The following is a 71,868-nucleotide window of genomic DNA, read 5'->3' on the forward strand; positions in this document are numbered from 1 at the left end:
TCAGAATTACTGGGATATGTTGAAGCGTTCCAGAGTTACTGCCACATAAGGTGACACTGGTTAGAATTGATAAAATTGACCTGGTCAGTATGGTGAAAATAGACTAGGGGTGAACGTGAGGTGTATACCACATATGACCCCACAAAACATTATATAGTGAGGGGCAAGTGTCCATATTAAAGACCACTCGTGAACAGTGGCGGCCACCATTCCTGAAATCTAAGGAATAGGTTATTGATTAGGGAAAATGGTAAATAACATGCAAGAGAAGCCCTATGAATAGGACAGGTGCATGACACTTGCAGATCCCAATAAGGCAAAGCTTTTTATGGACAAATATCTTTTAGTATTTCTATTAAATCCCTTCACATTGACTGATGTTATCCATAACACAGTGGGGAAATAAATAACACCTATAGTAAGAAAGGGCAACAAATACAAGTAATGACAAGCATAAAAAATGACACTTTATTAGGTAAATACCAATTGAGAAGAAAATTAGTCTCATAAAGGCGGAATTGCCAGAGGGAGAAAATGTCCAGTTTATCCATAAAATTCTGTACTTTTAGATGGTAATTTATATTTTATATATTCAGGAACTGATTTGTCTCTTGGTGATCTTTCAGATGTTTAACAAGTGCAGGTTTCTTGCTGAAACACTTCCCACATTGTGAACAGGGGAATGAATTCCCAAATTCAGCTGTGTGAATTTTTTGATGCTGAACAAAAATTGTTCTCTGATTAAAACGTCTTCCACAGTCTGGGCATGAAAATCTCTTCTCCCCAGTGTGAGTTCTTTGATGATCAATAACAGCTGACTTCTGGTTAAAACATTTACCACACATAGTACATAAAAAGGGCTTCTCCCCTGTGTGAATTCTCTGGTGTTTAATAAGATCTGATTTCTGGGTAAAACATTTGCCACATTCTGAACATGAAAATGGCCTTTCTCCTGTATGAATTTTTAGATGTTGTGTAAGATGTGATTTCCTATAGAAACATTTCCCACATTCAGGACACGAAAATGGCTTCTCACTAACATGCTCTCTCTGGTGTTCAACAAGATCTGATTTATGCGTAAAACACTTTTCACAGTCTGAACATGAAAATGGCTTCTCCCTTGTGTGAGTTTTTAGATGCTGAGCAAGCTGTGATTTACTCAAGAAACATTTCCCACATTCTAAACATGAATATGGCTTCTCTGTAGTATGAAGTTTTTGATGTTTATCATGATCTGATTTTTGGGAGAAACATTTTCCACATTGCGAACAAGAAAACTGCCTCTGAATTTGCATGCTCTTGTTACCTCTGTGACCCATATTTGACTTCATAGTCTGTGATAGATCAAGAGACATGTCTTTAAGAATAAAAGGTTCAAATGAGTTCCATGCCTGGGGTAAAGCATTCCGAGCATTAACTGGATTCTCCTCTGTTCTCACCTGATTTTCAATAAATGGTAATTTCCTGCTGTAACCTTTCCCCCAATGGGAATAAAATGATGACTCCTCTTCTAAGTGAATGTTGTGATGTTTACAATGGTTAGATTTTGATGCAAAGTTCTTCTCACTCTGAGAACATGAAAATAGCTTCTCCACCGTGTGAAGTCTCTGATGTTTTTCAAGTTCTGATCTTTTGTTAAAAAAATTCTGACATTCTGAACAAGAAAGTGGCTTCTCACCTGTGTGAGTTTTTAGATGTCCAATAACAGCAGAAGTCTGGCTAAAACATTTTCCACATTCTGAACAAGAATATGGTTTCTCTCCTGTGTGAATTCTTAGATGTTTAACAAGATCCGATTTCTGGCTAAAACATTTTCCACATTCGGAACATGAGTATGGCTTCTCCCCTGTGTGAATTTTTAGATGCTGAAAAAGATGTGGCTTCCTGGTGAAACATTTCCCACATTCTGAACATGAAAATGGTCGTTCTACTGTGTGTATTTTTTTATGTTTTACAAGAATCGATCTCTGGGGAAAACATTTGTCACAATCCTCACAACAAAACAGTGTTGTATCGCTTGGAACTCTGTTTATAATCTCTGTATGATCTAAACTTAGATTAGTGAGCTGTGATTTATCAGTAGATGAAATCTCAAGTTTCAATGTGCCAGATAATAAATCTCTCATGTGAAGAGTTGAGGGTATGTCTGAGATAATGACATTCTCTTCATATGCATCTTGTGTGTTATCATTATCTTCTAATTTGCTATGTGGTATCAACAGGAGATGTTCATCAGAGCGTCTGGTACAGTCATCTGCAAGAAAATAAGTAACTTATTATGTTCTTTCTTAACTCTCCAAAAAATATGCAAAACTATAACATTTATATTCTTAAAACTGCTACATACAAAACTTCTCACAAACAGAAATATCAAAACTCTTTTGTAAAATCTCTAAGAAATAAAGGAGAATGAAAAAAGTTAAAGACAAAAATAGGAAACTTTATAACCAGTCTTATTTGGGTTGTACTTTTGGCTGCGGTAAAACAAAATTGCTTCAGTCAGTGAATTAATACATTATGGGACTCTACTCTGCTTTTAGTGATTACTACTCACCTTCATGGTTATAAGACATAACGACCTCCTTACACTGGCAATCACACCTCACTTTTTTTTCTTCCTTTTCTATTATGGATTTAGGATTATTATTATTGTCCAGATTTTTACCCTGCATAAAAAAAAATGGAAATATTTTATAAGTTAACAGAAATAGATGAATAAGATGAACAGAAAATGGCAGTAAATCGTAAAGCTGGACATGATGATTAACCCCTTCATGACCCAGCCTATTTTGACCTTAAAGACCTTGCCGTTTTTTGCAATTCTGACCAGTGTCCCTTTATGAGGTAATAACTCAGGAACGCTTCAACGGATCCTAGCGGTTCTGAGATTGTTTTTTCGTGACATATTGGGCTTCATGTTAGTGGTAAATTTAGGTCAATAAATTCTGCGTTTATTTGTGATAAAAACGGAAATTTGGCGAAAATTTTGAAAATTTCGCAATTTTCACATTTTGAATTTTTATTCTGTTAAACCAGAGAGATATGTGACACAAAATAGTTAATAAATAACATTTCCCACATGTTTACTTTACATCAGCACAATTTTGGAAACAAAATTTTTTTTTGTTAGGAAGTTATAAGGGTTAAAATTTGACCAGCGATTTGTCATTTTTACAACGAAATTTACAAAACCATTTTTTTTAGGGACCACCTCACATTTGAAGTCAGTTTGAGGGGTCTATATGGCTGAAAATACCCAAAAGTGACACCATTCTAAAAACTGCACCCCTCAAGGTACTCAAAACCACATTCAAGAAGTTTATTAACCCTTCAGGTGCTTCACAGCAGCAGAAGCAACATGGAAGGAAAAAATGAACATTTAACTTTTTAGTCACAAAAATTATCTTTTAGCAACAATTTTTTTATTTTCCCAATGGTAAAAGGAGAAACTGAACCACGAAAGTTGTTGTGCAATTTGTCCTGAGTACGCTGATACCTCATATGTGGGGGTAAACCACTGTTTGGGCGCACGGCAGGGCTTGGAAGGGAAGGAGCGCCATTTGACTTTTTGAATCAAAAATTGGCTCCACTCTTTAGCGGACACCATGTCACATTTGGAGAGCCCCAGTGTGCCTAAAAATTGGAGCTCCCCCACAAGTGACCCCATTTTGGAAACTAGACGCCCCAAGGAACTTATCTAGATGCATAGTGAGCACTTTGAACCCCCAGGTGCTTCACAAATTGATCCGTAAAAATGAAAAAGTACTTTTTTTTCACAAAAAAATTCTTTTAGCCTCAATTTTTTCATTTTCACATGGGAAACAGGATAAAATGGATCCTAAAATTTGTTGGGCAATTTCTCCTGAGTACAACAATACCTCACATGCGGGGGTAAACCACTGTTTGGGCACATGGTAAGGCTCGGAAGGGAAGGAGCGCCATTTGACTTTTTGAATGAAAAATTATTTCCATCGTTAGCGGACACCATGTCGCGTTTGGAGAGCTCCTGTGTGCCTAAACATTGGCGCTCCCCCACAAATGACCCCATTTTGGAAACTAGACCCCCCAAGGAACTTATTTAGATGCCTAGTGAGCACTTTAAACCCTCAGGTGCTTCACAAATTGATCTGTAAAAATGAAAAAGTACTTTTTTTTCACAAAAAAATTCTTTTCGCCTCAATTTTTTCATTTTCACATGGGCAGTAGGATAAAATGGATCATAAAATTTGTTGGGCAATTTCTCCCGAGTACGCCGATACCTCATATGTGGGGGTAAACCACTGTTTGGGCACACGGCAGGGCTCGGAAGGGAAGGCGCGCCATTTGACTTTTTGAATGGAAAATTAGCTCCAATTGTTAGCGGACACCATGTCGCGTTTGGAGAGCCCCTGTGTGCCTATGCATTGGAGCTCCCCCACAAGTGACCCCATTTTGGAAACTAGACCCCCCAAGGAACTTATCTAGATGCATATTGAGCACTTTAAACCCCCAGGTGCTTCACAGAAGTTTATAACGCAGAGCCATGAAAATAAAAAATAATTTTTCTTTCCTCAAAAATGATTTTTTAGCCTGGAATTTCCTATTTTGCCAAGGATAATAGGAGAAATTGGACCCCAAATATTGTTGTCCAGTTTGTCCTGAGTACGCTGATACCCCATATGTGGGGGTAAACCACTGTTTGGGCGCACGGCAGGGCTCGGAAGGGATGGCACGCCATTTGGCTTTTTAAATGGAAAATTAGCTCCAATCATTAGCTGACACCATGTCACGTTTGGAGAGCCCCTGTGTGCCTAAACATTGGAGATCCCCCAGAAATGACCCCATTTTGGAAACTAGACCCCCAAAGGAACTAATCTAGATGTGTGGTGAGGACTTTGAACCCCCAAGTGCTTCACAGAAGTTTATAACGCAGAGCCATGAAAAAAAAAAAAAAAAATATTTTCTCAAAAATGATATTTTAGCCTGCAATTTTTTTATTTTACAAAGGGTAACAGGAGAAATTTGACCCCAAAAGTTATTGTCCAGTTTCTCCTGAGTACGCTGATACCCCATATGTGGGGGTAAACCACTGTTTGGGCACATGCCGGGGCTCGGAAGTGAAGTAGTGACATTTTGAAATGCAAACTTTGATGGAATGCTCTGTGGGCGTCACGTTGCGTTTGCAGAGCCCCTGATGTGGCTTAACAGTAGAAACCCCCCACAAGTGACCCCATTTTGGAAACTAGACCCCGAAAGGAACTTATCTAGATGTGTGGTGAGCACTTTGAACCCCCAAGTGCTTCATAGAAGTTTATAATGCAGAGCCGTGAAAATAATAAATACGTTTTCTTTCCTCAAAAATAATTATTTAGCCCAGAATTTTTTAATTTTCCCAAGGGTAACAGGAGAAATTTGACCCCAATATTTGTTGTCCAGTTTCTCCTGAGTACGGTGATACCCCATATGTGGGGGTAAACTACTGTTTGGGCACATGCCGGGGCTCGGAATTGAAGTAGTAACGTTTTGAAATGCAGACTTTGATGGAATGGTCTGCGGGCGTCACATTGCGTTTGCAGAGCCCCTGGTGTGCCTAAACAGTAGAAACCCCCCACAAGTGACCCCATTTTAGAAACTAGACCCCCCAAGGAACTTATCTAGATATGTGGTGAGCACTTTGAACCCCCAAGTGCTTCACAGATGTTTACAACGCAGAGCCGTGAAAATAAAAAATCATTTTTCTTTCCTCAAAAATGATGTTGTAGCAAGCATTTCTTTATTTTCACAAGGGTAACAGGAGAAATTGGACCCCAGTAATTGTTGCGCAGTTTGTCCTGAGTACGCTGGTACCCCATATGTGGGGGTAAACCACTGTTTGGGTGCACGTCGGGGCTCGGAAGTGAGGGAGCACCATTTGACTTTTTGAATACAAGATTGGCTGGAATTAATGGTGGCGCCATGTTGCGTTTGGAGACCCCCTGATGTGCCTAAACAGTGGAAACCCCTCAATTCTAACTCCAACACACCCCTAACCCTTATCCCAACTGTAGCCGTAACCCTAATCACAACCCTAACCCCAACACACCAGTAACCCCAACACACCCCTAACCCTAACCACAACCCTAATTCCAACCCAACCCTAGCCCTAAGGCTATGTGCCAACGTTGCGGATTCGTATGAGATTTTTCAGCGGATTTACCGCGGATTTCCAGTTTTTTTTGTCCGGATTTCACCTGCGGATTCCTATTGAGGAACAGGTGTAAAACGCTGCGGAATCCGCACAAACAATTGACATGCTGCGGAAAATGCAACGCAGCGTTCCCGCGCGGTATTTTCCGCACCATGGGCACAGCGGATTTGGCTTTCCATATGTTTACATGGTACTGTAAACCTGATGGAACACTGCTGCGGATCCGCAGCGGCCAATCCGCACCGTGTGCACATAGCCTAATTCTAAAGGTATGTGCACACGCTGCGGAAAACGCTGCGGATCCGCAGCAGTTTCCCATGAGTTTACAGTTCAATGCAAACCTATGGGAAACAAAAATCGCTGTACACATGCTGCGGAAAAACTGCACGGAAACGCAGCGGTTTACATTCCGCAGCATGTCATTTCTTTCTGCGGATTCCGCAGCGGTTTTACAACTGCTCAAATAGAAAATCGCTGTTGTAAAACCGCATTGAAATGCGCAGAAAAAACATGGTAAATCCGCCATAAATCCGCAGTGGTTTAGAACTGCGGATTTATCAAATCCGCAGCGGAAAAATCCGCAGAGGAACAGAATACGTGTGCACATACCGAAACCCTAACCCTACCCCTAACCCTACCCCTAACCCTAGCCCTACCCCTAACCCTAGCCCTAACCCTAGCCCTAACCCTACCCCTAACCCTACCCCTAACCCTACCCCTACCCCTACCCCTAACCCTAACCCTAGTTCTTACCCCAACCTTAGTGGAAAAAAAAAATAAAAATATTATTTTTATTGTCCCTACCTATGGGGGTGACAAAGGGGGGGGGGGTCATTTACTTTTTTTTTTTTATTTTGATCACTGAGATATAACCTATCTCAGTGATCAAAATTCACTCTGGAACGAATCTGCCGGCCGGCAGATTCGGCGGGCGCACTGCACATGCGCCCGCCATTTTGGAAGATGGCGGCGCCCAGGAAAGAAGACGGACGGTCCCCGGGAGGCCAGGTAAGTATAAGGGGGGGGGAGATCAGGGCACGGGGGGGGGCGTCGGAGCACGGGGGGGGTGGACCGGAACACGGGGGGGTGGATTGGAGCACGGAGTGGGGGATCGCTGTGCGGGCGGGTGGATCGGAGCACGGGGGGGGGAAATCGCTGTGCGGGGGGGGGATCGCTGTGCGGGGGGGGGGAATCGGAGTGCGGGGGGGTTTGATTGGAGCACGGGGGGTGTGATTGGAGCACGGGGGGAGCGGGCAGGAGGACGGGGGAGCGGAGCACAGGACCGAGGGGAGCAGACCGCAGATCTGGGCTGGGGGGGCGATCGGAGGAGTGGAGTGGGTGCACATTAGTGTGTCCAGCCATGGCCGATGATATTGCAGCATCGGCCATGTCTGGATTGTAATATTTCACCATTTTTTTAGGTGAAATATTACAAATCGCTCTGATTGGCAGTTTCACTTTCAACAGCCAATCAGAGCGATCGTAGCCACGAGGGGGTGAAGCCACCCCCCCTGGGCTAAACTACCACTCCCCCTGTCCCTGCAGATCGGGTGAAATGGGAGTTAACCCTTTCACCCGGCCTGCAGGGACGCGATCTTTCCATGACGCATATGCTGCGTCATGGGTCGGAATGGCACCGACTTTCATGACGCAGCGTATGCGTCAAAGGTCGGGAAGGGGTTAAATGACTCCTCCAACTCCCTCGCTATCTACGTATGTCTGATATGAGTGTACATTTTCTCAAAAACACACCTGAGAGATTGTCTGACTGTCTCCATCTATTGCTAAATTTACGCCGGACATCTCCTCTTTCCTCATTAAACATGCTAATAAATTAAATACTCTGATGTACGTAAACTGAAAACAAGTTTTTGGCAATAATCTTTATTTTCATCTACCTTATGATCCATTGGGACACTGCGAATTTCCTCAGCATGATTCTGCGGAAGAAGAGGACTGAGACTTCTCCGTGGTTTGTTTGTCTCACTAGATCCATCTGTAGGAAACACACAGTGAAAGCAACTTATGGTGCATTCATTTGCAAGATTGCTTTAATTACACAAGTTAAAGGGGTATTCAAATAATAACAAGTTATCCCCTATCTATAGGGAAGGGAATTACTTGTTGACTGAACTCAGTCTGGACCACCATGAACACACAGAATCCCGTTTTCATTGGGGTACAGACGAGTATGCTCGGCCTCCATGACACTCGTTTTCAAACTCTGCTTTCTCCTGCAGTCCCAAAGACATTTAATATACAAAAAGGTAGCACTCTATCGTGCCAAAGCATGTTGAATATGAAATACATGAAATATGAATAGCAAAATGGCTTTTTGAACATTAGGAAAAATATTTATGAGACGCTTTGCACAGAATTTGGTCAAATAGTGTGAGCCTATCAACCATCGTCAAGCTGGCCTCATTAATTGGATGGGTCCCTGAGTGCAACCTTTTTTAGTATATTGTATATGGAGGTAGCTGCTCCTGGTATGCACCTATTCACACTAGTTTGGATGTGCCAGTCGTTTTTCTGTCATTTCCAAAGACATTTAATGACACACAGTCTGATCATGGAGACTTCATTCCATTCAAGAAGGGCCTCTGAGAGCTCAATTCTCGGAATTGATTGCCTTTTTCTAGGCATAGGGGATAAACGTGGGATTTTGAGGGAACTCCCTTAATGTAACTGGTGCACATTTATTCTACTTTCTAAAGCAACTTAGCAAATTGGGTTAGTAAATCTCCCACAGTGGCTACAATAGTTTACCAGCTTATCTAGTCAAGTATAATACCTGGTGATGTAACGATCTGAAGATTTTTCAACACTAGGTCTTCGTAATGATGCTTGTGTTCTTCTAAATACTCCCACTCCTCCAAGGAGAAATAGACGGCGACATCCTGACACCTTAAAGGAACCTGGCAGTGATAAAATCATTATCCACACATCTCCCATGTGGCATCTTGTGATGTCCTAGTCTTCTTAGTAGACCTCACCTCTCGAGTCAGAAGCTCAATGATCTTGTTAGTGATTTCTAGGATCTTCTGCTCTGTGTTTCTTTCATGTTCTAAGGAGTAGCTTTGTGGCATGATGATGGGGCTCTTGGTACTTTGCAATTTTTCCAACACAGTAGCATGACTGCTAGGCTTTACACTCTCACCTGATGTCTTATTCACTATTAAGCAAGCCTGTGTGTAAAGAGACACACTGATAAATATTACTATACTGTATATACCCAGACGTCATCACCTTTCCAGTTTTACTTCTTGGGACATAAGTCCCAGAACACGCACCTCTCCAGTAAGCAAGTAGATGAGCTCCAAGGTGAGATTTAATAGTCTTGCAGATATTTTGTACATGTCCTTATCCATCCTGCTGAGGCAAGATGAGAATATGTTAGAAAAAATATGAACAACTAGTAACTCCTACAGTGGACACACCTTGAAGGAAGGAAAAGGGGCAGTAGACACATATATGTATATATATTAATATTTCATCCAGCACGATATAGCAGAAAGCCGGTAATTCAATTACCGGCTTTTGCTTTCTCCTTCCTAAACCCGACATGATATGAGACATGGTTTACATACAGTAAACCATCTCATATCCCCATTTTTTTGCATATTCCACACTACTAATGTCAGTAGTGTGTCTATGCAAAATTTGGCCGTTCTAGCTAGTAAATTAAGGGCTTAAATGGCGGAAAAAATTGGCGTGGGCTCCAGCACAATTTTCTCCGCCAGAGTAGTAAAGCCAGTGACTGAGGGCAGATATTAATAGCCTGGAGAGGGTCCATGGTTATTGGCCCCCTCCTGGCTAAAAACACCTGCCCCCAGCCACCCCAGAAAAGGCACATCTGGAAGATGCGCCTATTCTGGCACTTGGCCACTCTCTTCCCATTCCCGTGTAGCGGTGGGATATGGGGTAATGAAGGGTTAATACCACCTTGCTATTGTAAGGTGACATTAAGCCAAATTAATAATGGAGAGGCGTCAATTATGACACCTATCCATTATTAATCCAATACTAGTAAAGGGTTAAAAAATACACAAACACATTATTAAACATTATTTTAATGAAATAAAAACAAAGGTTGTTTTAATATTTTATTGAACGCCCAATCCAATCACTGAAGACCCTCGTTCTGTAACAAAAAAACATGATAAACCAACAATATCCTTACCTTCCGCAGATCTGTAAAGTCCAACGATGTAAATCCATCTGAAGGGGTTAAAATATTTTGCAGCCACGAGCTTTGCTAATGCAACATTGCTCATGTCTGCAAAACCCCGGAGAATGTAGGTAAAGTAGGTCATTGACCTATATTTACCTGCATTTGCGGTGAGGCGCCCTCTGCTGGCTGTTCCTAGATCGTGGGAACTTTCCTAGAAAGCTCCCTGGCTCGAGATCATAAGAGGTCGCCCTCTGCTGGTTGTCCTCATATGAACTCGGCATATTCTTAGAGCTGATCCAGTTCTTGCCAGGTTTCTGCCCGAGAGGGCAGCAATTACTGCCAGGAGGTCACGTAATCTCCGTGACATGTTAGTTCGCAGTCACTACGTTGATAATAAACCTAGAACTTTTCTAGATACAGTGGCTGTAAAAGGTGGATGTGTGTTGTGAATTCTGTGGCTGAGTTCACTTCTGTGGTCACAAGTGGTATTGCAGTCTCTGGGCTTCCTCCCTCAGGTGTTTTGGTGAGCTCGTTGGCTGCCTTGCTATTTAGCTCCACCTGAGTCTGTCTTCCTTGCTCCTTGTCAATGTTCCAGTGTTGGATCTGAGCTACTGCATCTTTCCTTGGGCCTGCTGCTCTGCTAGATAAGTGCTTCTAGTTTGTTTTCTGTTTTTTTCTGTCCAGCTTGCTATTAACTTTTGCTGGAAGCTCTGAGAAGCAAAGGGGTGCACCGCCGTGCTGTTAGTTCGGCACGGTGGGTCTTTTTGCCCCTTTGCGTGGTTTTCGTTTTAGGGTTTTTTGTAGACTGCATAGTTCTCTTTGCTATCCTCGCTCTGTCTAGAATATCGGGCCTCACTTTGCTGAATCTATTTCATTCCTACGTTTGTCTTTTCATCTTGCTAACAGTCATTATATGTGGGGGGCTGCCTATTCCTTTGGGGTATTTCTCTGAGGTAAGTCAGGCTTGTATTTCTATCTTCAGGCTAGTCAGCTCCTCAGGCAGTGCCGAGTTGCATAGGTAGTGATAGGGGCAATCCACTGCTGCTTATAGTTGTGTGAGGATAGATCAGGTACTGCAGTCTACAGAGATTCCACGTCTCAGAGCTCGTCCTATTGTTTTTGGTTATTGCCAGATCTCTGTATGTGCGCTGATTACTGCACGCTGTGTTGCCTGATTGCCAGCCATAACAGTACAAGGAGCCCCCCAATGATTCCCAATAGAGGGAAAAAAGAAATCCTGACATCATTTTTTTTTCTTAGCTCTGTCTTCAGTCTTTTTTTTCCCCTAGACATTAGAGTGCTTCAGGACACAGCTGTGGACATGGATATTCAGGCTCTGTGCTCCTCAATGGATAATCTCGTTGTAAATGTACAAAAGATTCAAGATACTATTGATCAGAAATCGATGCTAGAACCAAGAATTCCGATTCCTGATTTGTTTTTTGGTGACAGAACTAAGTTCCTGAGCTTCAGAAATAATTGTAAGCTATTTTTGGCCTTGAAACCTCATTCTTCTGGTAATCCTATTCAACAGGTTTTGATTATTATTTCTTTTTTGCGCGGCGACCCACAGGACTGGGCGTTTTCTCTTGCACCAGGAGATTCTGCATTGAGTAATGTTGATGCATTTTTCCAGGCGCTGGGATTGCTTTACGATGAGCCTAATTCAGTGGATCAGGCTGAGAAAAATCTGCTGGCTTTATGCCAGGGTCAGGATGATGTAGAAGTATATTGTCAGAAATTTAGGAAGTGGTCAGTACTCACTCTGTGGAATGAATCTGCACTAGCGGCTTTGTTCAGAAAGGGTCTCTCTGAAGCTCTTAAGGATGTAATGGTGGGATTTCCTATGCCTGCTGGTTTGAATGAGTCTATGTCCTTGGCCATTCAGATCGGTCGTCGCTTGCGCGAGCGTAAATCTGTGCACCATCTGGCGGTATTGTCTGAGAGTAAACCTGAGCCTATGCAGTGCGACAGGACTATGACTAAAGTAGAACGGCAAGAACACAGACGTCTGAACAGACTGTGTTTCTATTGTGGTGATTCTACTCATGCTATTTCTAATTGTCCTAAACGCACTAGGCGGTTCGATAGCTCTGCCGTTATTGGTACTGTACAGTCCAAATTCCTTTTGTCCATTACCTTAATGTGCTCTTTGTCATCGTATTCTGTCATGGCGTTTGTGGATTCAGGCGCTGCCCTGAATCTGATGGATTTGGATTATGCTAAACGTTGTGGATTTTTCTTGGAGCCTTTGCGGTGTCCTATTCCGTTGAGAGGAATTGATGCTACACCTTTGGCCAAGAATAAGCCTCAGTACTGGGCCCAGCTGACCATGTGCATGGCTCCTGCACATCAGGAAGTTATTCGCTTTCTGGTACTGCATAATTTGCATGATGTGGTCGTGTTGGGGTTGCCATGGCTACAAACCCATAATCCTGTATTGGATTGGAACTCTATGTCGGTAACCAGCTGGGGTTGTCAGGGAGTACATGGTGATGTTCCATTTTTGTCTATTTCGTCATCCATTCCTTCTGACATCCCAGAGTTCTTGTCGGACTTTCAGGATGTATTTGAAGAGTCCAAGTCTGATGCCCTACCTCCGCATAGGAATTGTGATTGTGCTATCGATTTGATTCCTGGTAGTAAATTCCCTAAGGGTCGTTTATTTAATTTGTCCGTACCTGAACACACCGCTATGCGCAGTTATGTGAAGGAGTCCCTGGAGAAGGGACATATTCGCCCATCGTCGTCACCATTGGGAGCAGGGTTCTTTTTTGTAGCCAAGAAGGATGGTTCGCTAAGACCGTGTATTGATTACCGCCTTCTTAATAAGATCACTGTTAAGTTTCAGTATCCCTTGCCATTGATTTCTGACTTGTTTGCTCGGATTAAGGGGGCTAGTTGGTTTACTAAGATTGATCTTCGTGGTGCGTATAATCTGGTGAGAATCAGGCAGGGAGATGAATGGAAAACGGCATTTAATACGCCCGAGGGTCATTTTGAGTATCTGGTGATGCCGTTCGGACTTGCCAATGCTCCATCTGTTTTTCAGTCTTTTATGCATGACATTTTCCGTGAGTATCTGGATAAATTCTTGAATGTTTACTTGGATGACATTTTGATCTTCTCAGATGATTGGGAGTCTCATGTGAAGCAAGTCAGAATGGTTTTCCAGGTACTGCGTGCTAATTCCTTGTTCGTGAAGGGATCAAAGTGTCTCTTCGGTGTGCAGAAAGTTTCATTTTTGGGGTTCATCTTTTCCCCTTCTACTATCGAGATGGATCCGGTTAAGGTTCAGGCCATCCAGGATTGGACTCAGCCGACATCTCTAAAAAGTCTGCAGAAATTCCTGGGCTTTGCTAATTTTTATCGTCGCTTCATCTGTAATTTTTCTAGCATTGCCAGACCATTGACCGATTTGACCAAGAAGGGTGCTGATTTGGTTAATTGGTCTTCTGCTGCCGTGGAAGCTTTTCAGGAGTTGAAGCGTCGTTTTTGCTGTGCCCCTGTGTTGTGTCAACCTGATGTTTCTCTTCCGTTCCAGGTCGAGGTTGATGCTTCTGAGATTGGTGCAGGGGCGGTTTTGTCACAGAGAGGTTCTAGTTGCTCAGTGTTCAAACCATGTGCTTTCTTTTCCAGGAAATTTTCTGCTGCTGAGCGTAATTATGATGTGGGCAACCGAGAGTTGCTGGCCATGAAGTGGGCATTCGAGGAGTGGCGTCATTGGCTTGAGGGTGCTAAGCATCGCGTGGTGGTTTTGCTGATCATAAGAACCTTACTTATCTTGAGTCTGCCAAGCGCTTGAATCCTAGACAGGCCCGTTGGTCGTTATTTTTTGCTCGTTTTGATTTTGTGATTTCATACCTTCCGGGCTCTAAAAATGTGAAGGCGGATGCTCTGTCTAGGAGTTTTGTGCCCGACTCTCCGGGGTTATCTGAGCCGGCGAGTATCCTCAAGGAAGGAGTCATTGTGTCTGCCATCTCCCCTGATTTGCGGAGAGTGTTGCAGAAATTTCAGGCTAATAAACCTGATCGTTGTCCGGCCGAGAAACTGTTCGTCCCTGATAGGTGGACTAGTAAAGTTATCTCTGAACTTCATTGTTCGGTGCTGGCCGGTCATCCAGGAATCTTTGGTACCAGGGAGTTGGTTGCTAGATCCTTCTGGTGGCCATCTCTGTCACGGGATGTGCGTGCTTTTGTGCAGTCCTGTGGAATTTGTGCTAGGGCTAAGCCCTGCTGTTCACGTGCCAGTGGGTTGCTTTTGCCCTTGCCGGTCCCGAAGAGGCCTTGGACACATATTTCGATGGATTTCATTTCTGACCTTCCCGTTTCTCAAAAAATGTCGGTCATTTGGGTGGTCTGTGATCGCTTTTCTAAAATGGTCCATCTGGTGCCCTTGGTTAAATTGCCTTCCTCCTCTGATTTGGTGCCTTTGTTCTTCCAGCATGTGGTTCGTTTACATGGCATTCCTGAGAATATTGTTTCTGACAGAGGTTCCCAGTTTGTCTCGAGGTTCTGGCGAGCCTTTTGTGGTAGGATGGGCATTGACCTATCTTTCTCCTCGGCCTTCCATCCTCAGACTAATGGCCAGACCGAACGAACCAATCAGACCTTGGAAACATATCTGAGATGTTTTGTTTCCGCTGACCAGGATGATTGGGTGTCATTTTTGCCGTTGGCTGAGTTCGCCCTTAATAATCGGGCCAGCTCGGCTACCTTGGTCTCTCCATTTTTCTGCAATTCTGGGTTCCATCCTCGTTTCTCTTCAGGACAGGTTGAGTCTTCGGACTGTCCTGGTGTGGATTCTGTGGTGGACAGGTTGCAGCAGATCTGGACTCAGGTAGTGGACAATTTGACCTTGTCCCAGGAGAAGGCTCAGCTTTTCGCTAATCGCAGACGCCGTGTGGGACCCCGACTTCGTGTTGGGGATCTGGTTTGGTTATCTTCTCGTCATATTCCTATGAAGGTTTCCTCTCCTAAATTTAAACCTCGTTTTATTGGTCCGTATAGGATTTCTGAGATTCTCAATCCGGTGTCTTTTCGTCTGACCCTCCCAGACTCCTTTTCCATACATAATGTATTCCATAGGTCGTTGTTGAGGAGATACGTGGCACCTATGGTTCCATCTGTGGAGCCTCCTGCCCCTGTTTTGGTGGAGGGGGAATTGGAGTATATTGTGGAGAAGATTTTGGATTCTCGTGTCTCTAGACGGAAACTCCAGTATCTGGTCAAATGGAAGGGTTATGCTCAGGAAGATAATTCCTGGGTTTTTGCCTCTGATGTCCATGCCCCAGATCTTGTTCGTGCCTTTCATGTGGCTCATCCTGGTCGGCCTGGGGGTTCTGGTGAGGGTTCGGTGACCCCTCCTCAAGGGGGGGGTACTGTTGTGAATTCTGTGGCTGAGTTCACTTCTGTGGTCACAAGTGGTATTGCAGTCTCTGGGCTTCCTCCCTCAGGTGTTTTGGTGAGCTCGTTGGCTGCCTTGCTATTTAGCTCCACCTGAGTCTGTCTTCCTTGCTCCTTGTCAATGTTCCAGTGTTGGATCTGAGCTACTGCATCTTTCCTTGGGCCTGCTGCTCTGCTAGATAAGTGCTTCTAGTTTGTTTTCTGTTTTTTCTGTCCAGCTTGCTATTAACTTTTGCTGGAAGCTCTGAGAAGCAAAGGGGTGCACCGCCGTGCTGTTAGTTCGGCACGGTGGGTCTTTTTGCCCCTTTGCGTGGTTTTCGTTTTAGGGTTTTTTGTAGACTGCATAGTTCTCTTTGCTATCCTCGCTCTGTCTAGAATATCGGGCCTCACTTTGCTGAATCTATTTCATTCCTACGTTTGTCTTTTCATCTTGCTAACAGTCATTATATGTGGGGGGCTGCCTATTCCTTTGGGGTATTTCTCTGAGGTAAGTCACGCTTGTATTTCTATCTTCAGGCTAGTCAGCTCCTCAGGCAGTGCCGAGTTGCATAGGTAGTGATAGGCGCAATCCACTGCTGCTTATAGTTGTGTGAGGATAGATCAGGTACTGCAGTCTACAGAGATTCCACGTCTCAGAGCTCGTCCTATTGTTTTTGGTTATTGCCAGATCTCTGTATGTGCGCTGATTACTGCACGCTGTGTTGCCTGATTGCCAGCCATAACAGATGTGTCCCCTGTGGCCGCTGTGTGGCATGCCCAAGTATGGAACGTTGTAGCACGTTTGCTAATGCAGGCAACACCCGAGTATATAACATCAAAAAAAGGATTACCTGCCTGAGCAGAAACGTTATCTATTATGCAACATGCCCATGCACTAAAATATATGTCGGCCTGACGACCAGGCAATTAAAAGTGCGGGTGAGAGAGCATATTTTGGGCATTGCCGCAGCTGCGGACTGTGAGGACACATCCACTTTGAAAACGCTACCACGCCATTTTAAACAATATCATGGGTGCGATGGTAGCCTCCTGAGGGTCAGAGGTATTGACATGGTGGAACTGGGAATTCGTAGGGGTGACATCCCTAAGAAACTATCCCAGTTGGAAACCAGATGGATCTGGACGCTGGGTACTTTATATCCTGCTGGACTTAATGAAAATTTGAGCTATGCCCCTTTTCTCTGAGTATCTGTCTGATCATCTTACCATATAGGTGGTCTCAACTGTTGACAATATTGTTTTTAATTTTGTTTTAATTTATATAATAATTTTTAATTTTTATTTCCGGTATTCCGTGCAGTATTCCCAGCTGTAAATTATTATTTGAGTGATGGATGGATTTTTTCCAGATCGGCACCTTCCAGATATCTGCGCTCCCTAAGTGACAAGAAAAGCTACACGGGCCAAAGACTTGTACTTAATTGTTACGCTGATTACTTTTGTGATGCTATTCTTTCCTTAATACTTGCTTGTTTGTGGAAACATATATGATGCATTCCTAATCTCCCGTATGGGAGAGTGAGGACGTATTGAGATATGTAAAAGAAACAGCCGCATACTTAGATGGGAGGTTTTCATGGTTACGCTGCAGGTGCTGATTTCGATGTCTCTGCCTGACGCGCGGTCCCATGGCTTCAGCGGACTCCCTGGGGCACTCTGCGTCTATACACGGCATCGCGCATGCGCGGTGCTGTGTGACGCCGATGCTCCTGGGCGCCGTGGTTGCTATGGAGACACGCGCGTCATTTCCGGCGGTGACGTCACATCCGGGTAACGCCGCAGAGCGGCATTGGTGGCGGTATGGGAGATTTGTGTATTTAAGGCACGGGGCCCGAGGAGGTGAGTGCCCCCTGACGAAGGACGGACCGAAACGCGCGTTGGGGCGGGCACTCACCCCCCCTGGTTCTCCCACTATTATTGGCGTGATTGTAAGTATTTGGCAACCATGTGTATAGTAGGTTAGGTCTCATTGCATACTTGCAGTTACCCCTTTGTGGCGGATCAGTGGACATGGGCATTAACTCATAAGGTCTGGGCCTGTTTAAAATGAATGTACTACTATAGTCACGCTATATATGGTTCTATAATTAGGTGGATATTTCCATATCGCTTTATTGTGACTATATGTTTTGTTATGGGCGTATATTGGCCAAAGACGAGTATAAGCCCCATTATGATCAGACAGAGGGATAATTATTAGTTAGCCCATGTGTCATTGATCGTAGGTACACATGTACAATTTTCTGGCCGTGTTTAGGTTGCAACATGCTATTTAGGTCTATATGCATGGTGGGTTAACTGGTGGGGGGTGGGGCCCTTGGTGTTATATTATTGTTTTCAGTTTGTGACTTCCACACACCTGATGATGTCTCTTTATGTATTTTAAAATTTCTAATAAAGAATTTATACATTTTATAATGGACTGGTACATCATTTTTTCCCTATGGGAATTAGCTTCCGAGTTTTACGGACGTAGTTTCTGCGCTCTTACGTCCGTAAAACTCGCAAGTGTGAAGCCGGCCTTAGAGAATCACAATGGCAGGTTATTTTTAGCATTTAATGAACCTAGCAAAAAAGCCAAACAAAAAACAAGTGTGGGATGGCACATTTTTTGCAATTTCACCGCACTTGGAATTTTTTTCCCGTTTTCTAGTAAAAGACATGGTAAAATCAATGGTGTCGTTCAAAAGTACAACTCGTCCCGCAAAAAACAAGCCCTCACATGACCATATTGACGGAAACATAAAAAAGTTAGGGCTCTGGGAAGGATGGAAGTGAAAAACGAAAATGCAAAAACGAAAAAGGGGTGCGACTTGAAGGGGTTAAAACTCTGTACAAAAGCCTTTGGTGGCGGCTACAAGACAACTCCTGTATGGAGAAACTAGTCACATGCATTGCTCAGGAGTGATTTTAGCCCATTCTTCCACACAAACACTCTTCAAATCCTGAAGGCTCTATGGGCTCCTTCTATGAACTCTAATATTTTTAACCTGGTGATAGCTAATTTGACTGAGTACAGACCACGTCTGTGGCCACTGTCAGTGACACATGCTCAGAAGGAATGTGTCCAACTGTGGCCACTGTACGGGTGGATGCCTAGGCATCTGTCCAACATTGGCAGCAATTGCCAAAAAAATGCTTACCTTTTGGTATACGTTTAAGTTTTTCCTTTGAGTCCACAATGCCCAAAGGGTAAATCTTACTTTAATCCACAGTAGGAATATTCTGACACATTTAATAGCTTTTAGAACCAGGTAATTGGAGATACACAAATATAAGAATAAAAATAAAGAAAAATACACGTTACTATTACAAACCTTGTAACCTTAGAAAAGGAGAAAACAAGGTTGCTATTTGTCTCCAGTGTATTAAGGATATAGTAGTAAGTCCAGCAGAAAAGGGGGGGGGGGGGGGGGGGCAGTGATTGGTAATGGACTAGGAGAAATACCATCTTGAGTCCTTGAGATTATTAGGAGACACTAAAATCAATAGAAAAGTAGTAGAAGATCCCACCCATCGATATGAAAATGAGTTACTAAATCTCACTAAAAATAACTTGGAAAAAGAGATACTAACTGGCTAAGAATCAAAATATATTATTGTACGCCACACAACATTTGCTGTTTTTTCATCATGTACCTTAAATGAATAAATCTAAGGAGGCCCCTCCGGGGAGACGTATCATATCTTGGATAGACTGTTGCACTTCCAAGCTATCCATATACATTGACATATTGACATTCAGCTACAGAATTGTGTACAACCCCTACCTTGCCTACCTAAGGGATGCAAAACAGATACTACAGATTTTAAATCATATTGAATGGAAATATAGTTATACTCTAGGTACGATGGATGAAACCTGCCTATATACTACTATAGAAAATAATAGCGGTTGTGAAGCATCAAAGTTTTTTTGGAAAAATCCAGAATTTCTCTAGTGGATCAAGTGCAATACATTATTGATTGCATTAAATTTATATTAATGCATACTTATTTTAACCGCTTCCCAATGTGAGGAATCTCTGGTAAATAGGTGGACCCTCTGGACCGTTACGATGATCCCCTCACGGACGAGCTGACCAGGTAGACCACCCCCTATACAGGGAGTGTTAGGGGCAGGAGCGTGAGGGACTATCGCCACGGAAGCTGGAGGACCAAGGAGGAAGAGAGAAAAGGAAAATGGGGACAAGGGCCGGAGAAGCGGAAGTGAGCCTGAACCTGGCGGGAAAGGCAAGGACACAGGACGGACGGAATGCCGCAGGGATTCAGAACGGAAGAGCACTATGGAGACACAGGGAAAACAGGAACACTAGGACTGAAGGGAGACTGGGACTTGCAGGGACACGGTACCTGTAGAGACACAAGGACAGCTGGAACACAGGGACTGCAACGAGACTGGGACTGCAGGGACATGGAACCAGAAGGGACACAGAGACTGCAGGAACACAGGGGCTGAAAGGATACAGGAAGCAGGTACTGCGGAGAAACAAAGAACAGGATCAGGGAACAAGAAAATGCACTAAGTATACGTGCGACCAGGAGCACTTGAAAAACACAAATGATCATCAGGCACAGGGGTAAGGAGCAGACAAGAAGATATAGTAGCACTAGGACTTATTTCCGGGTGGAGAGGGTCCTCTAAGACAATAGAGAGGACAGGGCAGGAAGCGCTAGTAGGACCTAGAGGTGCGCACGCGCAGAACAGAACCCGGCGTGCGCGCACACCCGACGATCAGCTGAAGCCGGGAGCGAGAGCTGGAGGGAGAACGCCGCAGCAGCAGAGCCGCGCCGGGACGTCAAGGACACGTAAGTATAGCAGACAGCGGCGGCGTGACAGTACCCCCGTCTTTACTCCCCCTCTTTATAAGGTTAGAAAGAAACCTGGACAAAATTTGGGGAGCCAGAATGTTCTCCCGAGGCTCCCAGGACCTCTCCTCAGGACCAAAACCCTTCGAGTCAACCAAGTCTTTCCCCTGTATCTTTTCATAGCAAGAATGTCCCTAACCTCAAAGACATCATCCGCAGAAACAGGCGAAGGAGAACAAAGGGAAGAGGCATGAAAGTGATTAAACACCGCTGGCTTAAGGAGAGATACATGAAAAGAATTAGAAATAGGAAGAGAGGCAGGTAATTTAAGCATATAAGAAACATCATTAATGCGAGTCAAAACCTCGAATGGACCGATATAACGGGCCCAGCTTATGTGAAGGAATCTTAAGATGAATGAACTTAGAGGAAACCCAGACCTTATCCCCAGGATGGAAAATGGGGGAATCAAGACGCCTTTTATCGGCATGTCTCTTCATCCTAAGTTGAGCCAACTCGAGGGAGGGAGGACTTGGTCTCCTGCCAGACCCTGGAGAACTCTCTAGACAGAAGATCTGCCGCTGGTACAGAAGAGACAGGAGGAACCGGTAGATGAAGGCCAGGGTGTTGACCAAAGACGATGAAGAATGGAGATTTGCTGGAAGCCTCGCCGGGATGATTACTGTAGGAAAATTCGGCCCACGGTAGCAAATCAAACCAGTCGTTCTGATGGGCATTATTGAAATGAGATAGGTCACTAAAGTCTGATTAGTGCGTTCCACTTGGCGGTTGGATTGTGGATGGTAAGCTGAAGAGAAGTCAAGCGAGATGTTCATAGACTTACAGAGGGATCTCCAGAATTGAGCGATGATCTGGGCTCCACAATCAGAAACAATATGTTGGGGAAGTCCATGAACACGAAAAACATGATGAACAAAAATCTGCCCCAATTAAGGTGCAAAAGGTAAACCAGGAAGGGCGATGAAATGGGCCATTTTAGAAAAACGGTCCATGACCACAAAAATAACGGAGCAACCAGAGCGAGGCAAGTCTGTAATGAAATCCATAGATAAATGTTGCCACGGAGAAGAAGACACCGGTAGAGGATGCAGGAGACCAGAAGGTAATTGCCTGGGAATCTTATTCCTGGCACAGGAAGGGCAGGAGGCGACAAATGTTGTGAATTCTGCTCTTGGGCTCCCTCCGGTGGTTATGAGTGGTAGTGCTGCTGTCTTTGGATCGCAGCATTTATCAGGTGTGTCCACTTAATTGCTATTTGGACTGGGCTATTTAGTCTTGTTTGATCCTTTAGTCAGTGCCAGTTGTCCATTGTTTTTGGAGGATTCTCATCCATTCCTGGTCTTTCCTGTTTTGCTGTTCATTTCAACAAAGATAAGTTCTGGCTTTGTTTTTGCTGTCCACCTGGTGTGGACCTTATAGTTCTGTGCATTTTCATGTTTTGTCTTGTCCAGCTTTGTCTGTGAAGGATTTTTTTGCAGCCAAGCTGTGTCTCTGGAGATGCAGATATACCCTCCATGTCTTTAGTCAGATGTGGAGATTTGTATTTTCTGTGGTGGATATTTTCTAGTGTTTTAATACTGACCGCATAGTACTCTGTCCTATTCTTTCTTTTTAGCTAGAATGGCCTCCTATGCTAAATCCTGATTTCAAGTCTGCGTATGTTATTTCCCTCTCCTCTCACAGTCAATATTTGTGGGGGGCTGTCTATCCTTTGGGGATTTTCTCTGAGGCAAGATAGTTTTCCCGTTTCTGTCTTTAGGGGAAGTTAGTTCTTAGGCTGTGTCGAGGGGTCTAGGGAGTGTTAGGTACTCCCCACGGCTACTTCTAGTTGCGGTGCTAAGTTCAGGGTTTGCGGTCAGTACAGGTACCACCTTCTCCAGAGTACGTCTCATGCTGCTCCTAGGCCACCAGATCATAACAGACAAAACTTCGGACATCTTTAGACAGAGTAGACCACCAGTAGTAGCGGGAGATCAAACGAAAGGTCTAGTGTCCTTGTCACCCCTCTACTACACATCTTATTAAAGGATACATGAAAACTTATTATTTTGTGATCACTATTCCCCAAGTGATCCCCAACCCTTATATTTGATATGCGGTCTGGCCTGTTGGGTAATAATAGGTCTAGCAGTGCCCCCCTTCTTGTTGGGTCCTGAACCAATTGTGAAAGGTAATTGTCCCTCAAAGTTGTCAAAAACCGATTACCTTTGCTGGAACTGGAGATTTCCGTTCCCCAATCTATTTCAGGGTAGTTGAAGTAAAGATGGAAGATGTTGTGAATTCCGCTCTTGGGCTCCCTCCGGTGGTTGTAAGTGGCACTTATGTGAGTTCTGCTCTTGGGCTCCCTCTTGTGGTTTCTAGTGGTATGGCTGCTCCTTGGAGTTAGCTGTCATCAGCTGCCTCCACTTATCGTCTCTTCTGCTCGGCTATTTAAGTCTGGCTCTATCTTCAGCCAGTGCCACTTGTAAATGGTTCCTGGTTTAAAACATTAGTATTGTTGTTTCTAAATGATTATGAACTTGTTTTCTTTGCATTATTTGAGGTATGAAAGGACAGTTTTTTTGCAATTTTGACCATTTCTCCTTTTTAGAAAAAAAAAATAAATTGTATTGCTTGGAACTTCGGAGACATGTTGTCAGTAGTTTATAGAATAAAATAATAATTTACATTTTACTCAAAAATATACCTATAAAGAGAAAAATCAGACAAACAACATTTTGCAGGGGTCTCTTAATTTTTGTCAAAGCTGTACATAGTGTTCATGTACACTGCGTGCAGAATTATTAGGCAATTTGTATTTTGATCACATGATACTTTTTATACATGTTGTCCTACTCCAAGCTGTTCAGGCTTGAGAGCCAACTACCAATTAAGTAAATCAGGTGATGTGCATCTCTGTAATGAGGAGGGGTGTTGTCTAATGACATCAACACCCTATATAAGGTGTGCTTAATTATTAGGCAACTTCCTTTCCTTTGGCAAAATGGGTCAGAAGAGAGATTTGACGTGCTCTGAAAAGTCCAAAATTGTGAGATGTCTTGCAGAGGGATGCAGCAGTCTTGAAATTGCCAAACTTTTGAAGCTTGATCACCGAACAATCAAGCATTTCATGGCAAATAGCCAACAGGGTCGCAAGAAGCGTGTTGGGCAAAAAAGGCGCAAAATTACTGCCCATCAATTGAGAAAAATCAAGCGTGAAGCTGCCAAGATGTCATTTGCCACCAGTTTTGCCATATTTCAGAGCTGCAACGTTACAGGAGTAACAAAAAGCACAAGGTGTGCGATACTCAGGGACATGGCCAAGGTAAGGAAGGCTGAAAAACGACCACCTTTGAACAAGAAGCATAAGATAAAACTTCAAGACTGGGCCAAGAAATATCTTAAGACTGACTTTTCAAAGGTTTTATGGACTGATGAAATGAGAGTGACTCTTGATAGGCCAGATGGATGGGCCAGAGGCTGGATCAGTAAAGGGCAGAGAGCTCCACTCCATCTCAGACGCCAGCAAGGTGGAGGTGGGGTACTGGTATGGGCTGGTATAATCAAAGGTTAACTTGTGGGACCTTTTTGGGTTGAGGATGGAGTGAAGCTCAACTCCCAGACTTACTGCCAGTTTCTGGAAGACAACTTCTTCAAGCAGTGGTACAGGAAGAAGTCGGTATCGTTCAAGAAAAACATGATTTTCATGCAGGACAATGCTCCATCACATGCCTCCAACTACTCCACAGCGTGGCTGGCCAGTAAAGGTCTCAAAGAAGAAAAAATAATGGCATGGCCCCCTTGTTCACCTGATCTGAACCCCATAGAGAACCTGTGGTCCCTCATAAAATGTGAGATCTACAGGGAGGGAAAACAGTCCACCTCTCGGAACAGTGTCTGGGAGGCTGTGGTGGCTGCTGCACGCAATGTTAATTGTAAACAGATCAAGCAACTGACAGAATCTATGGATGGAAGGCTGTTGAGTGTCATCATAAAGAAAGGTGGCTATATTGGTCACTAATTTTTGGGGTTTTTGTTTTTGCATGTCAGAAATGTGTATTTCTATATTTTATGCAGTTATATTGGTTTACCTGGTGAAAATAAACAAGTGAGATGGGAATATATTTGGTTTTTATTAAGTTGCCTAATAATTCTGCACAGTAATAGTTACCGGCACAAACAGATATCCTCTAAAGATAGCCAAATCTAAAAAAAACCCACTCCAACTTCCAAAAATATTAAGCTTTGATATTTATGAGTCTTTTGGGTTGATTGAGAACATAGTTGTTGATCAATAATAAAAATAATCCTCTAAAATACAACTTGCCTAATAATTCTGCACGCAGTGTATAGTGCGTATTATATACAGTACATAGTGCTCATGTAAAAAGACAACCATATGCCATGGACTTTCATAGCCCTCAGCCTGATCCATCGTTCCCACAGTTCATATCCATCATCCTCACAGTCCCTACCATCCTCCCCACAGTCCCCTCATCATCCCCACAGTCCCTAGCCATCCACCCCAAGGTCTCTATCCCATCCTTCCCACAGTCCCTAACCCATCCTCTCCACAGTCCCTATCCCATCCTCCCAACAGTCCCTATCCCATACCCCCCAGTCCCTATCCCATCCTCTCCACAGTCCCTATCCATACCCCCACAGTCCTATCCATCTTCCCCCAATCCTTATCCCATCCTCCCCTCATCATCCCCAGTCCCTATCCGTCCCTATCCATCCTCCCCATAGTCCCTAGCCATCCACCCCAAGGTCTCTATCCATCCTTCCCAGTTACCCCAATCCTCCCCACAGTCCCTATCCCATCCTTCCCACAGTCCCTATCCCATCCTCCCCACAGTCCCTATCCCATCCTTCCCACAGTCCCTCCCCATCCTCTCCAGTTCCTATCCCATCCTCTCCACAGTCCCTATCCCATCCTCTCCACAGTCCTTATCCCACCATCCCCAGTCCCTATCCATACCCCCACAGTCCCTATCCTATCCTCCCTACAGTCTCTATCCCATCATCCCCACAGTCCCTATCCCATCACCCCCCACGGTCCCTATCCCATCTTCCCCACGGTCCCTATCCCATCCTCCCCACGGTCCCTATCCCATCCTCCCCACGGTCCCTATCCCATCCTCCCCACGGTCCCTAACCCATCCTCCCCACAGTCCCTATCCCATCCTCCCCACAGTCCTTATCCCATCCTCCCCACGGTCCCTATCCCATCCTCCCCACGGTCCCTATCCCATCACCCCCCACGGTCCCTATCCCATCCTCCCCACGGTCCCTATCCCATCCTCCCCACGGTCCCTATCCCATCCTCCCCACAGTCCCTAACCCATCCTCCCCACAGTCCCAATTCATACCCCCCACAGTCCCTATCCCATCACCCCCCACAGTCCCTATCCAACCATCCCCACAATCCCTATCCCATCACCCCCCACAGTCCCTATCCCATCACCACCACAGTCCCTATCCCATCATCCCCACAGTCCCTATCCCATCATCCCCACAGTCCCTATCTCACCCCCCACAGTCCCTATCCATACCCCCCACGGTCCCTATCCCATCCTCCCCACGGTCCCTAACCCATCCTCACCACAGTCCCTATTCATACCCCCCACAGTCCCTATCCCATCCTCCCCACGGTCCTTATCCCATCCTCCCCACGGTCCCTATCCCATCCTCCCCAAGATCCCTATCCCATCATCCCCACGGTCTCTATCCCATCCTCCCCACGGTCCCTATCACATCCTCCCCACGGTCCCTATCCCATCCTCCCCACGGTCCCTATCCCATCCTCTCCAGTCCCTATCCCATCCTCCCTACGGTCCCTATCCCATCCTCCCCAGTCCCTATCCCATCCTCCCTATGGTCCCTATCCCATCCTCCCCAGTCCCTATCCCATCCTCCCCAGTCCCTATCCCATCCTCCCCAGTCCCTATCCCATCCTCCCCAGTCCCTATCCCATCCTCCCCAGTCCCTATCCCATCCTCTCCAGTCCCTATCCCATCCTCCCCAGTCCCTATCCCATCCTCCCCAGTCCCTATCCCATCCTCCCCAGTCCCTATCCCATCCTCCCCAGTCCCTATCCCATCCTCCCCAGTCCCTATCCCATCCTCCCCAGTCCCTATCCCATCCTCCCCAGTCCCTATCCCATCCTCCCCAGTCCCTATCCCATCCTCCCCAGTCCCTATCCCATCCTCCCCAGTCCCTATCCCATCCTCTCCAGTCCCTATCCCATCCTCCCCAGTCCCTATCCCATCCTCCCCAGTCCCTATCCCATCCTCCCCAGTCCCTATCCATACCATACGAAAACCAATGTTTATTCCTGCCAATAAAGCTTCTTTGAATTTGACTGGAATCAGAGCCGCATAATTACAGTCCAGCGTGTCTCCCAGCTAGAGAAGAGCCAGTGTCAGTCCTCCTCCTCCTCCTCCTCACCCCCATGAGTGACACGTCTCGCCCATAGGGGTGCCCATCACCCGCGGCTGCCAGTCACGTGCCTCCCTCAGGCCCCGGCTGTGACCCCAGCAGCTGCCCTCCGCTGTCCACACCGACCTGTCTGCAGCGGTCACGTCTGGACTCAGGACCTGTGCACACAGTGCAGTCACGTGATCAGGCCTGTGGGTGGGCGGCGTCTGAGTCACGTGTCCAGGTAGTAGTGAGGGGCTTACAGAATGAGCCGCGGGGCCTGGGGGGATTTGAAACCTGCACGGACAAAGTAAGCGTAGACTCGGCGAATAGATCATCATAGAATGTAACGGGAGAAGGAGCTGATCCTAAACATAACCTTCCATCACCCTCCTCTCTGCTGCTTTGCCCCCAATGTTTGCTAGAAGTAACGTCACTCCACTCTTACACAGTCTGTGCCCCGGTGTGAGGAGCAGCTCTAGCGCCCCTCGGTGGTGACGAGCGGCAGGGAGCAGCCCCCCTATCAGGCTACTGCAGGACCTCGTGACGTCCGTCACGTGATTGGTAACGTGTGTGGGCGGGGTCTCAGAGTCACATGACCAGCTAGTGTATGGCTACAGCCCTGACTGTACACAGGACTCTGCTAGTCATTATCAGCTGTGGATGAGCAGGTGTGTGGATGGAAGGTAGGACTGTATATCACAAAAGTGAGTACACCCCTCACAGATTGTATTTTATAATATCTTTTCATGGGACAACACTGAAGATCTGACGCGTTGACACAATATCCAGCAGTCAGTGCGCAGCTTGTATAACAGTGTGAATGTGGTGTGCCCTCTAATAACACAATGTCTAAACTGCTGGCAACAAAAGTGAGTACACCCCTACATGAAAATGGCCAAACTCTGCCCAGTCAGCCCTTTTCCCTCGCCGGTGTCATGTGTGTAACATTTGGTGCTCTCACACTCTCTTATACTGGTCACTGGAAGGTGAACATGGCACCTCAGGCCAGTTTCACACGTCAGTGGCTCCGGTACGTGAGGTGTCAGTTTCCTCACGTACCGGAGACACTGACTCACGTAGACATATTAAAATCGATGTGTCTCTGCACATGTCAGCGTGTTTTCACGGACCGTGTGTCCGTGTGCAAAACACGGAGACATGTCAGTGTTCGTGGGAGCGCACGGATCACACGGACCCATTAAAGTCAATGGGTCCGTATAAACACGTACCGCACACGGATGCTGTCCATGCGCGTTTTTCTTGTCATAGGCTTAAAATTTTAAAAATTGTTGCAGGAGACGGACACACGTACAGCAAACGGACAGCACTCGGACCCTAAAAATGTACTCACAGACATCACACGGATGGCCTACGTGAGCACACGGACATGGATAACTCCGGTACCGGAATTATCTGGACGTGTGAGACTGGCCTCATGGAACTTTCTAAGGATCTGAAAAAAGAGAATTGTTGCTCTACATAAAGATGTCCGAGGCTATAAGATTACCAGCACGGTGGCCAAGACCATGCAGCGGTTCAACAAGTCAGGTTCCACACAGAACTGACCAAACATGGTCGACCATAGAAGTGACCGCACAAGTTCAGCGTCATATCCAGAGGTTGTCTTAGACGTATGAGTGCTGCCAGCATTGCTACCGAGGCTAATGCAAACCTGTCACCATGTCAGACCGATGCAAGATACGGCCGCCACCTTTCAGGCCTGATAGTCATAATTCTATAATACTGTATATCTGCCCCCAACCCGACCTGTAAGAGAAGAATTAGAGCTTTTATTATACTCACCTGCGGGGCGGTCCGGTCCGAGGGGTGTCGCTCTTCTTGTCGCCTCCCATCTTCTTACAGTTGCTGCCCTCCTTTTTGCTTTGCGTTGATGACGCGTCCCTGCGTCATACACACAGTCTCCCTGGCATCGCGCTCCTGCATAGGCGTACTTCTGTTCCCTTTTGAGGGCAGAGCAAAGTACTGCAGGGTGCAAGCACCGAGAAAGTTCAAAGAGCCCCAGCGCATGTGCACTGCAGTACTTTGCTATAGAATGCTGTATATCAGGCCTGAAAGGTGGTGGCTGTGTCTCATATTGACCAAACCTTGTGACAGGTTCCCTTTAACCCCTTCATGACCTTGGGATTTTCCGTTTTTCCGTGTTCGTTTTTTGCTCCCCTTCTTCCCAGAGCCATAACTTTTTCATTTTTCCATCATTATGGCCATTTGAGGGCTTATTTTTTGCGGGACGAGTTGTTCTTTTGAACGACATTCATTGGTTTTACCATGTCAAGTACTAGAAAACGGGAAGAAAATTCCAAGTGTGGTGAAATTGCAAAAAAAGTGCAATCCCACACTTTGTTTTTTGACTGGATTTTTTACTAGGTTCACTAAATGCTAACACTGACCTGCCATTATGATTCTCCAGGTCATTATGAGTTCATGGACACCAAACATGTCTAAGTTCTCTTTTATCTAAGTGGCGAAAAAAAATTCCAAGCTTTGCTAAAAAAAAAAAAAAAAAAAAAAAAATTGCGCCATTTTCCGATACCCGTAGCGTCTCCATTTTTCATGATCTGGGGTCAGTTGAGGGCTTATTTTTTGCGTGCTGAGCTGGCGTTTTTAATGATAGCATTTCGGTGCAGATACGTTCTTTTGATCGCCCATTATTGCTTTTTAATGCAATGTCGCAGCGACCAAAAAAACTTAATTCTGGCATTTCAAATTTTTTTCTCTCTACCCCGTTTAGCGATCAGGTCAATCCTTTTTTTTATTGATAGATCGGCCGATTCTGAATGCGGCGATACCAAATATGTGTAGGTTTGATTTTTTTTTATTGATTTATTTTGAATGGGGTGAAAGGGGGGTGATTTAAACTTTTATATTTTTTTTATTTTTTTCACCTTTTTTTTTTAACTTTTTTTTTTTAAACTTTTTTTCCTCCTTGGGAGGCTAGAAGCTGGCACCACTCGATCGGCTCTGCTACATAGCAGCGATTATTAGATCGCTGCTATGCAGCAGAAATGCAGGTGTGCTATGAGCGCCTACCACAGGGGGGCGCTCACAGCAGGCCGGCATCAGTAACCATAGAGGTCTCAAGGACCTCTATGGTTACCATTCTGACACATCAATGACCCCCGATCATGTGACGAGGGTCGGCGATGTGCTCATTTCCGGCCGCCCAGCCGGAAGCGCCGGTTGAATGCCGCTGTCAGCGTTTGACAGCGGCATTTAACTAGTTAATAGTGGCGGGGGAATCGCGATTTCACCCGCCGCTATTGCGGGCACATGTCAGCTGTTCAAAACAGCTGACATGTCCCGGCTTTGATGTGGGCTCACCGCCCATCAAAGCGCAGTATCTGACCTCGGACGTACTATCCCTTCCGAGGTCAAAAAGAGGTTAAAGAGATGGGGGGTCAGCCTGTCAGTGCTCAGACCATATGCCGCACACTGCATTAAATTGGTCTACATGGCTGTGGTCCCGGAAGGACGCTTCTTCTAAAGATGATGCACAAAAAAGTCCGCAATTTGCTGAAGACAAGCATACTAAGGACATTGATTACTGGAACCATGCTCTGTGGTCTGATGAGACCAAGTTAAAATTATTTGGTTCAGATGGCGTCAAGCATGCGTGGCAGCAACCAAGTGAGGAGTACAGAGACAAGTGTGTCTTGCTTACAGTACAGCATAGTGGTGCGAGGGTCATGGTTTGGGGATCCATCAGTGCTGCCGGCTCTGGGGAGCTACAGTTCATTGAGGGAACCATGAATGCCAATATGTACTGTGACATACTGAAGCAGAGCGTGATCCCCTGCCTTCAGAAACTGGGCTGCAGGGCAGTATCCTAACATGATAATGACCCCAAACTCACCTCCAATACGACCACTGCCTTTCTAAAGAAACTGAGGGTGAAGATGCTGGACTGGCGAAGCATGTTTCCAGACCTAAACCCTATAGAGCAGACCTGGGCAAGATGTGGCCCGCGGGCCGCATCCGGCCCGCCTTATGATTTTAAGCGGCCCGCCAGCTAGCTGTCACTTCTGACAGCTGCCCTCGGCACCGCTCGGCCAGCCGTTTTCTGAGGAGGAGCAGAGCCGGGTTGATTACCTATTCATCGGTGGCAGCGGCCATCTTCCCGAGGCCGCGCGTACGCAGATGGAGTGCTCTGCTTCACGGAGCTTCAGGAAAATGGCCGCGGGAGGCCACGTGTGCGCAGATGGAGATTGCGGCGGCCATTTTACTGAAGCCGAGATTGCAGATTTAGATCTCGGCTTCAGGAAAATGGCCGCCGCGATCTCCATCTGCGCACGCGCGGCCTCCCGCAGCCATTTTCCTGAAGCCCCGTGAAGCAGAGCACTCCATCTGTGCACGCGCGGCCTCGGGAAGATGGCCGCCGCCACCGATATTCAACCCGGCTCTGGTGCGCACATCGCATTCCTGGCCGCTGCGTCACCTCACCGGTGGAAGGGACCCTGCGCACGCCATACCGCACCTCTGCCGCCGCCACCGCACCACCACTGCTGCAACCCCCCCATGGACACCAGGCCGTGACGTCGCCCGACTAAGCAGGAAGGGACCCTGCTCAGGTGCACGCCGCACGCCACACCGCATCACCCTACCTCTGCCAACACCATGCCACCTGTGACCCTGCTCTGCCACCGCCAGCCCTCAGGTAAGAATCTTACCATCAGATACTGTAAATTCGGACAATAAGACGGACCCCCATCTTATAAAAAATCTTTTTTTCTACAATTTTCACCCCAAATTTGGGGTGCGCCTTATGGTCCGGTGCGTCTTATAGTCCGAAAAATACGGTGTAATTATATTAGTTCAGCCCTCTAAAACCATCCCACTTTCTCATGCGGCCCCATGTCAAAATTAATTGCCCACCCCTGCTATAGAGCATCTGTAGGACATCCTCAAAATGGAAGATGGAGAAGCACAAGGTCTCTATCATCCACCAGCTGCATGATGTCTTGAACTCCATGCCGAATAATTAAAGGGGTATTCCCATCTCAAAGATCCTATTTCAATGTGTACTAGGGGTGATATTAATAATATTAGTAATTACCCCCAATTAGATATTCTCTATAGTTTTTCTTTTAGTTGCATTGCTTACCCTATGTGCAGGGTATCCATGGTTAAGGCCACTATGGCGTTCCTGGCCGCACTTGGGCAGTTAGTTAGGAGTTTATCATTATCAGTGGCCCGGTTCTCTGTGGTCCACTCCCTGTTTCACCATTGTATTCACTGGTATCCGCATCCTGAGTGTGAGGATTGAGTTGTGGGGTGTGGTGGGACAGCTGCATGTTCTCTGTTACCACCTCTTTGAGTTCCCTGGATAGGAATGGTCAAAGTGCTGGATGAGGCCTGCAGGCAGCACTTTGCCCACATCTATTCTGTGTGAATCAACTCGTTTTCTTCCTTTTATTCATGCAGAATATGATCCTCCATATTAAAGTTATTTCTGATAGTCCTCTCATTGAGTAACCCACCTGACATGGATGGAAACAAGATGACTGAGAGTATATTGAACCTCACCCTGGAGATTATCTATCTGCTGACTCAAGAGGTTAGTGAGACTGGCATTAATAACTGAGGGGTATCACAGCAAAAGTGATGAATTTAAGGAATAATATTTCTTCCTGTCTCTTTATATACACAGGATTATGCATTTGTGAGGAGAACCGCAACATCTTGTGATTGCCTGACAACCAGCAGCCCTTCACATGCACATAGCATGCCCCTGAGTCACATTGTGGTGCCCTCACCTCACTTCCTATCAGCTGAGAAAGAGAAGATCCTAGAAATCATCAACAAAATCTTCCAGCTGCTGACGGGAGAGGTGAGCAGTGATATAACTGCTGGGCCATTACACGATATCACCAAGGGACGTTTCTAGATGCTATTATTTTACTTATCAGGTTCCTATAAGGTGTCAGGACATCACTCTATATTTCTCCATGGAGGAGTGGGACTACATAGAAGAACACAAGGATCAGTACCAGGAGATCATGATGGAGAAATACAGGCTCTTGACATCACATGGTAACAGAAGACTTTAAGAGTCACCTAGAAAATTCTATAATCAGATGATTACATATAATCAATGTATTCCACGTCTGTTTCTTACAGTTAGACCCAGGTTCAGAAATCCATCAGAGGAATGTCCCAGTCCACTCTGTTCACCGGATTGTCTAGAGAATCATAATGTCCTAATAGATCTTCAAGGAGATGTACCTGAGGTCTGTAAAAACCTCATTATGTGGATGTTGTATTAATCAAAGTGAACCTTTCTCTTACACTTCTCCAGTCATCTTGTCAATTGTTGCTTCATGTTAAACCAGAGTGAAGACCTCATTAATATTAAAGTTGAAGTTATAGAAAAAGAAGACATGTATGAAAGGGAAGACCATCAGTTTATGGAGGAGAAATTTGTGGTAGATATCATCCCAGGTGAGTAATTTTCCCAGAGTATAGACAAATGTATTCCCTAGAGACACAAATGGCCACAACCCTTGACCAGACCCTTGGCTTTAAATGGACACAGAAGTTTAAACTTTGCATAAATCAACAGTGCAAGCAAGTATAGAAAACTTAATAATATATCATGTCAGAAAGATATGCTTATTTCTCTACTTATGAGTCACTCACCATCTGGAGCTGAAAACAGCTGATCGCTGGGGCTGCAAACAAATCTGATATTCATGACTAGGGTTGAGCGAAACGGGTCGAACATTTTCAAAAGTCGCCGACTTTTGGCTAAGTCGGGGTTTCATGAAACCCGATCCGACCCCTGTGCGGGGTCGGCCATGCGGTACGCGACTTTCGCGCCAAAGTCGCGTTTCAATGACGCGAAAAGCGCCATTTCTCAGCCAATGAAGGTAAACGCAGAGTGTGGGCAGCGTGATGACATAGGTCCTGGTCCCCACCATCTTAGAGAAGGGCATTGCAGTGATTGGCTTGCTGTCTGCGACGTCACAGGGGCTATAAAGAGGCGTTCCCGCCGACCGCCATCTTACTGCTGCTGATCTGAGCTTAGGGAGAGGTTGCTGCCGCTTTGTCAGAAGCAGGGATAGCGTTAGGCAGGGTCCATTAACCACAAAACCGCTTGTGCTGCAGCGATTTGCACTGTCCAACACCACCCTCGGTGTGCAGGGACAGTGGAAGTTTTTTTTGTTTTTTTTTTCCCCTCAGCGCTGTAGCTCATTGGGCTGCCCTAGAAGGCTCCCTGATAGCTGCATTGCTGTGTGTACGCCGCTGTGCAAACCAACTGCTTTTTTCAAAGCACAAATCCTCTTGTTCCTTCCTTTCTGCACAGCTATCTTTTTTGTTTGTCCACACTTTTTATTTCATTTGTGCATCAGTCCACTCCTTATTGCTGCCTGCCATACCTGGCTGAGATTACTGCAGGCAGGGAGATAGTAGCTGCCTGCCATACCTGGCTGAGATTACTGCAGGCAGGGAGATAGTAATTGTAGGACATTCCCTGTTTTTTTTTTTTTTTTTTTTTGGTGGGAGATTAAGATTGGCAATTTGGCATTTCTGCTAGAGTGCCATCCCTGTGTGTGCCATCTCTCTCACATAGTGGGCCATAGAAAGCCTTTTCATTTTTCTGTATTTTTTTTTGTGGGGTGTATAAATTCTCCCTGATAAAAATACAGTGGGAGATTAATATTGGCCTTTGGGCTTGTGTGCCAGTCCTGAGTGTGCCATCTCTCTCACAAATAGTGGGCCATAGAAAGCCTATTTTATTTTTTTTGGGGTTTTATAAATTCTCCCTGAAAAAAAGGGAGATTAATATTGGCCTCTGGGCTTGTGTGCCAGTCCTGAGCGTGCCATCTGTGCCAGCCCTGAGCGTGCCATCTCTCTCACAAATAGTGGGCCATAGAAAGCCTATTTATTTTTTTTTTTGGTTTTATAAATTCTCCCTGAAAAAAAGGGAGATTAATATTGGCCTCTGGGCTTGTGTGCCAGTCCTGAGCGTGCCATCTGTGCCAGCCCTGAGCGTGCCATCTCTCTCACAAATAGTGGGCCATAGAAAGCCTATTTAATTTTTTTTTTTGTTTTATAAATTTTCCCTGAAAAAAGGGAGATTAATATTGGCCTCTGGGCTTGTGTGCCAGTTGTGAGCGTGCCATCTGTGCCAGTCCTGAGCGTGCCATCTCTCTCACAAATAGTGGGCCATAGAAAGCCTATTTAAATTTTTTTTTGGTTTTATAAATTCTCCCAGAAAAAAAGGGAGATTAATATTGGCCTCTGGGCTTCTGTGCCAGTCCTGAGCGTGCCATCTGTGCCAGTCCTGAGCGTCCCATCTCTCTCACAAATAGTGGGCCATAGAAAGCCTATTTTATTTTTTTTGGGGGTTTTATAAATTCTCCCTGAAAAAAAGGGAGATTAATATTGGCCTCTGGGCTTGTGTGCCAGTCCTGAGCGTGCCATCTGTGCCAGCCCTGAGCGTGCCATCTCTCTCACAAATAGTGGGCCATAGAAAGCCTATTTATTTTTTTTTTTTGTTTTATAAATTTTCCCTGAAAAAAGGGAGATTAATATTGGCCTCTGGGCTTGTGTGCCAGTTGTGAGCGTGCCATCTGTGCCAGTCCTGAGCGTGCCATCTCTCTCACAAATAGTGGGCCATAGAAAGCCTATTTAAATATTTTTTTGGTTTTATAAATTCTCCCAGAAAAAAAGGGAGATTAATATTGGCCTCTGGGCTTCTGTGCCAGTCCTGAGCGTGCCATCTGTGCCAGTCCTGAGCGTCCCATCTCTCTCACAAATAGTGGGCCATAGAAAGCCTATTTTATTTTTTTTTGGGGTTTTAGAAATTCTCCCTGGAAAAAAAAAGGGAGATTAATATTGCCCTTTGGGCTTGTGTGCCAGTACTAAGCGTTCCATCTCTCTCTCTCTCTCTCTCTCAGTCAGTGGGCCATAGAACGCCTATTTTTGGTTTTATTTGTTTTATAAATTCTCCCTGAAAAAATCATTTTATTTTATTTGGTTTCTAAATTCTTCCTGATAAAATCTTTTTTTTTTTATTATTTTTTTTTCTAAAGTCTCCCTGAAAAAAAAAAAAAAAAACAGTGGGAGATTAATATTGGCCTTTCTGCTTGTGTGCCAGTCTTGACTCCTGGGTGTGCCATCTCTCTCTCTCTCTCTCTCTCTCTCTCTCTCTCTCCAATTGTGGTCCATAGAAAGCCTATATTTTTTTTCCTTGATTTGGGTTCTAAAATCTACCAGAGAAAATAACTACATCAATCATTGGTAGAAAAATATTGGCCTCTGGGTTTGTGTGCCACTCCTGACTCCTGTGTGCGTCATCTCTCAGTCAGTGGGCCATAGAACGCCTATTTTTGTTTTTATTTGTTTTATAAATTCTCCCTGAAAAAATCATTTTATTTTATTTGGTTTCTAAATTCTTCCTGATAAAATCATATTTTTTTTATTATTTTTTTTTCTAAAGTCTCCCTGAAAAAAAAAAAAAAAACAGTGGGAGATTAATATTGGCCTTTCTGCTTGTGTGCCAGTCTTGACTCCTGGGTGCGTCATCTCTCAGTCAGTGGGCCATAGAACGCCTATTTTTGGTTTTATTTGTTTTCTAAATTCTCCCTGAAAAAATCATTTTATTTTATTTGGTTTCTAAATTCTTCCTGATAAAATCACATTTTTTTATTATTTTTTTTTCTAAAGTCTCCCTGAAAAAAAAAAAAAAAAACAGTGGGAGATTAATATTGGCCTTTCTGCTTGTGTGCCAGTCTTGACTCCTGGGTGCGTCATCTCTCAGTCAGTGGGCCATAGAACGCCTATTTTTGGTTTTATTTGTTTTCTAAATTCTCCCTGAAAAAATCATTTTATTTTATTTGGTTTCTAAATTCTTCCTGATAAAATCACATTTTTTTTATTATTTTTTTTTCTAAAGTCTCCCTGAAAAAAAAAAAAAAAAACAGTGGGAGATTAATATTGGCCTTTCTGCTTGTGTGCCAGTCTTGACTCCTGGGTGCGTCATCTCTCAGTCAGTGGGCCATAGAACGCCTATTTTTGGTTTTATTTGTTTTCTAAATTCTCCCTGAAAAAATCATTTTATTTTATTTGGTTTCTAAATTCTTCCTGATAAAATCACATTTTTTTTATTATTTTTTTTTCTAAAGTCTCCCTGAAAAAAAAAAAAAAAAACAGTGGGAGATTAATATTGGCCTTTCTGCTTGTGTGCCAGTCTTGACTCCTGGGTGCGTCATCTCTCAGTCAGTGGGCCATAGAACGCCTATTTTTGGTTTTATTTGTTTTATAAATTCTCCCTGAAAAAATCATTTTATTTTATTTGGTTTCTAAATTCTTCCTGATAAAATCATATTTTTTTTATTATTTTTTTTTCTAAAGTCTCCCTGAAAAAAAAAAAAAAAAAACAACCAAAAAAAACAGTGGGAGATTAATATTGGCCTTTCTGCTTGTGTGCCAGTCTTGACTCCTGGGTGTGCCATCTCTCTCTCTCTCTCTCTCTCTCTCTCTCTCTCTCCAATTGTGGTCCATAGAAAGCCTATATTTTTTTTCCTTGATTTGGGTTCTAAAATCTACCAGAGAAAATAACTACATCAATCATTGGTAGAAAAATATTGGCCTCTGGGCTTGTGTGCCACTCCTGATTCCTGTGTGCGTCATCTCTCACTCAGTGGCCCATAGAAAGCATATAGTTTGTTACATTTGTTTTCTAAATTCTCCCTGCAAAAATCTTTTTTTTTTTTTTGGGGGGGTTTCTAAAGTGTTCCTGAAAAAAATAAAAATAAAAAAAAAATTATAGTGTGACATTAATATTAACATTTGTGCTTCAGTGACAGTCCTGCGTGTGGGGCATCTCTCTAATTTGCAGCCACCAAAAAAAGAGTGTGTAACATTGGGCCTGATTTTCGCTGTGGTCTCACCAACCTGTAAAGGGGTAGCTAAATCATACTGAAGTTATAGCTCACCGTGTAAGTTGTGTGACTGCAACAAATAACGTTAGTTTGGTTACGTTTTTAAAACAATGAGGAAGTCTAGTGGAAGAGGTCGTGGCCGGGGGCGTTCATTGTCAGCTGGTAATGAGGGTAGTGGTAGTGGTGGAGCATCAGGTGGTCGTGGGGGAAAAAATATTGCACCTAAGTCTGGAGCTGTGGAGCCAGGTTCGTCGTCCGGCTACACAAGGCCTCGAACGCTCCCTTTTCTGGGATTAGGAAAACCGCTTTTAAAGCCGGAGCAGCAAGAGCAAGTTTTGGCTTATCTTGCTGACTCAGCCTCTAGCTCTTTTGCCTCATCTCGTGAAACTGGTAAAAGTAAAAGCAGCGCGTCGTTAGTGGATGTTCACGGTCAGGGACAAGTCACTTCCTTGTCCTCTTCAGCAAAAACAACAACAGAGAAGAATGCAGCAGGCGACACAACGGGTTACTCCATGGAGCTCTTTACACATACCGTCCCTGGCTTAGAAAGTGAAGCAGTTAACAGTCCATGCCCATTACAAATTGAATCTGACATGGAGTGCACTGACGCACAGCCACAGCCAGACTACTATGCTGGTCCTTTGACTCAGACCACAACATTGCCCTCGCAGGGTGCTGATCAAGAATCAGACCCTGATGAGACTATGTTGCCCCATCACGAACGCTATACCACCGAACGACACGGTGACACAGACGAAGTTGCGCAGGAGGTACAAGAAGAGTTATTAGATGACCCAGTTCTTGACCCCGATTGGCAGCCATTGGGGGAACAGGGTGCAGGCGGCAGCAGTTCTGAAGCAGAGGAGGAGGAGGGGCCGCAGCAGGCATCAACATCGCCACAGGTTCCATCTGCCGGGCCCGTATCTTGCCCAAAACGCGTGGCAAAGCCAAAACCTGGTGGAGGACAGCGTGGCCATCCGGTTAAAGCTCAGTCTGCAATGCCTGAAAAGGTATCCGATGCTAGAAAGAGTGCAGTCTGGCATTTTTTTAAACAACATCCAATTGATCAGCGCAAAGTCATCTGTCAAAAATGTTCTACTTCCTTAAGCAGAGGTCAGAATCTGAAAAGTCTCAATACTAGTTGCATGCATAGACATTTAACCACCATGCATTTGAAAGCTTGGACTAACTACCAAACGTCCCTTAAGGTTGTTGCACCCTCGGCCAATGAAGCTAGTCATCAACGCAACATCCCTTCCGGCAGTGTAGGACCACCATTTAGCGCACCACCTGCTGTATCTGTGCAGGTATCTTTGCCAGGCCAAAGCAGTCAGGGTCAGGGAATCACCAGTTTCGTAGTAGGAAACACTGCATCTAGGGCACCGGCGGCAACAATACCATCTCCCACCGTCTCTCAGTCTGCCATGTCCACCGGCACCCCCGCTAGTTCCACGATCTCCAGCTCTCCAGTCCAGCTCACCCTACATGAGACTATGGTTAGAAAAAGGAAATACTTAGCCTCGCATCCGCGTACACAGGGTTTGAACGCCCACATAGCTAGACTAATCTCGTTAGAGATGATGCCCTACCGGTTAGTTGAAAGCGAAGCTTTCAAAGACCTGATGGACTACGCTGTACCACGCTACGAGCTACCCAGTCGACACTTTTTTTCCAGAAAAGCCATCCCAGCCCTCCACCAGCATGTTAAAGAGCGCATCGTCCATGCACTCAGGCAATCTGTGAGCACAAAGGTGCACCTGACAACAGATGCATGGACCAGTAGGCATGGCCAGGGACGTTACGTGTCCATCACGGCACACTGGGTAAATGTGGTGGATTCAGGGTCCACAGGGGACAGCAAGTTTGGGACAGTTCTGCCTAGCCCACGGTCTAGTAAACAGTTGTCTGTAGCCGTTCGCACCCCCTCCTCCTCCTCCTCCTCCTCCTCGTCCTCCTGCAGAAGCAAGAGCTCGTCCACAGACCGCAGTCGCACAAACACTCCATCCGCACCTGCCACTGTTGCACACCAGGTCTCCCATTATGGGGCAGCTACTGGCATACGTCAGCAGGCTGTATTGGCTATGAAGTGTTTGGGCGACAATAGACACACCGCGGAAGTTCTGTCCGAGTTCTTGCAGCAAGAAACGCAGTCGTGGCTGGGCACTGTAGATCTTGAGGCAGGCAAGGTAGTGAGTGATAACGGAAGGAATTTCATGGCTGCCATCTCCCTTTCCCAACTGAAACACATTCCTTGCCTGGCTCACACCTTAAACCTGGTGGTGCAGTGCTTCCTGAAAAGTTATCCGGGGTTATCCGACCTGCTCCTCAAAGTGCGTGGACTTTGCGCACATATCCGCCGTTCGCCTGTACACTCCAGCCGTATGCAGACCTATCAGCGTTCTTTGAACCTTCCCCAGCATCGCCTAATCATAGACGTTGCAACAAGGTGGAACTCAACACTGCACATGCTTCAGAGACTGTGCGAACAGAGGCGGGCTGTTATGTTTTTGTGGGAGGATACACATACACGGGCAGGCAGTAGGATGGCAGACATGGAGTTGTCAGGTGTGCAGTGGTCGAAGATTCAAGACATGTGTCAAGTCCTTCAGTGTTTTGAGGAATGCACACGGCTGGTTAGTGCAGACAACGCCATAATAAGCATGAGCATCCCCCTAATGCGTCTGCTGATGCAAAGTTTGACGCACATAAAGGATCAGGCGTCTGCACCAGAGGAAGAGGAAAGCCTTGATGACAGTCAGCGATTGTCTGGTCAGGGCAGTGTACATGACGAGGTACCGGGCGAAGAGGAGGTGGAGGATGAGGAGGATGATGGGGATGAGTATATTTTTAATGAGGAAGCTTTCCCGGGGGCACGGGAAATTGGTGGCGTGGCAAGGCCGGGTTCTGGTTTTTTGAGGGACACAAGTGACGTAGATTTGCCTGCAACTGCCCCTCAACCAAGCACAACCGCAGATTTGACAACGGGAACTTTGGCCCACATGGCGGATTATGCCTTGCGTATCCTCAAAAGGGACACACGCATTACAAAAATGATGAACGATGACGATTACTGGTTGGCCTGCCTCCTTGATCCTCGCTATAAAGGCAAATTGCAAAATATTATGCCACATGAGAACTTGGAACTAATATTAGCAACAAAACAATCAACTCTTGTTGACCGTTTGCTTCTGGCATTCCCTGCACACAGCGCCCGTGATCGTTCTCACACGAGCTCCAGGGGCCAGCAGACCAGAGGTGTTAGAGGGGCAGAAATCAGAAGTGGCGTTGGCCAGAGGGGTTTTCTGACCAGGTTGTGGAGTGATTTTTCTATGACCGCAGACAGGACAGGTACTGCAGCATCAATTCAAAGTGACAGGAGACAACATTTGTCCAGTATGGTTACAAACTATTTTTCATCCCTTATCGACGTTCTCCCTCAACCGTCATTCCCATTTGATTACTGGGCATCCAAATTAGACACCTGGCCAGAATTGGCAGAATATGCATTGCAGGAGCTTGCTTGCCCGGCAGCTAGTGTCCTATCAGAAAGAGTATTCAGTGCTGCAGGTTCAATACTAACAGAAAAAAGGACTCGTCTGGCTACCCAAAATGTAGATGATCTAACCTTCATTAAAATGAACCACAACTGGATTTCAAAATCTTTTGCCCCACCCTGCCCGGCTGACACCTAGCTTTCCTATGAAAAGGTCTTGCCTGTGGACTATTCTGAATGACTTTTCCAATCTCGTAATTTTCTTCACCTGATTGTCCAGCATACGACATGTTTCCACCTCACGAAATGGCCAAACTCCCCACACGGGGCCGTGCTATCGCCACTTTGCGCTTGGACCCTTGAGAGTGCTGTTTGTCTGAAGAGGTGGGTGTGGCAGCTTTTGGTCGACGGCACTGCCACTGGGTCCCTCATAGTACAATAAAGTGTCTCTGGCGGTGGTGGTGCGCACCCAACGTCAGACACACCGTTGTAATATGAGGGGCCCTGTGCCTGTAACGCCGGCCACAAGACAGTTCCCCCCCCCAGCTCAAACAGTGCTCTACCACTAGCAAAATTATCTCTCACAGCTTCACCAATGTGTAGTCTAGGCGCTGACATCCTTCAATGCCTGGCACTGACAATACCATTGTTTTGACATTTTTGTTATGTTAGGCCTTCGAAGCCTGTCTGCGGTCCCTTCTTTCTACAACTACTACACTGACCAGGCCACTGCTGGCCGTGTTACCCTGGAACCAATTTAAAAGTGCCTACAGTCAGCCCAATTTTGTTATGTTAGGCCTTCGAAGACTGTCTGCCGTCACTCCTTCCACTAGACTTCCACTGACCATACACTGCTGCCCATGTACCCCTGGAACCAATTTAAAAGTGCCTACAGCCAGCCCAATTTTGTTATGTTAGGCCTTCGAAGCCTGTCTGCGGTCACTCCTTCCACTAGACTTCCACTGACCAGACCACTGCTGCCCGTGTACCCCTGGAACCAATTTAAAAGTGCCTACAGCCAGCCCAAGTTTGTTATGTTAGGCCTTGGAAGCCTGTCTGCGGTCACTCCTTCCACTAGACTTCCACTGACCAGACCACTGCTGCCCGTGTACCCCTGGAACCAATTTAAAAGTGCCTACAGCCAGCCCAAGTTTGTTATGTTAGGCCTTGGAAGCCTGTCTGCGGTCACTCCTTCCACTAGACTTCCACTGACCAGACCACTGCTGCCCGTGTACCCCTGGAACCAATTTAAAAGTGCCTACAGCCAGCCCAAGTTTGTTATGTTAGGCCTTCGAAGCCTGTCTGCGGTCCATTCTTTCAACTACTACTACACTGACCAGGTCACTGCTGCCCGTGTACCCCTGGAACCAATTTAAAAGTGCCTACAGCCAGCCCAAGTTTGTTATGTTAGGCCTTGGAAGCCTGTCTGCGGTCACTCCTTCCACTAGACTTCCACTGACCAGACCACTGCTGCCCGTGTACCCCTGGAACCAATTTAAAAGTGCCTACAGCCAGCCCAAGTTTGTTATGTTAGGCCTTGGAAGCCTGTCTGCGGTCACTCCTTCCACTAGGCCTCCACTGACCACACCACTGCTGTCCGTGTACCCCTGGAACCAATTTAAAATTGCCTACAGCCATGTGTTATTATTTTAGGCCTTCGATGCCTGTCTGCGGTCACTCCTTCCACTAGGCCTCCACTGACCACACCACTGCTGTCCGTGTACCCCTGGAACCAATTTAAAATTGCCTACAGCCAGCCCAATTTTTTTATTTTAGGCCTTCGATGCCTGTCTGCGGTCCATTCTTTCAACTACTACTACACTGACCAGGGCACTGCTGGCCGTGTACCCCTGGAACCAACATCAGAAAATATAAAAATAAGTATTTTGCTTATAAAAAAGAAAATACTGGTGAGATATCAAATGCAGACATTTTAACATTAAAAACAAACACACAACTAAAATCTGGTACAGTACTAAAAATGGCCACCAGCTACAATTACTTTCTCCTGCAAGTAGTTAACTGAAAGTTTTTTTAAATTGAAAACACACATATGGCATCCACCGAGTGTTGTCCTGTCGCGTCTTCTTTATATTATTGCCGAGAAGATGCAAAATAATGAAAATAATAAAATCATTAATTACCAAAATAATAGAGAAAGTCAACACCACATTGCAAATAAACATTCATTCCAAATAAAGAAGCAGGGCGCGTCCGAGGGTGAGTATATACCTAATAAGAATCTAATCACCCTCGGACGCGCAATGCTTATTTCCAACAGCCTTCCTTCCTAAGAATCATCCCTTCCGTGGTGTAGAGAGACGTTGTGTTACACTCCAAGGTGTTCCCCAGGTTGCCTTTCCTGAGCTTCGATCTACCGGCTCTCGTTTAGTAGTTGTTGGAAACTACGCTGCATTAGGCCTTCAAATTGGGTATGGGGTGTAGAGAGATGGTGTGTTCCACTCCAAGGTGTTCCCCAGGTTGCCTTTCCTGAGCTTCGATCTTCCGGCTCTCGTTTAGTAGTTCTTGGAAACTACACTGCATTAGGCCTTCAAATTGGGTATGGGGTGTAGAGAGAGGGTGTGTTACACTCCAAGGTGTTCCCCAGGTTGCCTTTCCTGAGCTTCGATATTCCGGCTCTCGTTTAGTAGTTGTCGGAAACTACGCTGCATTAGGCCTACAAATTGGGTATGGGGTGTAGAGAGAGGGTGTGTTACACTCCAAGGTGTTCCCCAGGTTGCCTTTCCTGAGCTTCGATCTTCATGCTCTCGTTTAGTAGTTGTCGGAAACTACGCTGCATTAGGCCTACAAATTGGGTATGGGGTGTAGAGAGAGGGTTTGTTACACTCCAAGGTGTTCCCCAGGTTGCCTTTCCTGAGCTTCGATCTTCCGGCTCTCGTTTAGTAGTTGTTGGAAACTACGCTGCATTAGGCCTTCAAATTGGGTATGGGGTGTAGCGAGAGGGTGTGTTACACTCCAAGGTGTTCCCCAGGTTGCCTTTCCTGAGCTTCGATCTTCCGGCTCTCGTTTAGTAGTTCTTGGAAACTACACTGCATTAGACCTTCAAATTGGGTATGGGGTGTAGAGAGAGGGTGTGTTACACTCTAAGGTGTTCCCCAGGTTTCCTTGCCATTGCTTCGGTCTTCCGACTCTCGTTTAGTAGTTGTAGAAAAGTACACTGCATTAGGCCATACAAAATGGGTATGGGGTGGAGAGAGATGGTGTGTTACACTCCAAGGTGTTCCCCAGGTTGCCTTTCCTGAGCTTCTATCTTCAGGCTCTCATTAAATTGTGGTTAAATGGAACAACTGCATTTGGCGTACTAGTTGGTTTGGGGCCTACTATCGGTGTCTGCCACTCCTTGCTGTTCTCCTCCACTGAACAAAGCTGTGCCGCCTGTTTACTACGGTTGCCAATTTTGAACTGCATTTCGACTACTTACTGATTTGGCCCTACTCTCTGTGTCAGCCTCTCATTCCAGTTGTCCTCCACTGCAATGCCCCCTGGTTATTCCTGTGTTACCAATTTTGAACTGCATTTAGCCCACTTTCTTCTTTGGGCCTATATCTGTGTTTCCACTTCATCGTGCCCATTGCCCAGCCAGTGATAGATGAGTCTGCTGGTACATTGACCCATAACGCAACATTCCCCGTGCACGCTACACAACAACATTGTGACCCTGCTGAAAGTCAGGTTGCTCTTCCCGCATACCATACCACCTTACACGGGGACAAAGAGGAAGGTGCAGATGAAAGTGCAGGTTCCTTCATCAGGTGGGGGGAGGAATACTAGTTGGCGACGTCACTGGCACAGGGCCTCTCATAGTACGCAAAAGTGTTGCTGCCGGTGGGAGGCGCCCCCGCCGTGCAAACACACCGCTGTACTTTGAGGGGCCCTGTGCCAGTGCCAATGCCAACGAGTGGGCCCCCCCTGCTTGCTCAGGTTCACAGCACTTGCAAAGTTGAAATACTTACCTCTCCCTGCTCCACTGCCGTGACGTGGTCCAGATTTCCTGGGCCCACTAATTACTTGAACCAGCCCTACCCCCCACAACTTTAGCCAAATGACCCCCAATTTCAAATGCCTTCCAATTATTATAAGGTAAATTACGCTTGACAAGCTTCATTAAGAAGAATGGATGGTTTTGACATTAAAATGGGCACTCTAGGTGTTTTCCTGGCCCCCACTCACTGCCGACTATGCTGCCCCATTGACTTGCATTGGGTTTCGTGTTTCGGTCGATCCCGACTTTACGTCATAATCGGCCGATTTCACTCGACCCGACTTTGGACATAGTCGGGTTTCGCAAAACCCGGCTCGACTCTAAAAAGGTCAAGGTCGCTCAACTCTATTCATGACCTATCATAAAAGTGGAAACCCCCTTGAGATTGGTGACATGTAATGCCAGCTGGAGCTCCAATACTTCAGTCCTTATGGCGAGAAACCTATAAACATTTTATCGACCTTAACATTAACTATTATTCAGATATCCAAATTTTCATTATGATTTTTAAATATGAGAAATATGTATTTTTCCACATCTTTCTTTCCGTAGATCAGTGTGTGTGTCTGTATGAATATTGACTTGAGGGCACTACGCCATTCAGTGCAAAAATAATTTGATTTTCTTTCTTATACATTTCTGTAACAATTCTTCATATTAATAAAGCTTCAGAAAGTCACTGTTACCATCCAGTCCTCCCTTCATACAAACAAGTCATGGAGGCACTGTCTGCCCTAGTTTGTCATAGCATGCAAGGGTTTGTACAGGATTCAAGTTGAATGCTGCTTATTTCCCATGTAATGCACTACCTGTCCATGGTTCTGGGCAGATCAGCTGCACTGAAGTGGTCCGATGTGACACTGTTTTTGGAAGTGAGGATCCTTTTTTTAATCCTGTAAAACTCCTATAACTGCATCCTGATATATGATGTACTAGTACATTATTTCTTGGGTCTCCGTTTTAGATTCAGGCTCGGTAGCTGAGCCTGCATCGTTCCGAACAGATGTTGGCTGTGTTATACAGCCAGCATTTGCCTCTAACAGCAGCTGGCAGAGCTGAGCTCTAGCCACTGCTGATAACCTCTGTCCATCACTGATAATTGCATTCCAAGCGGCCATCGCTCTCACTGCGAAGCGGTGGAATGCCATAGCAGCGGGGAGCCTGCTGTACACTATGGCTGGCTTTAATAGGAAATAGGTAGTAGCTCAGAATATAGTATAAGATATTGAATGATTGCAAGTTCATGTCCCCTAAGATGACTAAAAATACAGTAAAAAAATAAAAAGTTATACAAATTCAAATCACATCCCTTTTTCCCATTAAAAATAGCAAATAAATAAACATGTTTGCTATCAGTGCGGTCATAAAAGTCTGGGCTATGAAAGTATAAAATTCATTAACCCGATTTGTAGCAAAAAAATGAAATACCAATATTCCTTTTTTCTTTTTTTGCAAATCCACAAAAAGTGTAGTAATTAGCAATCAAAACATCATATTAAGCGAGCCAATGTGTTTATCGCTATCCTTTTGGGGCAGCCAAAAGGATAGCGATTCAAACATTAGCTCACCTAATGCCTAAAGAAAATAAAAAAGCCTTTACACAGCTACATCATCGTAAAAATGAAAATGTCAAAATATGCCGACAAAAGTAAATTTTTCTTTTTAAGAAATTTCTAATTTTTTTTTCTACTTACCGTATATTTAAAAAAAAAGAGGTTTGGTGTCGCTGTAATCCGGCAGACCTGGAGAATCATGTTGTCAAGTCATTTTTGAAAACCTTAAAAACAAATCCCAACAATTGTAAAATTGCATTTTTTTTTTATTTTACATTAAAATGCAAATGTTCTTCTTCCAGCAGGTTACTGTAGAAAACAGTTAGAGGGATACTCTTTACCTCTAAATTATGAAGTAGAAAATAATGATTCATCTGGAGAAAACATCATTACCCCATATATACCATCAGTCTCTTACAGTAGAGATCTCTCTTCTTATCCATCTAACCACAAGAAAGTTTCACCTGACCAATCCCAGACTGGTAAACCACACACAGGACTCAAGGAGGGTAAAATATTTCAATGTTCTGAATGTGGGAAATTGTATAAAAATGCTTTTAACCTTTATATGCACAGCAGAATTCACAGGAACGAGAGGCCGTATCCTTGTTCTGAATGTGGGAAATGCTTTACCAGGAAATCGGTTCTTGTTGAGCATCACAGAGTTCACACAGGAGAGAAGCCATATTCATGTACAGAATGTTGGAAAAGCTTCACTACAAAATCAGTTCTTGTTGAACACCAGAGAACTCACACAGGAGAGAAGCCTTTTTTATGTTCAGAATGTGGAAAACGTTTTGCTAGAAAATCTCATCTGGATAGACATCAAAGAGTTCACACAGGGGTGAAGCCGTTTCTTTGTTCAAACTGTGGGAAGCGTTTTATCCAGAAAAGACATCTTATTGAACATCTGAAAAATCACACAGGGGAGAAGCCATTCTCATGTTTTGAATGTGGGAAATGCTTCATCCAGAAATCACATCTTGAGAAACATCTGAAAACTCACACCATACTGAAGCTCTCCTAGTGGATCAGACTGTTGGAAATGTTCTACTCCAAGAATTAGGCTATGATCACACATCAGGATTCCTTGCAGAAATTTCCTGAACAAAACCGGACATTTTCTGCAAGAAATCCGCATGCGTTTTTTTCTCACATTTTTTGCGCTTTTTTTTGCTGATTTTTTTGTTTTTTTCCGGAGGTTCCCAATGCAATAATATAGTGGGAAATCCGCGAAAAATCCGCAAAATTAATGAACATGCTGCATTTTTTACCACAATGCGTTTTTTTCGCGGAAAAAAACGCAACTTATGCACCTAAATTGTGGAATGCATTATAAAATAATGGTGCTATATAAATAAATAATAATAAATGATGGGATGCATATGTATGCGTTTTTTAAGCGTTTTTATGGTGTTTTTATAGTGAAAAAAAAACGCAAAAAATCCTGAACATGTGCATACAGTCTTAGGCTGCCGTCACACTAGCAGTATTTGGTCAGTATTTTACATCAGTATCTGTAAGCCAAAACCAGGAGTGGAACAAATAGAGGAAAAGTATAATAGAAACATATGCACCACTTCTGTATTTATCACCCACTCCTGGTTTGGTCTTACAAATACTGATGTAAAAATACTGACCAAATACTGCTAGTGTGACGGCAGCCTTAAACTTGCATTGAACTGTTTGCATGAAGAGTTCTTGCCAGAGCATGCCCCTTTAATTGATAATATCTGAAGTGTGTTAAGACATTGGCTAGTGAGTTGGAAAGAAATGAGGGTTTGTACAATGTACATTCATACATTCATGGCCTTGCTCCTGGGGAACAAATATGATCAGGATGTGGTCCATCTAAGGGTATGTGCACACGATGCAGATTTAGTGCAGAAAAATCTGCTGCAGTTCTGCACTAAATCTGCATCTCCTGGCAGAATCTGCAGGTGCGTTTTTGATGCGTTTTTGATGCGTTTTTTATGCGTTTTTTATGCGTTTTTTATGCGTTTTTTGAGCACAAATCTGCACAAAAAACGCATGAAAAACGCATCAAAAACGCATCAAAAACGCACCTGCAGATTTCTATTATGGAGGGGTGCAGAAACGCTGCAGAACTGCACAAAAGAAGTGACAGGCACTTCTTTGAAAACTGCAGCGTTTCTGCACAGATTTTTCTGCACCATGTGCACAGCTTTTTTTTTTTCCCATTGATTTACATTGTACTGTGATCACAGTGCAGTTCTGCAGCGTTTCTGCTGCAGAAAAATCTGCAGCAGTTCTGCACTAAATCTGCATCGTGTGCACATACCCTTACAGAAGGCGCTCTGCTTGAAAGTCCTTTGTGGACACTCTAAGGCTATATTCACACTTAGCGGTTTTTACCGCGGAACCGCCGCGATTTTGATGCTGCGGGTCCGCAGCAGTTTCCATAGCGTTTACAGTAACATGTAAACCCTATGGAAACCGCAAACCGCTGTGCACATGCTGCGGGAAAAACCGCGCGGGAACGCAGCGGTTTACAACCCGCAGCATGTCACTTCTTTGTGCAGAATCGCTGCGATTCTGCACCCATAGGAATACATTGAACCGCTTACTTCCCGCATGGGGCTGTGCCCACGTTGCGGGAAGTAAGCGGATAATGTGCGGGTGGTACCCGGGGTGGAGGAGAGGAGACTCTCCTCCAGGCCCTGGGAACCATATTTGGGGTTAAAAAATAATAAAATCTGGTTATACTCACCCTCTGATGTCCGGAGCTCCTGGGCGCTGCACGCGGCTGTCCGGTCAGAGTTGCTGTGCGACCAGGACCTGCGGTGACGTCGCGGTCACATGACCGTGACGTCACGAAGGGTCCTTCTCGCACAGCATCTCTGGAACCGGACCGCCGGGTGCAGCGCCGAGGGATCGGGACGTCAGAGGGTGAGTATAACCAATTTTTATTATTTTTAACATTACTATTGATGCTGCATATTGCTGCATATGCAGCATCAATAGTATAGGCGGAAACCCGCAGCGGAAAACGCGGAACAAACCGCGATAAATCTGCAGGGAGAACCGCAGTTGTTTTGCCCTGCAGATTTATCAAATCCGCTGCGGGAAAACCCGCAGAGGGACGCCGCAAGGTGTGAACATAGCCTAATAAGCGAGATTGATATCAAACAATATGCATACTGTCGCTGTGTGCAAATGCATCAGTTTTACATCCGCAGGCATAATTTCTTCCTCCTCGTATGTCCACACAAAATAAATCTTTATTACACAGCTACTTGTTGTCCAAGAAACAGTTAGTTTTATCAAGATTAAGTTGATAAAATTATCAAACCACAATTATCTGCAAAAATTGTTACAAAATATTGATTAAATAAATGTCCAAAATATTGCTCATATAAAGTCTTTTTATCAAATTGTCAGTGGACCTGGTCCTCTGTCAGACCACAAAAAATTCAGTAATAGACAGTATAAAAAAAGCTAAATTAGGGCCGCTCAACACCGTCAGTCTGAATGGTGTCATACAACACTTGCACTTTGTATTAAAGGGAATCTGTCAATAGGTTTTTCTATCCCATTGTTTATAATCCTTTTTTGGATCTTACTGTATTTACCTTACAGGTTTCCAAATGTGTTCAATACAAGTTCATGGCCATATTTTGTGACAAGCTGTGTTATATGTGACTGTGTGTTTTGTTTTTTTTTTAATAATTTGCATATGTAATTTTAATAGTGTTGTGATTGGTTGTTTTGTACTTATATACTGCCTCCTTATTGTTACCAATAAATGTCCACCTGATGAAGACGGTACTTCCATTGAAACACGTTGTGGCTTAACCCTATTTTGGTGTCAGAGATTCCTTTCGGCGCTCCTTTGATCGAGTTTCACCCTTTTCCTGTTTCTGTCCTCCTTCAGAGGTGTTCAGCTGGAGCTGCTGGGGGACTTTGCACCCTTCCCTTATTGGGGCTACTCTTCCAGCGCTACTAAACAATCCGCCTGCTACTGACTTTGAGAGGCTGCAGACAGTCGCACAGCATCTGGATGCAGAAGGTCTCAGTGGTTGGCTTTGCAGACGCCATCCTAGTCCTTCTGATTCTTGGACCCAGTGGCAACCTCCCCCGCCTCTTTGACAATTGACACACCTGGACTGGGTGTTTATAGACTTTCTGTCTGCTTCTGGGAGTTGCCAATGCTATTTCCATTTTCCCCTGTTGAGGCTTGGAGCTATAGCAGTCGGTTATCTTCCTCTTTGGTGTTGTTGGAGGATGTCTGTGTTACCTCTCTGAGTCTACTCAAGATAAATGTTCCCCAGCTGTCTTTAGTTGCAGTGGAGATTGACTAGTGCATACCCCGTCCTTCCCTAAGCAGGGCTTATTGCCAGGGTCATGCAGGGATTAGGTTCCTGCTCGGCGATAAGTGCCTATATAGGGATGTTTAGGGAAGACAGAGTGACTTTATATCTGCCTAGGAGTCCCCACTTCCCCCTTCCCTAGTGTTGGGCTCCCTTCCCCTCATCCCTTCATATTGCACTCAGTCTTTCCTACACTGTGCGTGACAGATAGACGTTAAATTACAGTATTACACTTGGCGGGTGTTCACTACGCCTAATATGCTCTTTTCAAAATAAAGTGGTGGTTACCTATAAATAAGGGTAGCGAAAACAGTTTAAGAACCCTTTCACACATCCGTGTTTCCGGTACGTGTGGAGTCCATTTTCACACGTACCGGAGACACGTACACACACAATCCCATTATAATCTATGGGGCTGCGCACAAGTTTTTTTACGGCAGCACAAAACGTTTTGCACATGCGCACGCGGATGACATCCCTGTGCCGTACGTGTGACATGTACCAGAATAAAATGCAAAAATAGAAATGACAGATTGTTAGGTGTTAATGATGTGGAAAGATATAGTTTTCCGTGAAATATATAACTAGTACCTTGCGTGTGTAGTTTATTGTAGATGTATTAACCTAAATAAATGAAAAAAAATGACGTGGGTTCCCCCCCATTTTCGTAACCAGTAGTCATGATAGAGCATTAAAATGCTCTAGTGCTCGGAATCGAGCATGTCAGACGCTTGGGAAACTCAAGAATTTTTCTGTGAGACCCTATCAGAAGGGCTGGGGGGGGCAGGAAAATCGCTGAGATGGAAACAGCACTCATATGGAATGGGAACAGCATGGAGAAGACGTCTGATTGCAATGTATTACGCCACTTTTACAGAGTGACAATATAACATCCAAAACAGAAGATAAGATGGATTTTAAATGAAAAAAATTGTTATGAAACATTTTTTTCCTGTATAAGGACATGCATATAAGACAAAATTAAAAAGAGTAAAAAAACCACTCCTTCTCAACACCTTAATAACCGGGCCATCATTCACTGTATTTCGCCGTCACCTATGACAACAGTAGATGACATTGTAGAGGGGGAAATAAAACTACACCCATTGGTAGTCACCAGTAAATGTAATTTTCACATTTTACTACCTTATCTGGGCATGTGGTATGTGTGACATGGTCAGACACATCCTGTTTAACCCCTTAACAACCACCAATACGCCTTTTAATGGTGGCAGTTAAGGGTACTTATGCCTCAGTGCCGCTTTTAAGCGCCCCCCAGCATCGGAATTTCTCCAGGCTCTCGCTACCGGGGGTAGCTGAGACCCCAGAGAACATGATTCGGGTCGGTTTTTACCGACCCCAGTGTTGCGATCGCCGTTATTAACGGAATAACGGCGACCACTAAAATAAAAGTCAGATTTCCCATTTAATTTCTCTTTTCTCTCTCAGAGGAGAGAGATATGGGGTTCCCCTCCCCAGTACCTCCGGTGTCCCTGCATCCCCCCGTGAATTCCCCCGGCCGGCAGCGTATTCTTCCGAGAAGAAAATGGTGGGCGCATGCGCAGTGCGCCCGCCGAGATCTGCCGGCCGACACCCGGCAACAATAGGAAATTTGTCCTATTGGTTCATTTTGATCACTGTGATAGACCCTATCTCAGTGATCAAAATAAAGAAAAGAAGTACATCAAACCCCCCCTTATCATCCCCTTAGTTAGGTAAAAATAATACAATTTAAAAAATGTATTTATTTCCATTTTTCCATTAGCGCTAGGGTTGGGCTAAAGTTAAGGTTAGAGATGGGCTAGTGCTAGGGTAGAGGTAGGGTTGGGGCAGGGGTTAGGGTGGGGCTAGGGTTAGCATTGGGGCTAAGGTTAGGGTTGGGCTAAAGTTAGTGTTATGCTGAAGTTAGGGTTGTGGTTAGAATTATGGTTGTGGTTATGGTTGGGATTACGGTTAGGGGTGTATTAGCGTTAGGCTTGTGGTTGGGATTAGGGTTAGAGGTGTGCTGAGGTTAGGGTTGTGGTTAGGTTTGGGATTGGGGATAAGTGTGTGTTGGGGTTAGGGTTGGAGTTAAAATTGGGGGGATTCACTGTTTAGGTACATCATGGGGTCTCCAAACGTGATATGGCACTGCCATTGATTCCAGTCAATTTTGCATTCAAAAAGTCAAACAGTGGTCTCTCTCTTCTGAGCCCTGCCATGCGCCAAAATAATGGCTTTCCCCCACATCCCCCCATTGGCGTTCTCAGGAGAAATTGCACAAAAAATTCTGTCTTCCATTTTCTCCTGATACCCTTGTGAAAATAAAAAAATTTGGTTCCAAAGTAAATTTTTTGTCAAAAAAGTAAAATGGTATTTTTTTCCTTCCATATGGCTTTAGTTCTTGTGAAGCACCTGAAGGGTTAATAAACTTCTTGAATGTGGTTTGCGCACCTTGACGGTGTCACTTTTGGGTATTTTCTGTTATATTAACCCCCAAACTCACTTCAAATGTGAGGTGGTCCCTAAAAAATAGTTTTGTAAATTTTGTTGGAAAAATGAGAAATCGCTGGTCAACTTTTAACCCTTATAATGTCCTAGTGATGAGCGAGTGTACTCATTGCTCGGGTTTTCCCGAGCACGTTCGGGTGACCTTCGAGTGTTTATGACTGCTCGGAGATTTAGTTTTCATCGCGACAGCTGAATGACTTATAGCTACTAGCCTGCTTGATTTCATGTGGGGATTCCCTAGCAACCAGGCAACCCCCACTTGTACTCAGCCTGGCTAGTAGCTGTAAATCATTCAGCTGCCGCGATGAAAACTAAATCTCCGAGCAGTCATAAATAATTGGAGGTCACCCGAGCAACGAGTACACTCGCTCATCACTAGGACTCATGACAAATAAAAATATGTTTCCCAAATTGCTTTGATGTAAAGTTGACATGTGGGAAATGTTATTTATTAACTATTTTGGGTGACACCACTCACTGATTTAAGGGTACAAAAAATGAAAAGTTTGAAAATTGCAAAATTTTCAAAATTTTTGCCAAATTTCTGTTTGTTTTTTGTAAATATACGCAAGTTATATCGAAGAAATGTTTTTACGTGAAATACAATATATGTATATATTAAAAAAAATCTCAGAATCATTGGAATACGCTGAAGCGTTCCAGAGCAATAAATTCATAAAGTGACAGTAGTCAGAATTGTAAAAATTGGCTTGGTCATTAAATACCAAATTGGCTCTGTCACTAAGATGTTAACTTTATGAAGGAGGGATTCAAACTCACGAAGCCTATGCAGACAATGCAAGAACTGACAAACACATCAGGTTTTTTCCTTCTGGCCCATTCCGGCTCTTTTTTGAAAAACCGTAACCAGCGGAAAAAAAAAGCGGATCCATTTTCTTCCCATTGACTTGTATTAGCGCAGGATTGCGCCGCATGGCCCACCGTTCCTTACTTTTTTTCCGGATCCGGCAAAAATTTCCATTCCGGAGTCCGGAAAAAACGTCTGCAGTGACGTTTTTTGTCTGCGGCGAAAAAGCTACAATGCAAGTCTATGGGCGCCGGAATGCGCTGGATCCGGAAAAAGATGGATCCGGTGACCTGATCTGGTTTTTTAATCTGAGCATGCTCATAAACAATTGCCTGGCCCACAGGACACATATATAAACAATCCCAGTGAGGCCCTCACTCATTACCAGCCATCAAGAGAGCCTGCCAGCCACAGACTTTGCCAGCCACAGACTCTGCCAGCAAGCCACAGACTCTGCAAGCCAACCACAGACTCTGCCAGCCAGCCACAAACTCTATCTATCTATATCTTATATCTATGTATCCCATATCTATCTACACTGTGCAGAATTATTAGTTGTATTTTGATCACATGATACTTTTTATACATGCTGTTCAGGCTTGAGAGCCAACTACCAATTAAGTAAATCAGGTGATGTGCATATCTGTAATGAGGAGGGGTGTTGTCTAATGACATCAACACCCTATATAAGGTGTGCTTAATTATTAGGCAACTTCCTTTCCTTTGGCAAAATGGGTCAGAAAAAAGATTTGACGGGCTCTGAAAAGTCCAAAATTGTGAGATGTCTTGCAGAGGGATGCAGCAGTCTTGAAATTGCCAAACTTTTGAAGCGTGATCACAGAATAATCAAGCGTTTCATGGCAAATAGCCAACAGGGTCGCAAGAAGCGTGTTGGGCAAAAAAGGCGCAAAATGAGGAAAATCAAGAGTGAAGATGCTATTTGCCACCAGTTTTGCCATATTTCAGAGCTGCAACCTTACTGGAGTATCGAAAAGCACCAGGTGTGCGATATTCAGGGACATGGCCAAGGTAAGGAAGTCTGAAAAACGACCACCTTTGAACAAGATAAAATGTCAAGACTGGGCCAAGAAATATCTTAAGACTGACTTTTCAAAGGTTTTATGGACTGATGAAATGAGGGTTAAGTAAATAAGGCAGCACACTGCAGCGCTAAAACATGCATACTTGAAAACACGAAATTTGAACTGCATTACTGCACTAGAAATACGAAAAATGAGAGCTTGTAGCGCATAAAAATGGCCAATTTTATGTGTACCTGGTAGCCCCTTTACGGCATCTCTCTTATACCAGGTCCTAAACTTGCCTTACCTCGCTGAGAATAAACGTCTCCATCTGAATGGGTACATGTGAAAACCTCTTCCTAGACTAAAATTCTCTCTCTCTGTGGAGGGGTATTGGACCTGCTGTAATTAAAACACCTGAAGCTAGGAGGCGGAGTGCATGATCAGAAGGCTAAAGAATACATTTTTTTGATTTGTGATGAAATGAGAGTGACTCTTGATGGGCCAGAGGCTGGATAAATAAAGGGCAGAGAGCTCCACTCCGACTCAGACATCAGCAAGGTGGAGGTGGGGTACTGGTATTGGCTGGTATCACTTGTGGGACCTTTTTGAGTTGAGGATGGCGTGAAGCTCAACTCCTAGACCTACTGCCAGTTTCTGGAGGACAACTTCTTCAAGCAGTGGTACAGGAAGAAGTCGGTATCGTTCAAGAAAAACATGATTTTCATGCAGGACAATGCTCCATCACATGCCTCCAACTACTCCACAGCGTGGCTGGCCAGTAAAGGTCTCAAAGAAGAAAAAAAAAATGACATGGCCCCCTTGTTCACCTGATCTGAACCCCATAGAGAACCTGTGGTCCCTCATAAAATGTGAGATCTACAGGGAGGGAAAACAGTACACCTCTCGGAACAGTGTCTGGGAGGCTGTGGTGGCTGCTGCACGCAATGATGATCGTAAACAGATCAAGCAACTGACAGAATCTATGGATGGAAGGCTGTTGAGTGTCATCATAAAGAAAGGTGGATATATTGGTCACTAATTTTTTGGCGTTTTGTTTTTGCATGTCAGAGATATTTATTTCTAAATTTTGTGCAGTTATATTGGTTTACCTGGTGAAAATAAACAAGTGAGATGAGAAAATATTTGGTTTTTATTAAGTTGCCTAATAATTCTGCACAGTAATAGTTACCTGCAGATATACAGATATCCTCCTAAGATAGCCAAATCTAAAAAAAAAAACACTCCAACTTCCAAAAATATTAAGATTTGATATTTATGAGTCTTTTGGGTTGATTGAGAACATAGTTGTTGATCAATAAAATAAATAATCCTCTAAAATACAACTTGCCTAATAATTCTGCACACAGTGTATCTATTGTGAGGCTGTGGCCTCTGGTACAGCTAGGGGGCGATGTTTGTGCTCCCCAGAATGTGCATGCAGACGGATGAAGTCCATAGGTGTGCATAGGAATCACGGATTTCCGATCCGGGTTTTCCATGTGGTTGAAGGCCACAGGTTTGTGTATGTTAAAAGTCCTACAGTAAGAGGTATGGGTATGTCAGGTGTGTGAGGTGCACGTCTGTGTCAGTCTGGTGTGCAGAGCAGAGGCCTGCAGAGCGCTGGCTGAGTGCATGGAGGCACAGGCCAGCAGAGCCAGCACCCAGGGCAGCTGAATAGCCACCCGCAGGGTATACAGTGATGCAAGTCATCCATGGTACTGGTCTCGGATGTGGACAAGTCCTGTGCCCGGAGGTTGATGTCCTGTGCCCGAAAGAGGACTGGCATGTGTAATGATTACAACCAGGTGAATATCGTGCCCGGCTGCTATCCGGAGGATATCCTGGACTGTGCACGACTGTAAGTAAAGAGACTGTGATACAGCGATGCAGGACACCCACGAGAACTAGTCAGAGGAAGGTTGGCGTGTGTAGTGTCTGCAACATATGAGGCTGTATGTATGGAGATTGTAATGTGGCACCCCTAGGGGTATTTGCCACAAAAATAGTTACTGACTAAGTACAAATACTAAAATAGCAAGACTGCACTACCACCTCCGGCCAGAAGGGGGAGCTCCAGAGACTCCCCTTGATCCATTCTGGTCTGAGAGAAGAAATGGCAGTTGGGCTAAGGAGCTGAAAGTGAGAGGTCATACAGCTGAATTTCTAACAGCCCTATGACGGTTTCCAGGCCCAAATCACCGGCCTGAGGAGAAAAGGGACAGAGAAAAAGGACATTGTGAGAACCGGGTAGCATTAATCACTACCCAGAACAGGCGCAAAGACGGATACCGGATCCGTGGCTGTATTCATTATATATAATACAGCAACCGGAAAAACGTGAGGTGATATCAGCTTCACTAGGGCCGGACGCAGCAACAGACACAGAGTTCAGCGGTACTCCCAGAGGGGGTAAACCGATAAAAGGACTCGGGTTGCCCGTCGAACCAGGACCCGGAGGGGACAGATTGGGCCGGCAGCCAGTTCACATACAGCAGCAGGGCCACACAGAAATTGCGCACAATAAGAGGCGAAGACCCCGGCAGGGTCAAAGTAACTCAGAGTTCCCATACAGACTCCGGTGACAGGACTGGTTGTAAATCCTTTTATGTTAAAGTAAACTGGTTAAACGTTTCAGTGCCTCAGTCTTTCATTTGGACAATAGCCATCTATCCAGGATCGGGATCGTCACCGCTGGGAGAACCTGCTGCTGATCAAGTAAGTGCCTGTCCCCTCATGATACCCCTTACACTGTGCATTAAAAACACCAAAGCAAAAATGCCCTCTCGACCAGCAGAGGGCGTACCTCTAGGTCCAAACAGAAAAAACCAAAAGAGATGCGTACTGGATATTATAACACTTAGAATATATGTATAATACAAAATCATATAAAAAAAAAGGTTCCAAACCAGAGCAGTTAGAGGTAACAAAAAATAATTATTTTATTATCAATTATATAAGTATACATACATGGGACAAAAAAAGGTAGATGAAGAAAAAACAGCTACAAAAATCGGTAAATGATGGAAAAAATACTGATAAAGACACAAGAGAGAATCCAAAAGACAATCCTGTTGCATATGCACTCATAGGCAGATGCTCAATGAACTGATGTGGGCACAAACGTCCAAGAAAAAGTATATATCAAGCATCTCAATAAGGATACAAAATGCCCACATCACCAGATAAATCACATGTACACAGGTCTTGCCTATATAGGCGGAAGCCCTGTGACTGTTGCGAAAAGAGCATACACCAGTATAGCAAATATATCCCTCAGATGACTACCAAAATAGTGTACAAATGCTATATAATATAATAGGAATACCTTGTGTCATACTGAGGATCAAAAATTAGGCTGCCCAGGTGCTGCAACAGGAGAGGAGAGCCTCGACGCGCGTTTCGCCGTCGGTGGCTTCGTCAGGAGGCGTGGTAAGTATAGGGGGTACCGGGATATAAGTAGGGACCCTAGGGGGCTAGTCATCCAATCGGCGCACCACTCCGCATGATATGATTGCCCACAGCCGGCGGACGCCGCCGCGCGCTGAGCGGAATGGGCGGGAGGACAAACGTCATCTCCGCCCATCCCCGCGGCAACGCGAACGGCGTCCATCCGGCGAGGGGGACCACAGCGCATGCGCGGGGTGCGCGCAAAACAAGAGTGCTCGTGTGGCGATGATGCCAAACGACAGGAGGCCTCCGAGCGCCGAGCGGGTAGGCAGGAGGACAAATGTCATCACCGCCCATCCCCACGGCAACGCGGGCGGCATCCGCCCAGCGGGGGACACTACCTCGCATGCGCGGGATGCACACAGGACAGCAGTGCTCCTACTAAAGATGACATTAATAGAAGATAATACACTGCTAGGAGCATGTCTATCAGTATCGCCCAGCATATAATAGACACTACAGGGCTAAATAAAAAATAGAAAAAATATAACCCTAAAGGCCTAAAAGAGAGGGGTTGTAGAAGTATAGTTCAGTATATTAGTTAAATACAAAAAGGCCAAAGAATGATGATATGCATTATACATGGCATAAATGATAGCACCCATACAAATATGTATGGATGTGACATAAATGCAGCAGAGCATGGATATAATAATCTATAGACACAGTATACAATAACGGCAGTCATAAGGCAACATACAGTAACACCAGCTGACTATAAATATCAGCAATCATATAACTGAGGCAATAAGCCATAGGTGAAAGTTTTATAAGATAATAATAAATAAAGTCTGTCAGTAGGCTATATAAAACACAACACTTATAGAAATAGAGAAATAAGATGGCTGGGCAGAAATGATGTAACGAATGCCAATCCTCCAATCGATGTCTTCAAACGTCAATAAGCCTCCATGGGTCATCCGCAGTCAAGAAGAATCAATGAATGACAACTAAATAGACAAAAAGTACAACAAATGAAAAAGTGAAGAGAAAACATACAGAATAAAACAGGACCGTATAAAATAAAACCCCATTGAACCCATTAAAATCAGATGGATTTTACAAGAAGGACTTGAAGCTAATGGCTTCATTGAGCCCGGTGGGCGAAAGCGTATCCAGCGTGACCATCCAGCGTGTTTCTTTCTGAAGCAGTTTTTGTTTAACGTTGCCCCCCCGGATGCCCATATATACGTGATCAATCCCACGAAATTGCAGGCCCTTGGGATTGCTATGATGGACCTCAAAAAAGTGCTTAGGTATGGATTTAAGTAATAGGGGCTCAGAACAGTTGGCCGAGTTCCTAATGTCCCTAATATGCTCTTGAATACGAGTTTTAAAAGCTCTAGTAGTCATGCCGATATAAATATATTTACATGGGCATTGAGCATAATAGACAATTGCCTCTGTATTACAAGTAATGTGATGCACTATCTTGTATGTTTTATTGCCTGCGGAGTTGACAAACTCCTTCGTTCTGGGGACAAATTTACAAATGGAGCACTTTCCACACGGAAAGCTGCCCCATGGAGGGCCCTTCTGGCAACTGCCAAACGGATTACTTTTGGGGGGGATATAATGACTGTCACAAAGGATATCCCCCAATGTGCGAGACCTACGCCAGGTGACGAGAGGGTATGGAGAAAGTAGTCTAGACAGGTCCCTGTCCGCCAGCAGGACCGGCCAGTGTCTCTTAAAGATATTATTAATTTCAGACCAATTGGAATTAAATGATGTAATAAACCGTGGCATTGCATTGGTATTAACGGGAGAATCCCTGGTCGATCCAGCTAGAAGGGAGGGCCTGTCAGAATGTAGGGCCCGTGAGTAACCCCTGCGGATGTCCACATACCTATAGCCCCTGTTTCTGAACCGGCGTGAAAGATCATCCGCCCTTCTATGGAAGGTACCATCGTCCGAGCAGATACGCCGCGCTCTCAAGAATTGTCCCACCGGTATCGAGCTTTTTAATTTTGGTGGATGGGACGAAGTAAAATGTAGGAGCGCATTTGTGGCCGTGCTCTTGCGAAAGATGTCAGTGGCAATAGTGCCATCAGAAGACTTAGAAATAGCCAGATCCAGAAAATCTATGGAGTTCTGGCTATACTTCCAGGTTAATTTGATATTAAACATGTTAACGTTAAGATGATTCAAGAATGTGTCAAGCTGCGACGTGGAGCCCTGCCAGATAAACAAAATATCGTCGATATACCGTAGCCACGAGATAACAGAGCTGTGACCGGGTGTGTCAAGGACCACATCCCTTTCCCACAGCCCCAGGAAAAGGTTAGCATATGAGGGCGCACAAGACGCCCCCATTGCAGTACCCTGGAGCTGTAGGAAGGGGCGGTCCTTGAACACAAAAAAATTATGAGTCAGTATAAATTGTAATAACTCCAAAATAAAAGAAATAAGTTCCGGTCCTAAATTGGTCATATTTAAAAAAAAAACTTAGCAGCCTGCATCCCGTGGCCATGGCCTATCGACGTGTACAGGGACTCCACGTCGCACGTGACAAGCCACATATCCTCCTCGAGGATCAGGCCATCAAGCCTTCTGAGCACATCGGTGGTATCCCTCACAAAGGACGGGAGGGTCTCCACACATTTCTGCAAGTAGAAGTCCACAAATCGACAGGAGGGTTCACAAAGACCCCCCATACCTGAGACGATAGGTCTACCCGGGGGGCATGAGGGGTCTTTGTGAACTTTAGGTAATAAATAGAATGTCGGCACCACAGGGAATTCGGGCAAAAGGGCTGTCCTCATTTTGTCAGTTATAGCCGAGCGTTCAACACCTTCATCCAGGAGAGATTTTAATTCCTGTGAGAAGGCAAAAGATGGTAGCGCATCAAGTTTTTTATAATGTTCGGCTCTATAGAGTTGTCTGAACGCCTCGGCTTCATAAAGTGATATAGGCCAGATCACTACATTGCCACCCTTGTCTGCCCGTTTAATAACTACATCTTTCATATTTTTTAATTCCTTAATAGCTCTCCTCAGTGGAGGAGTGAGGTTATCCTGATCGATATTAGAATTTAGTTTATCAATCTCCTTCCTGACCAGTTTGACAAAAATTTCCACTGAGGGGCAGGCAGACAAGGGTGGGAAGGCACGTGATCGGCGATATAAGTGAGTTGGAATAAAAGAGGACTCAATAGAAGTATTCTCTGCTTCCAGGGATTCCAGGTCGTTAAGGACCTGCAAGTCGGTGGGAGACAGAGAAAAGTCAGATTTTGAGGCAAAGTATTTTTTTAAAATAAGCTTTCTAGCAAAAAGCTCCAAATCCTTAATTAAGGTAAATCTATCAGAACCCTCCACCGGTGAAAAAGAGAGGCCTTTTGAAAGCACCTCCAGTTGTGGTAAACTCAGTGAGTGTTGTGATAGATTAATTACCTTCAAAATTTCCGGGCCCTCTTGTCCCGCATGTTGTACGGATGTTTTTTCTTTTTTTTTTTTTTTTTTCTTTTTGATTCCTGGCGTAGGTGGATGTTGTAGATGTTGTAGATGGAAAGCTGCTCCCACCCCACCATTGCTGGTTTGTATCCTTATTGAGATGCTTGATATATACTTTTTCTTGGACGTTTGTGCCCACATCAGTTCATTGAGCATCTGCCTATGAGTGCATATGCAACAGGATTGTCTTTTGGATTCTCTCTTGTGTCTTTATCAGTATTTTTTCCATCATTTACCGATTTTTGTAGCTGTTTTTTCTTCATCTACCTTTTTTTGTCCCATGTATGTATACTTATATAATTGATAATAAAATAATTATTTTTTGTTACCTCTAACTGCTCTGGTTTGGAACCTTTTTTTTTATATGATTTTGTATTATACATATATTCTAAGTGTTATAATATCCAGTACGCACCCCTTACACTGTGCATTGCCTGAGGCCACAGCACCGGGTCAAGCCACCCGTGACATCCCCCTCAAGAGACAGACTCCATTGGTCCGGTGCTGGGTATCCCGGTCTCCTGGGCGTCACAATTGGCGTCACGAACAGGATCTAGCCAGCCCGTATACCGGGTATTGTGTGCCGTGATTGGAGCCCAAAACTGTGAAAACTGGGATGAAAAATCTTGAAAATTGACTTTATTAAAGAAAAATCCATTCCCCATTGAAAACTATTGAAAGTGACTTTTCCCCATTGGTTATAATGGAGTAAAGATGGCCGCCATCCCCTGAGGTAATCACTTCATAACCGTTAGGCACGAGACTGTTAATTGAGCTACGCCATCACCTGAGCCCCAGTCTAACTGAAAAACTTCAGAATCCGCCATTACAGAGCGCGGTGGGTGAGAGCAGCAGGGGGCGTGTCATTGTGGGCGGCACCAAGCTGAGCGCTCTGACATCAGAGCAAGGGGAAAATCGATCCTGCTGCACAGCGGAACGAATCTACACTATCCCGACGGAAGCGGAGGACCGGAAGGGTCCGAATTAACTAAGGGGGCACAGTATGTCGCAGCACGGAGACGCCGCAGCACCCGGCAACGCTAATGCAGCTGAAAGACAGAGTGTCAATAGAGAGTCCGGCAGCGCAGCGGTGCAAGGAGTGGCGCCCATCATGCCGGTGCTGATGCCATATACCCCGGGTGGCCCATGGCTTCCAATGTATGAAGGTGAGCCTAATACCCTTGACGATTTCAGAGAAAAGATGCTGGCCCATTTTGACATGTTCCCTGTGGGTGAAGTTCAGCGTGTTAGTCTCCTGATGATGCAGTTAAGTGGCCATGCTAAGCGAGAAGTCACAGCATGGGCAGCTGATCTAAAAGGCACTGTTGAACGCATATTTGCTGGATTAAAAGCTACATTTGAAACCACGGCCAGCAGCAAAGCTAAAATACGATTCTTTAATTGCAAACAAAAAGCTAATGAGGGCGTGAGAGACTTTGCCTTAAACCTGCAGGAAGCCCTTAAATCACTTACACTGGCTGAACCCATTTTTAACACCGGAGCGGATAAACTGCTAAGAGATCAATTTATTGAGGGACTCTACACCCCTTCTCACCGGGGGCATGTGAGCATGCTTGTTTTTAAGAACCCTGAATTGACATTTGCCCAATTAAAGGAGAGCGCTATACGTCTCCAGCTGGCAGAGGCACCTCGGGATCAGGATCCTGCGCAACCCATGGCAGAGGCACCTCAACAACAGGGAGTGCCAGTGACATCAGCTATGTCGGGCCATTGCTAAGCCCCTGGGGCCCAGTACTAATGAGGCTCTTCAACAAAAGCTTGACTCTTTAGCTGATGTTGTTGCTTCAATGGCTAAAACCATGCAGGAGATGAGAGGACACAAGATGGAGTTGGCAAACTGTAGAGAGGATGTTCCATGGATGAGACCCCGGAGATACCCGACATGGAGAGGACGACCCCGCGACTGCTACCAACCGGATGGACAGCCCATTTGCCGCCGTTGCCAGCAGCCGGGCCACTTTGCACGAGATTGTGATTTAAACGGGAATCCCCTGGGAATGCGGGCCGCTTCGCAGGAATGAACTTTCAAGGCCCCACACCCTGGCACGACAGGTACATCGGAGGACGACCCATTATCCCTATCGTGCTGGACTGAATTCCCCTCCTGGACACAGGTTCCCAGATTTCATCTATACCGTATATCCTTTATAAGAGGTACTGGGCTGATGCAGATATTGATAAAGGGCCCTCTGATGTTGAACTAGATATATGGGCCAGTAATGGTAAGTTGGTACCGAAACTAGGATTCAGGGAGATGACCATAAAGATTGGTAAAGTAGAACTGAAGAAACAGGGTATAATTGTTGTTGATGTTGACCGGCGGAAATGTGAACCAACTGTATTGATAGGAATGAATGTGTTAGAGAACTGCTTTTCCGAAGTCATTTCTGTCTTACAGCAAATTGCTGAAACTGCCCAATCCTGCCGGCAGAGAGTTCTCCGGAGGGAAATAAAAGTATTGATGTTAAGGCAACAGGTAGAAGTTGCAGGTGGAGAAATCGGCAGTGTGAGGGTAAGTGATCCAACGTCTATTGTAATCCCACCAAAAACAGAAATGCTGGTATGGTGTAGAGCAGCCATTGGTACTAAGGGACGAGATTATCAAGCCTTAATAGAACCAGTGTACACCGACAGCAGGCCCACTATACTCACAGCACGAGGGATAGTCGAGGTACACCGGGGACGAGTGCCGGTACGACTTTTGAACTGTGGAGAGGAAGAGGTCACTTTGCCAAGGTATGCTACAATGGCAAAGCTATATACTGTTGACAACAATGCCATCACAACCATTGAGCCCTTAGAACCAACCTGTCAGGTGGAAGGCAATGGCTCAGATGGAGAAATGGAGGATTGGTGCCAACAGCTACACGTGGGCATAAATTCAACACCTACCCATCAAAAACAAGGGGTGTATAGGCTAGTGACGGAATATGAAAAAGTCTTCAGTAAACACCCATTGGACTTCGGACGGATAGAAGGGGTAGAACACACAATCCCCACAGGTGACCATCCCCCAATAAAAGAAAGATATAGACCCATACCGCCCGCTCACTATCAATGTGCAAAAGATATGCTGAGGGAAATGAAACAGGCCGGGGTAATAAGAGACAGCTGTAGCCCCTGGGCGGCCCCTCTAGTGATTGTCAAAAAAAAGGACGGAACCATGAGAATGTGTGTAGACTACCGGAAGATTAATAACATCACCCATAAAGACGCCTACCCCTTGCCTAGGATAGAAGAGTCATAAACTGCTTTGAAATCTGCTAATTATTTTTCCACCTTAGACTTAACAAGCGGGTATTGGCAAGTCCCTGTGGCTGAGAGAGATAAGGAAAAGACGGCATTCACCACACCAATGGGTCTATGTGAATTTAATCGCATGCCGTTCGGACTCTGCAACGCATCCGGTACCTTCCAGCGGCTGATGGAATGCTGCCTCGGACACAAGAACTTCGAGACCGTCCTCCTGTACCTAGATGATGTGATCGTCTACTCAAAGACTTACGAAGAACACTTAATAGACCTGGCAGAAGTGTTCGAAGCCTTATCCAGGTATGGCATGAAAGTCAAGCCATCCAAATGTCACCTTCTCAAGCCAAAGGTACAGTACCTGGGACACATCGTGAGTTCGGAGGGAGTAGCACCAGATCCCGAGAAAATAAGCGCCATAAGGGATTGGCCAAGACCTACCAGCGCAAAAGAAGTGAGACAATTCCTGGGATTGGTGGGTTACTATCGCAGATTTATAAAAGGATTTACCAAGTTGGCAGCACCCTTGCAAGACACCTTGGTAGGGCAGACGAAGAAACCTTCAAACCGAAACCCTCCTTTTCAGTGGAACGACGAAAGGGAAGACTCCTTTGAACAACTAAAGAAGGCACTAACCGGAGAAGAGGTTCTGGCATACCCAGATTACCATCAACCTTTCATCCGCTACACCGATGCCAGTAATGTGGGACTAGGAGCGGTGCTGTCACAAAAGCAAGAAGGTCGGGAGAAAGTCATCGCCTTTGCAAGTAGAAAGCTCCGGCCTACTGAAAGAAATTCAGAAAATTACAGCTCCTTCAAATTGAAACTACTGGCAGTAGTTTGGGCTGTGACGGAGCGTTTCAAACACTATCTGGCCGCTGCAGAATTTATTGTCTATACTGACAACAATCCGTTGACCCACCTGGACACAGCCAAATTAGGTGCGTTAGAACAGCGATGGATAGCCCGGTTATCTAATTACAACTTCATAATCAAGTATCGAGCAGGTCGCAAGAATGGAAATGCCGATGCCCTATCCCGGATGCCACACTTGAGAGATGTAGAAGAGGAAACGGGGGAGCTTGAAGAAATTGAACTACCAGCCTTCCATCGTCCCAAGGCAAAACATCATCAGTCAAGTACCTATCAGAAACAACAAGAGGTGAATTTTAATCCGTTAGCACACCATAGATGGGCTGACACCCAAGACAGCAATCCGGCTGTGAAGTTGGTGAAGGAACTGTTGACTGAGCAAAGTGCATATCCCGATGAGGATGCCCCAGAAGAGACGCATCAACTCTGGAAAGAGAGAGGCAAAATGTTCCTGTATCAAGGGAAGCTCTGTAGAAGATACACCAATCCGAAAACACATGAATTGGTTTGGCAGATTATTGTGCCTAAACAAGATGTGAAGATGGTCCTCGAAGCTTACCATAATGGTGCTGGTCACTTCGGTTGGAAAAAGTTAGAAGTACTTCTAAGAGAAAGATTTTATTGGGTCGGGATGAGAAAATCAATCGAACAGTGGTGCAGAAATTGTGGCCCGTGCAACCTCAGAAGAAATGATCAAAAGAACCAAAGAGCACCACTGCAGCCCATAATCACCAAACAACCACTTGAACTTGTAGCCATGGACCACGTGAAGTTGACACCAAGCCGGTTCGGCTATGTCTATGCCTTGACCATCGTGGACCATTATTCACGTTTCTTGGTAGTAGTACCCGTAAAAGATCTGACAGCAAAAACAGCAGCCAAAGCGTTCCAAACGTACTTTTGTAGACCCCATGGATATCCGGAATAGGTTCTCACCGACCAAGGTACAGCCTTTGAATCAGAGATCTTCAGAGAATTCTGTAATATGTATGGTTGCAAAAAGATCCGGACGACGGCCTATCATCCACAAACAAACGGCTTATGCGAGAAGATGAACCATATTGTAATAGACCTACTAAAGACTTTACCTGAGACAGAAAGGAATCAATGGCCAGAGAAATTGCCTGACTTGGTGGATCTGTATAATCATGTCCCGGTGAGCTCCACCAACTGCACCCCAGCTTACCTTATGCGTGCAAGACCCGGCCAATTACCAATCGATCTAGAAATGGGAATTCTGAAACCAGACGCAGAAGTTCAAGACTCCAATTGGGATATCATACGGCAAAAGCAGTATCGCCAAGTGCAAGAGAGTATGGAAAGAAGCCTTCAGCAAACTAGAGAAAGACCAGAGCGAACTTTCAACCAGAATGCTCTAGCGACCCCATTAAGACCGGGTGACCAAGTGCTCAAGAGAAATCGTCGAACCAATAAACTGGACAATCAGTGGGAAGCCGTACCCTACACAGTTTTACCAACAAGAGTGGATAATCCTAAAATGTGTCTCATTAGCAAAAACGGAGGCTTAACATCTGTACTAGTGTCAAGAGACAATCTTAAATTATGTCCGGAAGCATTGAAAGAGCCAGACGTTGTCCAGCCAGAACCAGAAGTTATTCAACCCATACAGGTTCAACCAGTAAAGGAAAAAGAAGAGGAAGTGTATCACACCTGTATAGGAGACTTTCCCAAAACCCTACTAACATACCATGGTGCAGTAGTGGTTCCCATGGTGGCCTTTTACCCAACACCGAACCCAATACCAGAAGTCCCAAGACAGGAAGAGGCTGACCCCGTACTACAGGAGGTTCCAGGCCAGGAAGAACAGATTCCTGGTCAGAGTAATCCCATTCACGGTGGACTTGCCAACTCCATAGTCGTGGAATTATCTTTAGCAGAGCGGGCAGATACTACATCCGCAGTAGACAGTAGTACACCACATGAAGAGACACCGCTATTACGTAGATCACAGCGTAGTACCCAGGGTCAATTACCGGCCAGGTATGCAGATTACCAACTATAAAGCTCATAATGTGAATTGTATATATGTTATGCCGTATATAGTTAAACAGAAAATGTAGTATAGTCATTGTTATCAGTCTGCAACGTTTAAGCCCAGTGCCTACAGAGACTTGTCTGTATGAACTTATTGCATATTCTTGAACTTTTTATCAGCCCGGAGGCACTAAATCAAAGCTCCGGAAAGACTGCTTTTTGAACTTTGCTTTTTGCTCTTTTTGAACTTTCTTTAGACTTTATTGATAACTCCGTTGGAAAAATGGAACTAAATTCCTGGACACTAAGTACAGTGCCTTTCCTAATACCTTCAAGGATAGAACTGTATTAATGGACGCTATTTGAAGTGACTTTTTACAGAACTCTATTTTTGTTTCCTTGAGTGGTTTTTGTAACTTTTCATTTTTAAGACTCTGTACATATTAATTGTTATTTCAAAATGTTATTGTCCCACAGTCCCGGAGTACTGTTCTTAACTAAGGGGGAATGTGGCACCCCTAGGGGTATTTGCCACAAAAATAGTTACTGACAGTAAGTACAAATACTAAAATAGCAAGACTGCACTACCACCTCCGGCCAGAAGGGGGAGCTCCAGAGACTCCCCTTGATCCATTCTGGTCTGAGAGAAGAAATGGCAGTTGGGCTAAGGAGCTGAAAGTGAGAGGTCATACAGCTGAATTTCTAACAGCCCTATGACGGTTTCCAGGCCCAAATCACCGGCCTGAGGAGAAAAGGGACAGAGAAAAAGGACATTGTGAGAACCGGGTAGCATTAATCACTACCCAGAACAGGCGCAAAGACGGATACCGGATCCGTGGCTGTATTCATTATATATAATACAGCAACCGGAAAAACGTGAGGTGATATCAGCTTCACTAGGGCCGGACGCAGCAACAGACACAGAGTTCAGCGGTACTCCCAGAGGGGGTAAACCGATAAAAGGACTCGGGTTGCCCGTCGAACCAGGACCCGGAGGGGACAGATTGGGCCGGCAGCCAGTTCACATACAGCAGCAGGGCCACACAGAAATTGCGCACAATAAGAGGCGAAGACCCCGGCAGGGTCAAAGTAACTCAGAGTTCCCATACAGACTCCGGTGACAGGACTGGTTGTAAATCCTTTTATGTTAAAGTAAACTGGTTAAACGTTTCAGTGCCTCAGTCTTTTATTTGGACAATAGCCATCTATCCAGGATCGGGATCGTCACCGCTGGGAGAACCTGCTGCTGATCAAGTAAGTGCCTGTCCCCTCATGATACCCCTTACACTGTGCATTGCCTGAGGCCACAGCACCGGGTCAAGCCACCCGTGACATCCCCCTCAAGAGACAGACTCCATTGGTCCGGTGCTGGGTATCCCGGTCTCCTGGGCGTCACAGTAATATGGCGTTCGATCGTCCAGGGAAACTGGACAAGTGAAGTCTGGCCTGTTTAAGGACTGCAATCTAAAGCCATATGATTTGTATTGCTATGAACTGGTGTAAACTGAATACTGATAATATACACTGAAGTTATATGCATGTATGTGAGTTGGACTTTAATGCTGTGAAGAAACATTAAAAGAGACTTGTGTTTGAACTTTGTGGATCACTGCCTCTTCACTGCGTACGATGCTACTACAATCTTACACTATCTATCCCATATCTATCAATCCCTTATCTAGCAATCCCATAGCTATCTATATATATTTTATTAATTAATGTATTTATCAATCTATAATTTTTGTATAACAGGAAGCTGCAGCAGAAAAGATGCTTCCAGAAGAAGACGGAAGGGGTAGAGAGAGATCTGGAGTGGGATCACAATTGGTAAGTTTCTTGCATGCATCGCAGAACCACAACCTCACACTACACCCAACACATAAAAACCAAAGTTCATTACAGAAATAACAGCACACAACACATACATACTGATCATTACAGACATCACACAACATACAGCACATACAAACTGATCATTATAGACATCACACTGCACACAACACCTAAAAAGCCAACATACAAGCACATAATTTTATTTTGTGTTTTCTTATAGTCTTCTGATTCTGGTGCTCGATCCAGAGGTCCTCAGAGCTGTTCCCAGGGTCGTCTGTGTGCGAGTGAGGGCGGTTGTCATCGTGTAAGAACTTCTTTTTTTTTTTAAACTTTATTTTGTTTTGAATGTACTGTTTTTGTTTTTTTTTTCTTTTTTAACAGGCTTCACAGCATGCTCCTGAGTCGGACGGTGAGGAGGCCGGGCTAAATATTGACCTCCTCATCGATCTGATCCGAGAGAGGGAGCCGCTGTGGAATATGGCTGACCGCCGCCACGCTGATGTAATTGTGACACGTCGCCTCTGGGAGCAAGTCTGCCAACAGCTTGTAGACAACTGGGAGGACCTCGATGCTCGGGCCCAGAATCAAGCAAGTATACACAGTTCAGTTATGTTGCTGGATTTAAAGTGTTGTATACTAACCAATTTGTGCTTTCACTTTTCAGGCGAGAGGATTGTCAAGCGGTGGCGGTCGAACAGGGATCGCTTCAAGAAGGAGTTCAACAAAGAGATGCGGGCCCCGAGTGGATCTGGAGGATGCAGGAGCAAGTATAAATATGCGAGAGCCCTGTCGTTCCTCAGGTCAACGATGGTGAGCCGAAGGTAAATATTACCAACCACATTTAATAACCAATGTTTACATGTCTAGCCCTTTTTTGGTGTTTCAGCCAGGGCCATGCAATATCAATATATTAATTATATATTTTTTTTCTTTGTTCCACAGCACTGTCAGCAGCACTCGGGAGCTTGCAGCAGAGTTGAACCCTTCTGGGGCGATCCCTCAGGAGTCCGCTACCGTGGGACACTTCGACAGTTCGTCAGTCCCATCCACCAGCGCTGGAGCATTCGGGCCACTTGCGTTGCATGAATCTGCTGGTGAGGATATAACTTTTCCTGTACCCCACCCCTCTGATGCTGCCACCTCTAGTACACTTGTGGCTTCGGGACGGCAGCGCCAGAGGGGTCAGGTACAGAGGTATGCACCCGAGTTCTTGCACCTGAATGCATCCTTCCAGAACTGTCTGAAACTTTTGTCGGAGCAAATGGCCGCAGGTTTTAATTTGATAAACAAAAGTATTCTTGAGTTGCATACTCTTCTGCTACGGATGCATTCAGATGCAAGTCAATCACCGAACCACACTTTTTTCCGGTCGGTACTCGACCCATGGATAAGCTATCTAATGATCAGCAGATGG

At 45.0% G+C, this 71,868-nt stretch overlaps 2 protein-coding genes across 6 annotated transcripts; one reads left to right on the forward strand and one right to left on the reverse strand.

Moving 5' to 3' along the window:
* Positions 1–445: 445 nt before the first annotated feature.
* LOC138667063 (zinc finger protein 271-like) lies at positions 446–27,349 on the reverse strand. 5 transcript variants are annotated; one of them, XM_069755313.1, is made up of 8 exons: positions 27,122–27,180; positions 22,781–23,261; positions 9,460–9,538; positions 9,163–9,354; positions 8,961–9,084; positions 8,065–8,162; positions 2,555–2,666; positions 446–2,254 (listed from the first exon to the last, which is right to left on the reverse strand). In XM_069755313.1, exons 3-8 carry the CDS (start codon positions 9,535–9,537, stop codon positions 585–587), a joined length of 2,274 nt encoding a protein of 757 aa, XP_069611414.1. In that variant the 5' UTR covers position 9,538; positions 22,781–23,261; positions 27,122–27,180; the 3' UTR covers positions 446–584. The 5 variants fall into 5 exon arrangements, with proteins under 5 accessions (XP_069611414.1, XP_069611413.1, XP_069611415.1 ...); XM_069755312.1 differs by lacking the exon at positions 22,781–23,261 and having other exon boundaries at positions 27,122–27,349; XM_069755314.1 differs by lacking the exon at positions 27,122–27,180 and having other exon boundaries at positions 22,781–23,789.
* A 227-nt stretch (positions 27,350–27,576) lies between these two features.
* LOC138667098 (oocyte zinc finger protein XlCOF7.1-like) lies at positions 27,577–49,742 on the forward strand. Its single transcript, XM_069755406.1, has 7 exons — positions 27,577–27,660; positions 32,417–32,549; positions 32,643–32,822; positions 32,902–33,025; positions 33,113–33,222; positions 33,325–33,433; positions 47,233–49,742. Exons 2-7 carry the CDS (start codon positions 32,478–32,480, stop codon positions 47,955–47,957), a joined length of 1,320 nt encoding a protein of 439 aa, XP_069611507.1. The 5' UTR covers positions 27,577–27,660; positions 32,417–32,477; the 3' UTR covers positions 47,958–49,742.
* The last annotated feature ends 22,126 nt before the right edge of the window (positions 49,743–71,868 follow it).

This window comes from Ranitomeya imitator, chromosome 2, assembly GCF_032444005.1.
Source record: "Ranitomeya imitator isolate aRanImi1 chromosome 2, aRanImi1.pri, whole genome shotgun sequence".
In the NCBI taxonomy this organism is placed as follows: domain Eukaryota; kingdom Metazoa; phylum Chordata; class Amphibia; order Anura; family Dendrobatidae; genus Ranitomeya; species Ranitomeya imitator.

Coding starts and splice junctions, on each gene's coding strand:
- LOC138667063 (XM_069755312.1), bottom strand. CDS start 27,315: ATGATGATCTATTCGCCGAGTCTACGCTTACTTTGTCCGTGCAGGTTT. Junction 8,163..8,960: donor TCAGATCGTTACATCACCAG/GTATTATACTTG, acceptor TGTTTCCTACAG/ATGGATCTAGTGAGACAAAC. Junction 2,667..8,064: donor GTGTCCCAATGGATCATAAG/GTAGATGAAAAT, acceptor TTTTTTATGCAG/GGTAAAAATCTGGACAATAA.
- LOC138667098 (XM_069755406.1), top strand. CDS start 32,478: ATGGATGGAAACAAGATGACTGAGAGTATATTGAACCTCACCCTGGAG. Junction 32,550..32,642: donor TCTATCTGCTGACTCAAGAG/GTTAGTGAGACT, acceptor TTATATACACAG/GATTATGCATTTGTGAGGAG. Junction 33,434..47,232: donor TGTGGTAGATATCATCCCAG/GTGAGTAATTTT, acceptor TTCTTCTTCCAG/CAGGTTACTGTAGAAAACAG.